Source organism: Coloeus monedula, assembly GCF_965178545.1.
Source record: "Coloeus monedula genome assembly, chromosome: 18".
Lineage (NCBI taxonomy): Eukaryota > Metazoa > Chordata > Aves > Passeriformes > Corvidae > Coloeus > Coloeus monedula.
In genome coordinates, this window is record NC_138798.1 from 15833046 (window position 1) to 15903200 (window position 70155).

General features: G+C 52.4%; 1 protein-coding gene across 1 annotated transcript; it reads left to right on the forward strand.

Annotated features, from left to right (window-relative positions):
- Positions 1-11717: 11717 nt before the first annotated feature.
- TBX5 (T-box transcription factor 5) lies at positions 11718-49505 on the forward strand (the record flags this gene model as incomplete). The annotated part of the gene is made up of 9 exons (XM_082293307.1): positions 11718-11757; positions 14146-14321; positions 15811-15905; positions 18490-18609; positions 19276-19423; positions 21447-21599; positions 29760-29851; positions 40293-40519; positions 48928-49505. 9 exons carry the CDS (start codon positions 11718-11720, stop codon positions 49503-49505), a joined length of 1629 nt encoding a protein of 542 aa, XP_082149433.1.
- Positions 49506-70155: the final 20650 nt, after the last annotated feature.

Genomic DNA, 70155 nt, shown 5'->3' on the forward strand with positions numbered 1-70155 from the left:
AAAAAAGGAAAATGAGAAATAAGTGTAGTGGGCGACTTCCCGGCTCGCTCCAAGGCTTGTGGTGCCAGCTGGCTGCAAGCTCTGGGTGCTCAGAAATGCATTTCCTCCTCCTCATTTTGGTTTTTTGGGAAGTTTTTGTCGGGGTTTTTTGGGTTTTTTTTTTTAGTAGTCCGGTGACTAAAATGCATTGGAAGGAAAAAAATCTCCCAGCTGATGTATGGAGCAGAGTCTGGTGGTGAGGTGGTTGTAGCCTGTTCCAGGGGGAGCTGGGCTGCCGGGGAAGCTGTGGCAGAAGGGAGCTCTCTCTGCTTTGCCGTTTGCATTTAATCCCAGGAATTACGTTTCCATCTAATCTCGGCAGCTGGAGGTTGGAGGAGGAAGGTTTGGTGCATAATTGAGCATCACCACCCGTTTTGTGTCCATACAGAGCTTTGCTCTGCTTGCATGTGCCTCTGGATGTGATCGGGTTTGTTTTTTTCCCGGCTGATAAAGTGTATTTGGTGTGGCTAAAAGACTGAATGATCAGTGTGGGTGTCTGAGCCGAGACGCGCGGGGTGGCCAGCGGGACGAGCCACCCCCGGCGGGCAGGCCCTAGGGAAGGACGGGCCCTGCTCTTCCTTGGGATGCAGCGCTTGCCCGGCTTGCCCAGCGCGTGCGGGTGAGTGGGAGCGAGGACAAATCGTCGCCGTGGATTTGGGAAGGGGAGAGGCCGGGAAGCAGCAGCCGAGGGGGTCCCGGGGGCGCGACACCCCCGTTGGAGGCTGAAAATAGCGTCAGCCGGGCCCTGGGCTGGGGAAGGCTGCTGTGGGCAAATGACCAATTAGGGAATCTTTGTCAGATTCGGGAAAGCCGAGATAAGTCCCTTTTATCAGCCTATAAAAATACCACTTTCACTTATCTGGAGCTACCTACGCCGCCCAGCTGCGGGAGCCGGGAGGGGGGAGCGGAGCCGCTCCGCAGACAGAGGAGGAGTTTCGGATGGGCTTGACAGCCGGGGGGGGCGGGGGAGGGTTGGAAAACCTTTTTCTGCTGGAAAACGAGCCCTCTCCGCCCACCTCTCTTCCCTCCGGAGCCCACCAGCTCTCCTGACCGCAGTCCGCCCGGGTGGGGAATCCAAATTTTCCCTTTTCCTCTTATTTTCCACCCTTTTCCCCCCGGCGTGATGCCGCGGGGGGGCTCGGCCAGGTGGCAGAGAAGCCGAAGAGTTATTGGGGCAACGCCGAGTGGGGAAGGGGCACCACGGGCACGGAGGAACCCCCAGGCTGCTGGGCGGGCTGGAGCTGGCTCCACTCCCACTTGTACACGGATATTCCCGTATTTACACGGAAATCCTCAGATCCACGGGGATCCATCCCGGCCCCGAGGCAGTGGGCGGACACGTGCGTGGGGCTGGGTGTTTTCCGGACACCCCAAAATCTCCTTCTGCATCCGTGCGTGTGCCTCTGAAGGCATCTCAGCCCGGATACCCACACGCAAACAGAGGATCAAGACGTGGAGAGAGTGCTAACATGAATTCCTACTGTGGGAAAACATGCTGCACTTTGATTATTTTTTCTGTGGTTTCCAGGCTGTTTGGGCTGTAGGAAAACGAGCAGATAGAGCGTGGAGGGGGGAAAAGAAACCCATCAGGCAACCCAGCTCACAGCGCTGCTTTCTAGGGTTTTTTTGAGAGGGTGCTGGGGAAGACAAAAATGCGGGGAAAATATGGTTTTCGTTAAAAAACACGCCAAGCAGCTTCTCTGGGCTGGAAAGAGGGCAGAGAGGCAGCTGCTCCCCCCTCGCCCTTCATCCCCCCCCAGGTCCAGGCCCACAGGACTCTCTCCTGCTATTATTTTTTTAGGGCAGAACAAACAAATCCGGCTGGCACAAAGTGCGAGCCTTGGCTGGCGCGGGGCGCAGTCGCCTCTCTTGGGGCTCGGGCAGGCAAAACTTCGCGCTGGAGTTTTTCTGGAGCCGTTTCTCTTTCGAGGAATAAACACGCGGATGGAGAGGAGCGGGACGCTGCCAGCAGCGCTGCCACGGGGAGTGGGGCGACCCTCGGAGCGGGTCGGGGAAGGGGCCTGGTACCTCTCGCACAGATTTGCTGGAAGGGCTTCCAAATTCTTTTCCAAATATAGCCCCGGGGCGGCCGCCCGGCTCGCAGCTCCTCCGTGTGCCCTTCACGCAGCCCAGGGGGACAAGCGCAGCCGGGAGGAAACAGGGACGGGGTGATTCCCATGGGAAACACGCGTGGAAGCTGCGGAGCCGATCCCCATCGCTCCCCGTTTCCCCCGGACTCCAAGCAGGGTTATTTTGGGGGGAGCGAAGGGGTTTTTTTGGACCCTTCTGCCCTGCTGTCACCTGCGGTCTCTTCCCCGAGGATGGCACCGTCCCCCCTGCAGCAATGAGGGACGAGGATTTCTTTTCCTGCCCTCGCCCAAACCTGGGGATTCCCACCCCAGACGCCCTGGCAGGAAGGTGTCTGTGGGAAGAACGCCGGCGCTCAGCTGCCGAGGGGGGACACGCAGCTTTTGGGAGAGACACCTTCCCTCAGAATTCCCGTGCTGGAGCAAAACCTGGGCTGGGGGAAGGAGGCAGAGGCTGGGGGGCATCTGGGGTGAGGGGACCCCTCCCCGCCAGGCCTGGGAGCCTTCAAAGATCATTTTCCCAGCGATAAATGGGATTTCCACCCGCACCCCCCCGTCCCACACCCCCTGTTTCCACTATAAAAGGCTCCGCTCGGGATATTTCTCCCCCATCACGTTTTTATAGCGAGATCAAGGACAGACTTGGTGCGGGGCTTTGGGGCTTTTTTCTGTAGTTTTTTTAAATTTTTAATTTTTTTTTCCAAATGCTGTTCGGGCTAAAGCTCGGAGAAATTTGCGGTTCTCCCGCCGCAATTAAGAGGGAGAGGGAGCGCAGTCTTGATTGCTTCTGCTCGTTCTGTTCGCTTCGGAGGTGGGGAAGGGGAGGGGGAGACGGGACGACGGGCGGGAATTGATTTTAGATTTCTCTTTTATGTCGGGTCTGGTTTCTGGTGATTAAATTTCTCTCTTCTGCGGACTGAACCTCGGGATAACTGATTAATAACATGCCACTTGGCGCCAACACGGGGTCTCGAGGCCTTTAATCGGCAAGATGCACAAGAGAACAGAGAGAAACACAGAGCAGGACAAAACTCCACCGACTATTCCAGCCTGCTGCTCTCTACCTCGGCGGAGTTTTTTTCTCCTCCCCCCCTCATCTTTTCAGTATTTCCTGCTAAACTCGTAAACTTTATTTGATTTACAGCTATTTCATGAACCTGCTTAAACTAACATGTGTTCCGTCTTGTCCGACTGAATCATAAAAACAATCTTGGATCCAAACGAGATTTTTTTTTTTTTTTTTTTAAGGAAGAAACGAGTTATTAATGACAGAAAATAGACATTGTCTCGAACGGCGGCTCCCCGGGCCCCCGGAGTGGGGAGGTTGGTGGCTCCCGTGCCCGCAGCCTGGGCGGGGGGACGCGGGCTCGGCTCCGCAGGTCCCACCCGGGCTCCGAGGGAGCTTTTTTGCGCAGAGATTCGAGCGTTCTTTACCCCTCAAAAGAGTTTTTCGTTGGAAATGAACCATTTTCAACCCAAAATGAGCTGGCAAAAGCATTCACCTGCGGGGGCAGCCTGGCAGACACACATGGGGCAGGCAACCACCCCTGGCTGCGCCCCAGAAATCCCGGGCAGGAACGAAACGAGCTCCTAAAATTTCTCCAAGGGGTGAAAGCAGGAATTTTTGTGCCCGCAACCACAGGACAGAGAAGCACGTATCCAATGTGAAACGTTGATACCCGTGGAACAGGTACAAATCCATAGGACTGTGTGGGTGGAGGCACACGTGGGCTCATAAAAAAATCAGGGTTAGCACCCCGAGTACCGACACCACCCAGATATTCAGCCCCGACCCCCACCTCTGTTGGTGTGGAAAAACTCTCCAGGGAAGATACCTGCTACCCTCAGAATTAAATCCCTGACACTTCAGGAAGCCGGATACGGCATCCCACTGCTCCCAAATACCGCCGGTGCTTCCCCCACACACCCGCGGGGCTCTGCCCCTTCAAAACCGATTTCTCGTCAGCACTCGGGTAGCTCAGGGCCCTGAAATTACAGTTTGGGACCTCATCCAGCCCTGGAACAGGAGAAAAAAAGCTCTTTTTTTTCCTTTCCTATTCGTCCTGTGAATATTTTTTGGTATTTAACGTTTTCTGAAGACGTGCACACACACAAAAATCTCAAGAAGTGTTTGGGTTATTGGTGTAATCTGTATTTTTGCCTCGTGGATAAAAGTGGGTTTTAGGACGCCCGTGACACCCGTCCAAAGCCGGGTTAAGGCAGTTCCCGTGCCGGGGGCCCACAGCTCCCGTCCCCTGCTCCCGAAATTTGCGGATGGCCGGGAATACAAAGGATAATATGGTTGTAACAGAGCGGCCGGGCTGCGCTGTCGCTCGGCCGGGGCGAGAAAAGGGGGGAGAAACGGAAAAAGGGGAAGAAATGAGGCGAGACGGCTTGGGAAGGAGGAAAGAGGGGAAAAAATGAGTGAGAGAAAGGGAGGAAGAAATGAGGGAACTGTGGGGATGGCCGGGGTGTCCCCGCGCCCGGGGCTCCAGCGGGAGGGCGAGGGAAGGGAAGGGAAGGGAAGGGAAGGGAAGGGAAGGGAAGGGAAGGGAAGGGAAGGGAAGGGAAGGGAAGGGAAGGGAAGGGAAGGGAAGGGAAGGGAAGGGAAGGGAAGGGAAGGGAAGGGAAGGGAAGGGAAGGGAAGGGAAGGGAAGGGAAGGACATTTACAGGTGTTCCTTTTGAGGCCTTTTATCAGTGCCTGAGTCCAAACCTTCGGGATCGGGCTCCTTCTGCCCCCCCCCCGCCTCCCCTTCAAGGTCATGGCAAGATCGCTCTCGGGGAGAGGCGCTGGGCGCTGAGGACTTTTCCCCTCTCTTGCCCCCATTAGTTTCTTCCCAGGCAGAGAGCGAAGGTCTTATCTGCTTTTCTTTTCTCCTTGGGGCCGAGATAAGGCCCTGATGGACGCCCTGTTTGGGAAGAGCAGTTTAGCCCGGCATTGATAACGCGCTGGGAGCATCGGGCACCGATCGGGAATGGAAGGGGGATCCCATGGGCACCAAAACATCAGCCGCTGATAATGGGGGGAAAGAGGAATGAGCCGAATTCCCTCTTTTCCTGGGCAGCATTTTTCCTTGGGGAAAAATTGGGGAGGGGGTCGCGCCCTGTCTCCCTGGAGTCCCCTCCCCGAGAGATGCCTTTTTGGAGGGAGACAGGGAAAAGAGAATGGATCCCTTTTGCTCCAGGGGTGTTTCTAGATTAATTTTGGGAACCTCTCGCTCTGCTTGGCATCCAGGAGGAAAAGGGATCTTCACCCCACGCGTGGGAGGTGCGGAAGGGCAGCGCCGTGCCCGCGCCACGCCAAGCCCTGCCTTTGCCCGGCTCCTTATTTTTCATTTTCGTCACTATTTTAAAGCCCGCAGTTCGCCTGGGAAATTAATGGGCTGCAGGGAGGGGAAAGGGTTTTAATTGCAAACTTTTTTTTTTTCCTTAAAGTAGCCAGAAGGGCGGGAAAAAAAAAAAGAATCCAAACTACTTGAAACCACAATCTTTAAAAGAAAAACCTTATTCACCTGTAATTAAAAAAAGCCCTCGACCCAGGTATCTACCCCCGAAGGCTCGTCTAAAGCAACTCTGCAGCACTGAATGCAGGATTTTGTAATGGAAATAATGACATGAGAGAACTGTATTGGCGGGACTTCCATACAAATATTTTGTTGATATCAGCTCTCCGGTCAATGCAGTCTGTCCCTGCCCCCAGGATTGCGAGAAAATTTTAAAAGAAGGAAATAATTGGGGGGAAAAACCCAACACACAGAAAAAAACCCCAACGAGTGAATGGACAAAAAATGCTTCCAGAGAGGAGGATTGTTTTAAACACTTGTTTGCTCCCAGGTGCGTTTTTCGCCAGAGCGAAAAGCGGCCAACAAAATGGAAATAAAAGCAAAGAGAGAACTGGTCGGAGAGGGGAAGTAAATTATCTAAAAATGGAAAGGAAAAATAATAATCCCTGCTAGGAGGGAGCTGATTTTCTGAAAATATGGGAAGGAGGAAAAAAAAAGCGTTGGGAGGCCAAAAGCGCCGAGGCATCGGCGCTGCCCCGTCCCTGGGCAGGGTGGCTGCCGAGGAGCGGCGAGAGGAGTGAATGCAAAAGCCTCTTCGATTTGGTGAAGCCGACCCAAAAAGTGATTTTAAAGGGGTGTGGAGGGCGGGCGGGGGGAGTGAGTTCATGCTCGGCACTATTTCTTACTGCTGACACCTCGACCCCACTGCGAGCCAGCACCCCGGCCGTCCCCTCCCTCCACCTCTCCCGGGGAAATCCCGCAAGGAGAAACCTCCAGGGCGAGGGACACCCTGCAAAGGAGGGCAGAGGGGCCGTGCGGGGCTCCGGGATGCGGGGCCCTAAAGCCGGGGCTCCCCGCGGCCCGAGGCGCCGGGGCCGGGCGGTGGGGCCGGGGCTGCTCGGGCCGGATCCTGCGCTCCCGGAGCCGGCGGGGAGGAGCTGAAAAACCGGGATCGAGCCTGGCAGGGCTGCACAGAGCTCGGGGGGGCCCAGCCACGCACCCGCCACCCCACGGAGGTAAGTGCTCCACGGTGCTAGGGGCCGTGGCTGCTGGAGAATGCGTGTGGGGGGATTTCTATTTCTATAGAATATATAAATATATAAATATATATACACAGGGAGAGAGTGTGGTGCATAGGCGGTGCATCCACGCTGATCCACTCGCCCGCCTTCTGCGGGTGCGCAGATTTGCGCCCACTCCCACTGAGATGTACGGAGGGTGGGGGCTGATTAAGGCTGGTGTGCACCCAAAAATCCGCCTTTAAACCCTGGGTAAGAGGTAAATATCCATAGAAACCCTATGGCGGGTGGGGCAGGGGTGGCCTAAGCTGGCAGAAACGCTGCTGTGCAAGTGTTTGTGAAGATCTCATCACCTGCGCATCCACGCACACGCGGTTTTTGTGGTGTGCCTGCGGATATTTACGTGTACGAACAGCCACGTTTATTCACGTGTATCTCTCGGATCTCGGCACCCGTGCGGTTCCACCGCACGTTTAGTCTAAAGATATAAAATAAATGATATTTAGGACACACGGGATATGAAATTTGGTTAACGGCTTGAGCGCAGAGGCACCGTGCGTGGGGCGTGTGTGCAAGCGGGGTGTCCGCACTCACAGATGCACAACCGTGCTTAAATATCCTTATTTACGGACATACCCATCTGCCTTCTTGCGTGTGCTGCCTCTCTCACCCCTCAAGTCTCCCCGCTCCCGGGTGGGTCCCGCATTCCCCGGCAGCAGCGGGATCCAGGCTGTTGCAGGAGGCCGAGAGCGAGCGGTCCCCGGGCGGGCAGTGCGAAGCGATTCCCGTCCCTCGGCTGTAGAGGCCTCAAGGGCCCCGCGGGGACCTCAGGGGACACCAGGAGATGATGCCGGCTGCGGGGGAGAGGATTTTATTTCCCGTTTTGGGTGAGGCCCTATCCTGCTCTGGCAGCAGCAGCACCTTTGGGCGGTCGGTGCCAGCTGTAGAATCCTCCTCGGGGATTTTTTCCCTCCTCTCGGTGAGTTTTTTCCCTCCATCCCGGACATTTGGGAGGACTCTGAGCTGAGGAGCGCGGCCAGATCCGGCAAATGGGGCGCATCAGGGCAAGGGGGGGCTTTTCCTCCCTGACCCCCTTCCTTTCATTTTTTTCCGCCATCCTTGCCGGTGCTTTTCCTACGGGCCCGGCTTTCCCGGGCGCCTGCAGAGCTCAGCCCGGGGAAGTGCGGGCAGGGCTTGCCGGGGTGCGGGGGATGCTGCCCGAGCCGGGCTGAGGTGCCCGCTGGGAACACTCACCTTGGCAGCCTCCAGCTCCCGCACCATCTTCTCGCTCTTCCTCAGGTGTTGCTCTTTATTTCCTCGCTCCCCGTTTCTCCTCCTCTCTTTTTCTGTTGGACGAAAAAACGCTTTAGTATCATTTTCTCTCCCTCTCTCTGTGTATATTTTTCTTACTTTACTTTTTTCTTTTATCAACTTTTTTTTTTGGGGGGGGGGGGGAGGGTAAGGGGGTGTGAAATCTTCCTGCTGCGACCGCGAGTGCATCCCAAAATCCCTCCAGATTGAGGGAGAGCTGGGACACGGGGCAGCGCCAGCGGCATCTCTGCAGTCACTGGCTGCCCTTGGAGTGATCTGGAGGGTTTTGATTTTTTTTTCCCTCGTCAATCTCATTTGGCAAATAATCGCCTGGATTTACTACTTTTTTTTCTTTCTCTTTCTTTTCCCTATGTTTTTTTAAATTTAATCAGAGCAAATAATTGGCTCCTGAAGCACGCTTGAATCCGTGCAAATAACCAGGTTATCATTTGCTATATATAGCCCAGCGTGCTTGCTTCCAGAGGCGCCTGAGCAGTCACTGGACAAGTTTCCTGCTCACCCTGACAGCATTATTTGTTTAGAAAGAGAAATTAGGCTGAATAATGCCAATCCCGTTGGATTAAATTAACCCTCTGGTGAAGCGGGAGCTCTGCTCCTGCTTTTCCCCGTTTCTGCTCCAAGGGTCAGTGGGTTTTCCTGAAGTTTCCAGCCCGCTTGGGTGATACACGCTCGTCTATGATATAAACCCCTCACAGCCGCATATGTGAGTCTGCCTTGTGAATATATGTATTTATATATACATCCATCATACACAAGCGGCACACACCCAGCCACGGTGTTATTTTGCACTTCACTGAGTGGATTTCTTTTGGGGGAAAAAAAAAAAAAATAAAGGCAGGAATCTCCCTGATAGAGCTTTAAAAAGAGGAGAATAATACAAATTAACCTTCCATTACTGCTGCAGTCAACCATGACAGAACAGGCCAGTTGCGTGGCTGGTGACGTCTCCGTGTCCTATAGGAGCAAAGCTCGTGAGATAGCAGCTATCGCCTTGAACTCTCTTTATTTTATCGGAGTATGGCTGGTAATAAACAGTAATATTTAATTTGTCGGAGACCACAAACCGGCTTCGAGCTGGAAGGCTCCTCGCCCTGCCATTCCAGTCCTGGGGGAGCCTGGATTTGCCGTCCTTTTTTCCCCAGCTGCTTTTTTTTTTTCTCTTTCCCTCCTTGTCCACTCCTCCCCCCCCAACCTGCAGACGGAAATAAATTCGATTTATTTGCATCGTTTTCAACTTGTCTTCAAGGTGTTTGAGAGCTAGTTTGGCACTGGAGAGGTGAGTGCTTTTCTAGGCAGCGGCCGTGCTCGGGTTCGCTCTTCCGAACTTCAGGGATTTTCACTTTTCCCTTTCTTTCCGCCGAGGGGAGGGAAGCTTGTGCTCTCTCTCGCTTGCAGCTGCGAGAAACCTTTCTCCTCGTTGCTTTTGCTTCTTTTTTAAGGAAAAACCCTCTCTCCTTTGGGGGATGAGCATTTGGGGGATGCTCGCAGCACACGTGCGGCGCGGGGCCGGCCGCACTCACCGCGTGCTTCCGCGGCTTCCCCGCACCGCCGCGCCCTCCTGCTTAGTTCCCTTTTTCCCACTTTTCCCCCAAATTTGCACCGTTCGGAGCACAGCCCAGGCCAGGGGAAGGGCTCTGCGGAGCCGCCGCTGCCCGCTCGCCCCAGGCCGGGGCTGGGGCCGCTCCTGCGGCCGCCGCCTTCCCCGCGGGGGAACGAGCGCCCGCTTCGCTGCGTGGTTTATTTGTGTTTGGAAGGGCTCCACCGCTCCTTTCCCCTCGAAAAATAATGAAATATGGGACAAGCTTCGCTCTGTTTGTTTAAGTAGCATTCTCTGGCTTATTCTCTGCGGCTACAAGTGCAGTTATTTTATTATTCTTATTTGCAACCGTTTACTGTTGGCTGTTTCTCCTCAAGTAGCTGTTGGGACTGGCGCGCACATGGAGAGGGTTTGGGAGATGCCAAACTACACCCACAGACGCACCCCCCTCCCCAAGAGCCGCTCGCCCCCAGACTTTCCCCTTCCTCACCTCAAACTTTCAGAGGGCTCCGGTGTTATCGCGCCCTGCGAGAGCTGGGAGCGAGGGTGGATTTGCTGAAAACTTCCTCGAAACGCAAAAAAAAAAAAAAAAAAAAAATTGATGGAGAGGCAGCAAAGAGTGAAGGATTCTTTTTTTTTTTTTTTTTTTTTTTTTTTGGATGGGTGGGGGGACGGGACAGAGCGGCGAGCAGAGGGTGGGGGCAGCAGCAGCAGGAGGAGGAGGAGGAGGGTGGGCAGAGCAGATCTGAACCATGCCATTTATTCCGAGTCTTATCAAAAATCCGCCTCGCCAATCTGGTTCTCTTCAGGCTGCAGAATGCGACAGGGAGGCTGTTTACCCTGCGCTGACCTATTCAACTTTACCCTCCCAATAATACATTAAAAAAAAAAAAAAGAGGGAGCGAAGGAAGATGCAGATAAACCCCCAGCGCCGCTCCTCGCTGACGGGTTGATTATTTGAGCTCCGGGGGGCTGCGGCCCTCGGCCGTGGCAGCGCGGCGAGGGGTGAGGAAGAGGATGGGAAAGGGCAGGGGAAGGAGCCCGGACGCGGCCACAAGCGGGGACAGGGGCCACAGCCCCGCGCACACCCCGGGGCCACCTTCGCTGGGTCTCGGTCCCACTCCGCCGCGTTTTTTGGGGGGGGGATTGTACCCGTTAGGGAAAGCTATTTTGGGGGAACACCCCCCAATAAAAGGCCTCTGTGAGCACCAGCAAATTTAGAGCTGGGTTTAAATCCACACCTCTGGGCTGCCTTTGAGGGCGGGAGGGGGGAACTGGGGGTGGTACGAGGTTAGCGGAGCCAGCGATTTATTTTGGGGGGGGGGGGAGGGCAGGATATTCCCAGACGCTGAATTTTCTCTTTGGTTGGGAGAGATGGATGGAGGAGGGAGGGAGGGAAGGAGGGAGGGAGCGGGGAAGGAGGTAAAGGAGAGGGGGAGGGTTGCTGGGGAGTTTGATGATTGTCTTTGTGCCTTGTTCTTGTTTGCCGGCCAGAAAAATAGGCTGGAAAAGGAGGTTTGGGGGGGAGGGGGCGGGAGGGAGGGCTGTGGGAGAGGGAGTCTCTCCGGAGCAGGATCCCAGCTGGTTGGGCAGCGGGTCCCGGCACTTGGCGAACGGAGCTGGACGAGCCCACGTCACCTCCGCGCTCCGCTCGGCTCCTCCGCGCTCCGCGCCCGGCTCCGCGCAGCCACAGCGGCAGCGCCGCGACCCTGCCCGGAGGAGCGGGGGTTACCAGCCGGCCGAAACTTTTTTTCCTTCTTCTTTTTTTCCCAAGAGGGTGCTGTTTTCTTTTTTCCGCTCTCTCGCTCTCTTTTTGCTATTATTTTTTTAATTACTATTTTAAATTTTTGAATTATTTTTAGGTGGGCAGCAGCAAGAGCGGGCTGGGGAGAACTGCATCAGATCAGGCTGAGAAAAGGGTGGGGGTGGGGGCTTTATCTTGGTCTCAGGATCCTTTCTAGTGCGTCTGACAACCTGGAAGTGTTTGGAGAGAGCAGGGGAGAGAGAGAGAGAGAGAGAGAGAGAGAGAGAGAGAGAGAGAGAGAGAAGCAGGCTTGCGTTGGATAGAATTTTTTCTTCCAGGCTGGGTTTTCACATGCTGATCCGCAAATAAATAAATAAAAGGAAATATGCACACGAGAAGCCTGATCCCATTGTAATTTCCATTGCAAACGGGGGAAATAGACCCACACATTATTTATGTGGAGATGCATTGAGTGCATGGAATTCAACAAGCAAGGTAACGGCTCTTCCATTGCCATGTCTGTCCGTCGGGGTCTGTCCTCTGTGTGTGCGGGTGCGTGAGCGAGGCAGAGCGAGAGCGGCTGCCCGGGGGCATCGGGAGCCACAAATCGCCGCTGCCGAGGAGCTGCGAGGCCTCGGGAGCCGCGGGGAGCAGGGGAAGGAGAGGGGGCTGCTCTCTCCGTGGGGCTGGGGGGGGCCGGGGCGAGGCCGGAACAAAAGCAGAGGGTGCTGATTTTATTTATTTTTTTTTTCATTTCCCCCCTTGTGTTTTTTCCTCCCGCAAACCCACTTGGCGCTACTTTAGCAAAGCGAGATGCATTTTTCATCCAGCCACCGCGGCCTGGTTCTGTCAAGCTCCATTTCTTCTCAGAAGCTCTTTTAAGGGGAAAAAAAAAAAATTAGAAGCCACGGATCGCCAAATGCTCTCAGCTGTGGGGTTCTTTTTTTGTCGTCACACCCTCTGTTTTTAAAATTATGATTATTTTTATATCTGCTTAATTATGTCTGGGCGCGGAGAGCATCGGGGAGGCTTCGCTGGGCTGGGCTGCGCTGCCATGGCTGGGTCCCTCTTTGTTTTAATAAACACGCTTTAGGGGTTGTTATTACTATTTTCCCTCGCTCTACCCCCTAACCTTGCCAGCTCTGGGGGAGTCACAGCTCCAAGCTGGAGGGAAATCGATTAAAAAATGCATAAGCGGCGCTTCCCGAGGAAAAAAAACCCAAACAAACAAGACACCAAACAGCCCGGGGAAAAAAAAAAAAAAAAAAAGGAGGAGGAGGAGGAGGGGAAGAGAAAAGCCTTAAAAGGTCCCTGGAGCTGCGGCTCTGCCCCCGCGGGCTGGGCCCGGGCCCGGGGCAGCGGCTCCCGCAGCGCCCCGCGCACTTTCCGCGCTCGCAGCGCTTTCGCTTCGCCCGTGGGTCTCTGGCTGGTGCGCGCTGGGAAAAGAGACTTTGGGAAGGGAGGGAAGGAGGCAGGGATTGGGCACGGGCCGTGCCCGGGCACGAGCTGCAGCTCCAGAGGTGCGGACCTGGAGTCCCTTGGCTTTTTGTCCTTTTAAATCACAGATCCGTGCGTGTGCGGGTTACCCACCACTAGCGGGGAAGAGCATTTTCTCCCCCCTCCTTCCCACTCCCAAATTTCCTTCGCTTTTAAAGGAGAATTGCCTTTTTTTCGCGCTCTCTGCTTGATTTTTAACAGCTTTCAAATATCGTTGCAGGGCGAAGAACTCATTTAAAAAACATTCTCATGTATTTAAACCCAATATTGCCTCCATATGGTTGGCCTTTCAAAACTGAATCCCCTTCTTCGAAACACGCAAGAAATATATTTTTTTAAGCTCTTAAAACTCTGAACTCCTTAAGAACAATAAAAACCTAGCAGATAATTCAATTGCTTTTATCTTTTTTGGGTTTTTTTTGTTTTGTTTTGCTATGAAACTTTTACCATTCCTGATAGAGCCTTTAAAGCTAATTCAAAATACAGCTTTTAAAACTCACTGCGGTTACTCGCATCAAACCATGTATTTTTTAAAGCTCGCTTTCTCTGCTGGTGCAGTTTTATCCCAAATGTTGTGGCTTAGTTCACTCCAGCCCCAATTCCACTCCCCGTTCACCAGCCCGAGTCCTCGTTACCTTGCACAGTGTTTGTCCGATTGATTTATTTGCACTTTTATATTTTCATTTCCTCGTCCACCCTTTGCTTTTCTTGTAACTGCCCGGGGTAAGGGAAGAACAGGCTTTTAAAATGTTTCATTTTTTATAAGACGTGCAAGAAGTTGAGTTTTCCTTGGGAATTGGGTGCTAGAAGTGGCCTCGTGTGTCAGTGGTGTTTTCCTGTGGGGCGAAAGCTTCCACTTCGCTGGGAGCAAAGTGGGGACTTTAAACCCTCCTGGGCCGCAGCGAGCCCGGAGGAATTGGAGGTGGCCAAGCCTCGGGGAGGCTCTGGAGCCCCCACCTTGAAGCCCCCGACCTCCAGAGCCATTTGTGCGATGAGCTGCTTGTCCCACAGCCCCTCGGGTGCCTCGCTCCCCGCGTGCTGCCAGGCAGCCCTAAAACGCGCTGTTTACCTTCTCCAAAAGATGCATTCAATAATACCGCCTCCCCCTTCCCCTCCCTCCCCACCCCCCCGAGCCCCCCCCCAAATCCTATCATCCCTTGCGGGCTGCGATAATAAATAAAAGTCTTTATTTCTCCCTCTCCCGAAGTTAAAGGGCCTCGCTCCCTGCCTGTGCAGCCGAAGTGAGTGGCGGCATGGTCGGGGCAGCCCCGGCCGGCGCTGCGCTCGCTCGGAGCCAGCCCGCTGTAGAAATATCTATATTTTATTAAACGTCAGCATTGACTTGTGCGTCTCTTATCTCTGCTCTCTCCCGATGTGTGCCTGCAGTGGGGGATTCGGCGAAGGAAGCTCGTAACATGGCGGATAGCGAGGAAGGCTTCGGGCTCCCCAGCACGCCCGCGGATTCGGAGGCCAAGGAGCTCCAGGCTGAAGCCAAGCAGGACACGCAGCTCGGGGCCACCAGCAAGTCGCCCACCTCACCCCAAGCAGCCTTCACCCAGCAGGTAAGCACCCATGCTCCTCTCCTTCAACCCCGTCACTGTTTAATTTTGTTGGTGTTTTCCCCTTTTCTCCGCGTTTTTCCCCGCCCCAGCTGGGTGGCTGGGTTACTTTAGGCCCCACGCGAGGGCGAAGCCTCACCTGGCCGTGGGCCTCATCCTGCTTTAGTGTTATTTAAGGTCGTGCTCAGGCGCTGAACCTGCGGGGATGTGCCCATGTGAGTTCTGGGGGGTGCGGAGGGGCAGGCAGGGAATAGGACCCGAAATAAGAGCGAGGGGAAGCCGCCCCGCAGCAGCACCCACACACCCACACACCCACGGGTGTCCTCGCCTGAGCGTGCAAAGGCACGGGAGAACACACAAGGAGGGGAGATTCCTGCTGGGCGTATCTAAGATAGAAATGTATATATTTTATATTTATGTATATACACAAACCCATCTGCGCCCCTCGCACACCCAGGCGGGCACAGCTACGCCCCACACCCGCAGCGGGCACTCAGGGCAGGCAGTGGCTGTCCCGCGTGGGCACCCCCATAGTGCCACGGGGATCTTGGGATCCCCTCCCTCAGTCCTCGTGTGCCGGGACACGCGTGGGCTCCCGTGCGGGACCTCTGCGCTCCGAGCCATCCCTCGGCCTCTGCTTCCCGTGCCGGGAGCTCCCGGGCTGGGAGCCGGCCTCGGCCCCCGCCGGCTCCGGCAGCGCTGGGAGTGGAGCCGGGGGAATGCGGGGAGAGGGGATTTTCCACCGTGATCCCCACTGTGGGGTCCCGGGTAGAGCCCCCCTGTCCCCGGCAGGTACCCCCCGATGAACCCCCTGCTCTGGCAGGGCCGGGGTGGGCACTGGGACCGGCACCGCGGGCTCGGGGCCACCGGGGGCGTTTGGAAAGCGACCCCGAAGTTTGACGGGGCGCTTCGGCCGCGTTTTTAGTGACGGGAAGAAGTGCTTGGTTTGGCTGGGGGTGTCCCCTGTGCCTCCCAGCCCGGGGCAGGGAGGTGTTGTCCCCACGGTGGCATCTGCCCCAACCGTGGGGATCGCAGCTCTTGGGTGGGAAGGAGAAAGGAAGGGGGCGAGGGGAGCAGGGTGACACCCCACTCCGCTCCAGCCTGCAGAGCGCAGCCGGGAGTGTAATCACTCGTGAGAGGGTGTAAATCTCCTCCGGCTGCCTCTGGGAGCAGCTGGGCCGGAGCGCCGGGAGATTTCTCTGGGAGGATGCAGTTGGAGCCGGCTCCGGGGGCTCCCTCCCATCGCCTCCCCGCCCCACGAGCCCCGCGGCCCGCAGGACCCCGCTCCAGGCCCGCCCTGAGCGGCATCCCCGCACTCCGGCCTGGAATCCTCCGCCGGCCGCCTTTGCGGCAGGGTTTTCCCGGGAATGCCCCGAGCCCCGGCCCGCAGAGCCCGGCCTTTTCCCGGCGGGGCGGTGCGGGGCCCGGCCGCTCCGGCGGGGCTGCCCCCTCGCCTCCCGGGGCTGACGCTCTGTGCCTCCCCGCTCCGCAGGGCATGGAGGGCATCAAGGTGTTTTTGCACGAACGCGAGCTGTGGCTGAAGTTCCACGAAGTGGGCACGGAGATGATCATAACGAAGGCCGGGAGGTAAGAGCGGGGGGCTCCGCGGTGCCCTTCGTGTTTGCGGCGACGGGGGGGACACACCCGCCTGGATGGGGGCACTGGGCACCTCCCTGGCACGGGCACGGTCACATCTCGCGTGTCCGAGCCCCTCCGTGTGTGTGCCACTGCCCGGCCGTGGAGAGCCCGGAGAGACGCGGCAGAAACTCTTTCTTCTGGCTTCTTTCTTAACCAGAGCAGTTGGATCATTAATTCCGACTTCAGGCCTTTGGAAAGTTTCCAGGCAAACGCGAGTTGCAACCACTTGGCCAAAAAGCCAACTTTGTTTAGAGCAACTCACTGGGCCATTATTATTATTATTGTTATTATTATTGTTATTATTATTATTTAAAGAGCCCCTTGGCCCTTCTGCTTTTTTTTTTTTTTTTTTTTCCCCCGAAGTTTTATGCCATTTTACAGAGTTTTAAAATTATTTTCTCTCCCTCTGGGGCGAATATTCCCAGCACAGCCACTTCACCCCTTTTAAAAGTCTATGCGGTCTTAAGCCACTGTTTATAGAGAGATAACAAAGCTGTTTAGATGCGGAGATAGATGCGTCCGCAAATAAATATCATGTGGGGGCATTTCTATGCGGGTGTTTATCTGCGTGGGTGTGCGGAAAAATACACAGCCTCGCAAATCCAACTTTATTGGGGTTCTAATCGATTCCATGACCGGCTCAGTAAACCTGATCCGCAGATATTTATATGTGGACGTGGGTATTTTCGAGGGGATTTAACAGTATCCTTGATATTAATGTGGTGGAGGGTTGTTAAATTGAAGAGCGGCCAGAGAAACGCAGTAAAAAAGTCTCTCCAGTCCTATCGACAAATCGGGGGCAGCCCGAGGGAGGATTTTTCGTTGGGATTTTCAATTAGAATCCTTGGAGGAAAGGGGGGAAACCCTCCACGTGTAGGAATAGTTTTAGGTTGTAGGGACACGATCAACAACGCAGCGTCAAACTTTCATTTTGCTCTGTCATCTGGTATTTGTTGTGGTCTTCCAAAATTTGCCTGAGGAGGGAGGGGAAAAAAAAATATCGAGCTGGTTGGATAAAGTTTTAGCGAATAGATCTCGCCTTCCCCTTGAACCTCGCTGCTGCAAAAATGGGTTTGAAAGGTGTTTGTGGCCAAGGGGACGTGGGATGGTGTGGGGGGGATGAAGTTGGGATCTCCCGAAAAAAAACCCGGTCCACAGGGCCAAAAAAAAATTCCAACTCTCGAAGGGAGACAGAAACCACCTTGCAGGAATTTCAAACAAACATTGCCGCGGACAGAGATCTCATCTGGAGAGCAATAAAGCAGACATTTACAGGGCAGGGGCTCGAGGGGAGATGCGGGATAGGTTTCCTTATTTATCTCATTCCCCGTGTTTATTGCTGGAGAAGTCCCTGCTCCTGCCGCTCAGGTGTTCTCGGTGGAGTTCCAAGTGAATCTCCAGGTGGGATTTGGTGTCCTCTCCCTTAAAGCCTAAAGTCCAGCGCCCGCTTCCTTCGCTGGGCGCTTTTCGCCTCCCTTCAGCTTTTTACAGCCGAGCTAAAGCCCGGCCCAGGTGCCCCACGGCAGCGATAAGACCCCGAGCCTCGGAGAAGAGCGCGGTATTTTTAGAGGTGTGGGGCCCTTTTTTTTCTCGGATTTTTTTTTGTTGTTTATGCGTGTTTTAAGTCCAGGGCTACATTTTCATCTGCTTTATTTTTAAATATTTGGAAAGCTCGAACTAAAATAACAGCGGCGGTTTAAGTGCCTGCCTTGCAGTAATGGAAAATATTTCGAAAAGCCCCTGCCCTGTGTGTATCCGAGGGTTTCCAAGGATTGGTCAGGTGTCTTTGCTGCGTCTCGGGGTGGTCACACGGCTGCTCACGGATTTTCTCTTACACCTGAGTGCGTGGAGGGTTTTTTCCTCTGTATCTGTCCCTAGAACATCAAGGTGTTCATATAAACGCATTTTGAAGTGTTTATATTTCTGTATATGCGATATATGAGAACGTATTTTTATAAATACACACAGTTGTAGGAAGATATATAAATACAATTTTTTATAGAAGTATCTATATTATAGCTTTTATTTTAAAACTTTTTTTGGCAAATTTCCTCTCCTGTTCCAGTGGTTTATGGACGGAGGGAAGTAACTGGCTTCCAAAAGTTCTCACGCTTGGATTTGTTCAAAGAACGGACATGCAAAACTTTGGTGAAACAGATGATTAGTAAAAATGCGAATAGGCGAGGAGGTGAATAAACAAACCCGCCAGCCTCCAAATTCGCATTTTGCTTTGAGAAATCACCCGGTTCGCCTCGGCTGGGACCCGGAGCGGGACCCAGCAGCGGGACCCAGCAGCGGGACCCAGCAGCACCCAACCATGTCCCGCATCCCGAGGGGAGGGTGCACCCGAGCTTTTCGGGAAGATCCATCTGGGAATGCGGCGTCGCCCTTTTGTTAAATGACCCCCCCCCCCCCCCCCCCCCCGGCGTCTCCTCCTCCCAAACGCACACGGAACCACCTCGGCAAACTCGATGTTCTCTGCTACTCCGCTTTTATTGATTTATTTATCCATTTATTTATTTATTTTTAACAGGCGAATGTTCCCCAGTTACAAAGTGAAGGTCACTGGACTCAATCCAAAAACCAAGTACATCCTGTTGATGGATATCGTACCAGCGGATGACCACAGATACAAATTCGCAGATAATAAATGGTAGGCACGCGTGGGGAGAGACAGAGAGAGAGGGGAGGGACGAGACCTCTGGGCTGCCCGGGTGGGAGGTTTCCCTCAATCAGCGGCTCGTCCTTCTTTTTCCATGCAAAATTCTGGGCTGCAGGAGCCTCACCTGAGCGCAGCACAGTCCCTGGGAGAGAAATGCATCCAAAAAAAAAAAAAAAGAAAAACCGGAGAAATTGTGTCGCAATTAGTGAAGGATAACGAATCCTGTTTGACGATGAGATTATTTGCTATTGTGGAGCTGATGGCTTCATGGTATTAAGGAAGGGAATATCTCCGGGCAGGAAGAATCTTTAAGGATTTGTTCTTTGCCCCTGGCTCGAGTGCCGTGACTTAGGGAAAGGAGGAAGGATGGGGTTAAACGGGCAAGCAGCGAGAGCCATCTCCGACGGGAAAGGTGCCAAAGAGCTCAGGAATTCCCCGAGCCAGCGGGGCTGGAAATGCCTGTTCTCCCCAGGCACGGGGCACCTGAGTGGGAGGCATCCCGCGGGAGGGGACGGATGAGGAGCTGGAGCCCAGGGAGGGGATGGGATGGACGGGGAGCAGGAGCCCACGGGAGGGGATGGGATGGGATGGACGGGGAGCAGGAGCCCATGGGACCGTCCCCCCGTGGCCGGAGCTCAGCCCCGTGTCCCCACGCAGGTCGGTGACGGGCAAGGCAGAGCCGGCCATGCCCGGCAGGCTGTACGTGCACCCCGATTCCCCGGCCACCGGTGCCCACTGGATGAGGCAGCTGGTTTCCTTCCAGAAGCTCAAACTCACCAACAACCACCTCGATCCCTTCGGACATGTGAGTACCAGGGCTGGGGCGGGGGCATCGGGCGTGCCCAGCACCCACGTGGGGTGTCCCCCACCCCCAGATCCAGGGTTGCTGGGGTGGTATTTCCTCCCCTGAGAGAGCGGGATGGACCCCAGTGAGGACCCCCCCAAAACCAGAAGCATAAACCTTAAACCCGGGTTTATTTCCTGGGAATTGGTTACAGACCCCCGGGGCCTGGATTTCGCGAGCGGGTGAAACTCTCCTGGCCTGAGTGTTTGGTACCCGATTTTAATCGCGTGGCGAGTCCCGGATTGTTAAAATCCGCCCCTGCCTCCGGGAATTTGCCTAACAGGTAAAATCAATCAGGCATGATTAGCGGAGGCAATAGCAGCTAAAACCACGCGGATCCCTCGATCAGGAAAAAGAGGGGGAAAAAAAAAAAAAAGGAAAACTAACAATAATTAAAGACAATTAGAAAAATTGAAATCCCGCTAGAACTTCTTGGGCATAAAAAGGTCTTTGCGAGACTCGCGGGGCCGTGAAAATTTGTGTGAATTCTGCAGCCAGGAACAGCCCTCCTTCGAAGGTCTCCAAAGATGCGAGTTCCTCTGAGTATATACGTGCATGTATGAATAATGTACGTATATATATAATCTATAAAAATGTATATATACATATAATTGAACGAATATGTGGATCCAGATCCCGCCAGCCCTTTGCAAGGGCGGCTTTTTCTCCAGTCTCGTTTCAACACTTCAGTTTCATTTTTTTCCCAAGCTGGTTTTTTTTTTCCCCCTTTCGCTTTTTAATGATAAATTTTGTGCTATTAAATCCTCGCCCACGTGGTCGCCAAGAAGTGAGAGGGGTTTAGGGGAGAGGAGCCAGCAGAGTCCCCAGCCCACCCCAATGCCGAGCATCCTTTCCCAAGCGCTCCTTTGCACCTCCAGTTGAGGGGGTTGATTTCCTTTTTCTTTTTATAATTCTAATTTTATTTGAATTCTACCCTGACCTGCTGGCAAAGGGGTTTGCGAGGGGCGCTTCCCAGGGATCAGGACTTTTCCTGCGGGAAGAGGGAGGGCAGCAGTGCAGCCAGGGGAACCCGTCCCACCCCCGGGGTGCTTTTGGGGAGAAGGGGGGGATCCGGCCCGGGGGGACGGGGCCAGGCACCCCCGCTGGGAACAGGCGGCTCTGGGGAAAAAGTCCCTCTAAACAAACCGAAGACGCTGAGGGGACAATAAGGGACTTCAGAGGAGGAGCTGCGCCAGGAGCCTCTCAATTAGAGTCGCTGTAATGAAATTAAAAACCATTAGATCGTTCACCGTTGATGTCTACGACTTTCCTGGATGTCAAAGCAATTTGCTTAAACCCCCGGGACGGGGGAGGCGGCGGCGGGACGCGCTGCGTCTCGCTGTCGCCAGGGTCCGGCAGTCATTATCGGGCCCGAGGGCCCCCCGCCGCCGCCCCCCATCCTCCCCCGAGATTAACCCGGTACCGAGCAGGGCCCGCTTTTTATCTGGAGCACAGCGCGTCCTCCCCTCCCGGCCCCGCCACCCTCCTCTGCTTCCCATCCTCTGCGGGTGGCTGGCGGGGAGAAATGTCCCTGAATCCATAAATCCCCAAATCCCTCCAGCTCTCTTCCCTCGCTCTTTCTTCCCTCTACTCCCATGGGATGGGATGGGATGGGATGGGATGGGATGGGATGGGATGGGGGGGTTGAGATGCCCTGCCCCCCCAGTACGTGTGGGGGGAGCAGCTGCGGCCCCGGGGGTTTGTGAGGGAAGAGCAGGGCTGGGCTGGGGGCAGCAGGTGAGGAACCACCTTTGACAGCATCTCCGGGCCCTGCTGGGCTCCTGGGTGGGGGGTTTCTGGAGACACACGTTCCCCTGCCCCAGCACCTCAGTGTGTGCCCCTCGTCTGAAGAGGGAGAAGATTTTGGGGAAAGGGTTGAGGGTTCCTGCTGGTCCCTGTCCTTCTCCCCGGGGAAGGGAGGGGCCGCGCCGTGCTGTGCCCCCTCCATTCCCACGGGATGTCCTCTCCTTCTCCCCGTGCCCAGATCATCCTGAACTCCATGCACAAATACCAGCCCCGGCTTCACATCGTGAAAGCGGACGAGAACAACGGCTTCGGCTCCAAGAACACCGCCTTCTGCACCCACGTCTTCCCGGAGACCGCCTTCATCGCCGTCACCTCCTACCAAAACCACAAGGTGAGGGGCTGGGCCGGCCCCCGCCCCGGCAAACCGCATCCCTCTCCTTCCCTTTTCCCGCTGCTCTTCCTGAGGGCCTCAGCTCCCCTTCCCGCCCTACTTCTTCTTTCAGCCCTTCTTTCTCTTCCCCCTTTTTCTTTCCACTCCTTCCTTCTTTTTCTTTCCTTCCTTCTCCTCTCCTTTCCCCCTTCTTTTTCTTCTCCTTTCCCCTTCTCCTCTTCCTTTCTCCCTTCTTTCTCTTCTTCTTGTCACCTTCCTTTTCTTCTCCTTTTCCCCTTGTCCTTCTTCTTCTCCTTTCCCCTCCCTTGTCCTTTTCCTTCCTCCCTTCTCCCTCTTCTCCCTTCCCCTTTCCTCTCCTCCCATCCCCATCCCATCCCCTCTGTTATTCCTGGCCACACAAAGCATCCAAAGCCAGGGCTCGGGGCGAGCCGGGGAGGGGGAATGAGCTCACCAGGACGCTTTGCTCGCACGGAGACGACCAACCGAGGAAGCTGGCTTTATCTTCCCCCTCCCCGTGGGTCAAAGGCTCCTAATCTGGAGGAGGGAGCCGGGCGCTCCCCTCCGCGGCCGGGCGCTGATAACCCGGCTGCCCACGGGGGGCTGCGGGCTCGGCAGCCGAGAGGCCCGGGCAGGAAAGGGAGGCTCAGCTCCCGAGATCAGGCAAACAAAGCACGAAAACCACGGGATAGGTTTGTCTTCTGCTGGAACAGAAAAGGGTCGGGTGGAATGAGGGTTTTCTCGGCGTGCTGTTGCTGCCCCTCTGTGAGGAGCCCGCTGCTCCCTCTCCTTCCCTGCTTGGTTTTGGGCTTCCTCACCCAGCAGGGAAGGAGGAGGAGGAGGAAGGCAGAGGGCTGAGGGCAGGGTGGTTCTCCACAGATGAATTAGGGATGTCTTTCGCCAACTGTCCCTCGCCACTGCCCACTGGCCCTCTCTAGGCCACAGCACCATGAAAACTCAATTTTTGTCAGCAAATAAGCAAATTCCTCTCTTAATCACATGTAAACTTGTACTCACAGGCAGGTAGGATGGCTCTTTTGTAGCCGATATAATAATTGCTTTTCAAACAGAGAAAAGTCATTTAGCACCCCAAAGAAATCCTGGATGCTTTCCTGGAAATGCAGGTTCCTAAACCTGTGTGAAAAAATTGCATCTCCTCCCTCCATCAGCTGACCAGCAAGATGCAGAGAGCAGAGCTGGGCTGGGGAAGAAAGAGTGTTCCACCATAACTAGGGAGAAAGGAAAATACTTCCCTGCCCTTTAAAATAGGAGCTGCTGGCACGGCCGGGACAAGCAAGCCGAATCCAAATTGAGTCCTTGCCAAATTATGCCTTAAATTATAACTCCGCTGTGGATGCTATAAAATCAAGTTTAACTTCTGCTTGATGGATTTGGAGAAAGAATATAATATTAATAGAAGTGGGAGTTAATAAAACAGGACACACTGCCTGCTTTAAAGGCATTTCCCGAGGAGAGAACAGATGAGAACGGAACTGCTCCCCTTTGAAGGAAAATGGGGCTGGTTTATAGGAGAAGAAATGATCGTGCAAAGAAAACAAAAGTGAAGCAGGAACATGTGAGTACAGTAGTTTGGGAAAAGTGCCACGTTAGGAGGAGCAGGAATATTTGATTGTAAATCAGCAACATCTGTGTGATAAGAAATGACATCTCTGTGAGAGCAGAGGCGCTGGCAGAGGCGGGGATCCCCACAGACACACACGCTCCCGGCCCAGCAGACACTCGCACCCACCACGACACATTTTACACACCCCACACACGTTTTACAGGCTCTGGCAGCCCTCTCCCCCCCGACACACACGTTCCTCCCTGGGCTGGTGGAATCGGGGGGGCACTGAGGAAGAGTAGCTGTAGCCCCGAGATAAAATCCCAACTGGGAAAGGCAGAGACAAAAATACAAACCAGGGGGTGATCGTCCCTAAACGGCATCTCCCTGCAGGGAAGGGAAGAAAGCCTGCAGGCTGGCCCAGTGCAGATGGGGAGCGATATTGGGGTTGATGGAGATGCTGAGGAGGAACAGCCTCCAGCTGAGCTGGGTGACAAGTGGGGTCTTTTCCACCAGCAGAAGCCTGAGCTCAGCTTTCACAGCTGAGAGGTTGCTTGGAAAATGAGATTTTCCTCTTGCAACACAGGCTGCATTCCCCCTGCCACAAAGGATGCCAGCCCCTGATCCGTGGGGCATCCCCAGCTCTTGCTGTCAGGGCACTGCTTATTTTTTCCCCCTTTTTCTCTCTCACCTCCACCCCTCACCTAAAGCCAACTTGTCCCATCCAGCCTCCGACATGTTTTACATGTAGTTTTATACACCCCTGTATTTTACACACACAAATTCATCCCTCCACGTGGTTTCCTTGTTTCAAGAGCTCTGTTATAGCTGAATTCTATTACAGAATTAATTGTGTGACTCGCCCCAAAATGCATTTGAGTCCATGCTTACCCAGCTTACAGAAATACCTGCCTGCTTCCAGATAGCTCAATTTATTCCAAGAGCACAGCTGCAATCCCAATGTAGGGCTTGTGCTTATTTCCCCTGGTATTTTAGACAGCCTGAAAAGATATTTAAGCACCCTGGGATCTCCCTCTCCTCAGCCCGACTCCCCAAAGAGAGGCTTAAGCTATGAAGAGAGTTTTGGTGAAGTTTTCAGGGCGGTTGTCAGCAGCTCCATTGAGCACCTCCCCCCTCCCCTTAGAAATACCCCAGAAATATCGAGGTGTTAAAAAAGGTCACATGCACATTTCATTTCCTCGCCATTTACACAATGGGTGCTTGCAATCGGGCTGATTCCCAAATATTAACTTCCCCTGCAGTCAGGCACCGTTTTGCTGTAGCTTAAATCATTGTGTTCCTGGCCCGTATTTATTAGGTACGAGCTCTCTGCTTAGGACCAGGAAATGAACCCTAATAGACAGAAATAATTAAGGTTCTGCCCTCACGAGGGTTCTTTCAAAAGCAAGAATTCACAACAATTATTCTCATTAATTTTTACAACCTACTTTCCCCCTTAGCTGGACTCTGGCTTTATATTGGTTCCCCCCTCAGGATATCCGGTTTTATGCTGATTTTTTTCCCCCCACCCTAAGTTATTTAACATTCTTGGTAGCCAAAGTTCTTGTAGGGAAACGTTAGTCCCAGGTGGGATGCTACAGGCAGCCCAAAATGCTGTGTGGAGCAGAGGGGCAGGGCATGGTCTGCCATGATGTCAGGTGGGATTTCTGAGTGGAGAGGTTCATCCTTCCTTCCCCTGCGAAGACCCAGCGCTAAAATCATGCTGGTGCGTTGGCCAGGCCAGCTGCTGCTCCGTCCTGGGGGTGCTGGGGAGCTGCCTGTGCAGGTCCCCTCCGAGCATGGGGCTTCTTGTCACCGTGTTTGAGGGCTGCACGTGGGCAGTCCTTGGGCTCGGGGTGTTTTCTCCTGAGAGCTCCGTTTTCCTCGTCTTTGCTGGCAGGTGCCACCACTGTGGTGGCCTGGCTGGCATCTCGTGGGGCTCCTCTGTCCAGCCCCCAAGCTCTCCCTGCCCAGCCTGGGGTCACTGCCCCCGTGTCCCTCCATCTCTTTGGCAAGAGGGGACAGCCCCTCTCCTTACCCAGGGCAGACTCTGATCCCCCACGTGCTGAGAGAGACAGGGCGCCCTGGGGTTAAGGGAGGCCAGGTAGCTCCTCTTCCTCACCAGGCCTGGTGGCTTCTGTGCAGCCCTCGGGCACCTGAGGAGGGCAGGGAGCCGCTCCTCTCTCTCTGACCCCCTCTGGGGCTCCTCACATCTCTGCTCTCAAATCTTGGTGCTGCTCCAGGCCTCGGGGGGACAGAGCTTCCTTCCAGAGGCCTCGTGTCCCTCACAGCCTGTGGCCGAACCAGCCCTGTCTCCCTGGGTCCCCAGCCTTGTCCCTGCTCCCTGCCAGCCCTGCGATGGGGTGCTCGGCCAGCCCCGAGCCCCTGGACCCTTTTGGGCCTAAAGCAGCCCCTCTCCTCAAGCCTGGCAAAGACACCCTCTGCGTCCAGCGCCATCCCCGCCTGCAGCCTCACCTCCTTCCCCCAAAACACCAGGCCAGGTCTGTCTCTTCCCATCCTTCATCCTCGTGTCCCAGGCCAGCCAGCAGCCTCCTCAATGAGCCCCTCTGTCTCACCCCAGTACCTCCAAGCAGCCTCCAGTCCCTCCCATTTCCTTCACTGGCTTTAGGTTCAGCATCTTCTCCCCTCTGCCAGCAGCTCCCCCCTCTCCTCCCTTCTCCTGGCCTTTGCCTCGGGCTCCGAGTCCCAGCTCCCCATCCAGCTGCTCTGCTTGGCCCAGATGTCCGTGGGCTCAGCAGGCACCTTGTCTTCATCTCATTCTCTCCTTCCCACTCCTCTGGTTTGGCTTCTCCTCCATCCTGACTTGGTTTCCATCTGGGCTACGTGAGAGGGTGAAAGAAAAGGTCTCTGTGCTCTCCAGCCTCCCGTGGCTCCCAGCACTGCCAGCTCCAGGGTGGCACGGGTGCTCCTGGTCCCCCTCTGCCACCCTGAGCAGGACCACGGCCACCTGCAGGGCGGGGAGAACACGGATCCCCATGGAGTGCTGTGCTCGAGGGTGATCACCTGCACCTCTTCATCACCGAACGCTGATGTTTTTTCCCTCCCAATCAGTTTTAAGTTCTCAAAGTGGTACAGACCCGAGAGGACTCACAAATTAAGGATCCCTGTCCCTTGCAGTCCTTTTCCAGAATGCCCAGCCTTTCTCAGTTTCAGAAGAGCCCAAAGACAGCAGGGTGAAGTGTTTTCCCTCAGCTTCAGTGCTTAAAAAACAAAGAAGTAGTTAGCAAAGTAAGTAAATAAAGCAGAGCCCAGTGCACCTGGTGTGGAGCACATCATCCCCAACAAAGTTTTAACTTTGTTCCAACTTCTAAAGTGAGAACTGAGAGCAATCTTATCATGGCAAGTTCTTGACAAAAAAGAATACAAAAGGGTAGTTTTGATTTTGGCCATAACGATACACATGAGCCCTCAGGCACAAATCCCACATAAATACATGTCTGTGGAAAAGGGAAGAAAATTAAAGCATCTTTCCTCGGCCTAACTCGATGCAAAGCTAAATTTTCTCATGCTGGAGCTAAAGACTGCTGGAAAGGTCTCAGCAGAAGAGCTTTGTGGCCAATTAGCCCAGAGAAAGGGGAGCAGCCCAGGGATTGCACCGGGAGCTGTCGCTTCCTGTTAAAGTCCAGCTGAACCCACAGGTCAGACAAGCCCTGCAAAGTGGAGACCTGGGAGGCTTCCCCCTGCAAAGCTCTCATCCCCAAGGGAGTCAGTGGTCAGGAGGGGGCTTTGCCACCGGTTTCCCTCGGTAGCAAACACGCAAACAAAGCCCTTCAGTTTTATTGAACCCGTGCTGTACAACTCAGCCCTGGGCACTCCGTCTCAATGACCTCGCAGGACGTTGTGTTTTGGTTTATTTTTCATGAGGTAATTGTCATTTGACTTTCTGACAGCTTTTCTTCCCCCTGCCCCCCCATGAGTTATAGTCAATTAAACTCAGTTTCGCTGTGGCAAAGCTGATCCAGAAGAAGGTATTTTCCACCCCTGCGTTTGCTTTTCCACCTCTGAAATAGTTTGGAAGTCGAGCAGAAAGTGGCCAAACAAAATATCTTCCTCAGGTTGTTTGCTAAAGCAGGGATTCACCAACTTTTTCTCTGTTTTCTAGTTTGTTGTGTGCAGTTCTGTTAAATCTGGCTCGGGCTCTCCTGGCTTTGTGGTGCCTGATGGCATGAATCGTCACCCAGGGAAACTTTGCTCTGGAAGCTCCAATCCATCTGAAGTACACCAGAGGTCTGAGAGCGAATTCTAAACCTGCAGTCCCTGGTTTTCAGATGCCTTCAATCTAGCAGGTCCCTGATTTTAAGGAGGCTGAAGTTGGCTGTGATTCTCTTGGGGCTTTTGGCCACCAGCATCAACACCTTTGCTTGTTCCTCACGTGGCTTAGGGGACTTCTCTGTTCCTAAATCAACAGATCTGCAATATTGAGGTCCCATTTTGATATTCTGGCTGATGTTTTGTGGGTGATTAAAAGGCTGAAGAGTCAAACAGGGCATTCATCTGCGGCGCTTACACGAGGGGCTGGAGCATTGCTGGCTCTTCCTGCAGTGACCAGAGAGCACTGGGGAGCTGTGGGGGCACTGCCAGCCAGCCCAGAGCCCCAGTGCCCTCTGGCAGTCCCCATCTCCCTCCTGGATTCCAGCAGCGAGCTGAGGCTCCCAGGGCAGGCGCCTTGGTTAAAATGCCTTCGGTCGGGTTGGGATGAATCCGGCCCTTTGTGCCTTTGTGCGCCGGTGCCAATCCTGTAAATCCTCGCTCACTGAAGGACTTCACTTATGTGAGCAAATATTGCCATTGGGGTCGGCGAGGGAGGACAACTCCTACATTTACAGGGCTTCAGGAGCATTCAAAATGTTGAATAATGCCTATTATTCATTCTAGAAGAGTCACCACCTCCAAACCGATAGGCTTTGCAAAATACACAGCTGGTTGTGTCAGAGTTCGGGGCTTTTAATTACAGAATGCGCCTCTGTTTTATTGCTGGAGAATGGCTCAGCTGGCAGATTGACCCCAAAAGATTGTTTGTTTACCTTTCTCTTTGAAATCTGAAATGAGGGACAAAAAAAACCATGCAAAGGGCTTGTTTATGTGCTGAGTATGGTCCTGATTTAATGGGAATGCCCCTGGGATAAGTATAAGGGTGGTGGGGGGCTCTCGGAGAGATTTGGGGCTGAATGAGGCAAAAATGGCAAATAAACAAATGGCCCTTGGAAAAAAATATGCAAAAAGACAAGAAAAGAGCAGAAGAATCTGGTTGTGCATACACCTGGCGAGGTTTGCTATTGACTCTGGGCGAGCCAGATTTTGCTCTCTGGATTTTGGCAGGGAGGTGGGCCCGGTTGTTTGTGCTTGACTCGGTGAACATGAACCTCTCTCTGTTCTCCCTCCATGAATCCCGAGCTCCTTCCTTCCCCCTGGCCAACTTTCAATAGGAAGGAAGGACGGGGTTTCCACAAAACGTGGTGAGAGCGTCAAGTTCCTCCAGTGGCAAACACGGGCCTGTCTCTCCTCCTGGGCAAGTGTCTCTCCTGATTCCTTGCTGAGGGCTCAGACTGCCAGGCAGTGATGGAGAAAAGAGAAAAAAAGGGAACTTTTCTCTCTTCTGCCCAACTTCTAGGGCTTTGCAGCAATATCACACCCGATCCAGGCTCTGTCCTGTTCTGCCAAGGCACCAAAGCATTTGCATCAGATTTGGCACGGCAGAGTGAGTTTTCACAAGACCCACAGGGCAGCTGAGGGTGTTGCTGGTCCCCAGTTAATACCGGCTTAAATGACAACCCCTGCTCACCAAAGCCCTCAGGAGAAGTAGAGCAGGAGGGGATGGGAGCTCTTGGAGCAGCAGAGTCCCTGTTCTGTCCAGCAGCTGCTTTAAGTGTTCAATGCTGATGTTTTAAGAGGAGTTGAGTCTCAGCGGATTCATCCCACTAAGCTTTAGATTCTCAAGGTAGCTCACTTAGTGAGCAAACTGGAATTAATGGGGAGACAAAAATTTCTCCTGGGATTGAAGGTTACAGGTGAAGTCAGTCACCCTCCAGGTAACTCAGGTAATTATTCCCTGCAGTGCTGGCAGGTGTGGCGAAGGGTGGCAGATGCAGAGCACCTGGAGCACATTTAGCTGGTCTGAAACACCCAAAGGGTGAAGTTCTCTGTTCTGGGAGAGAGGGTGCAGGCTCTGAGAGGTGAGGTTTTGGTTTTGTTTGTGCATTGATGAGAAAATATTTGTTGGGATTTGTTCAGACTTCCATCCCTGGTCCTCTGAGAAGTGGAGCCCTCTCTGTTGCAACAGCAAAATGAAAGTAGGAACTCTCAGAAAGCAGATTTTCTCCAGAGAAAAATGTGTGTGTGCAGTCCCACGTGTTGGTTCTGGGAGAAGCGAGAGGCTGTTGACAGGAGATGTTTTTCTCGTGGAGCGTTCTAGGGAAAGGCCCATCTGGAGTGGTCAGTGAACTGAGGGACGACTGGAGTTCCTGCAAGCTGGATTTTCCCCCCCATCCCGCCTGCCTTGGGTTTAATAACCACTATCCCCTCTCTCCCAGGCCGTGCCTTGGACTCGTGGTGACCCCGTTGTGTTTCCTCCCTTTCAGATCACGCAGCTGAAGATCGAGAACAACCCCTTTGCCAAAGGCTTCCGCGGCAGCGACGACATGGAGCTGCACAGGATGTCCAGGATGCAGAGGTAACGCCTGTCACCCTCGTGGGGACCCTCCCAGGGCCCCCAGAGCCACCTGGCCTTTGCTTGGCGTGTCCCTCGTGGCTTGGCCTGAGCCAGGACACGGTGCCACTCCCTGCCTTGGTGTCTGCGTGGGGGTTTTACATCAGCTTGGTGTTCACATCCCAGCACAGGGGGCCAAAAATCTGCACCTTCTGCCCCCAGGGGAATTCCTTAATTGCTGGGTGGCAGAGGCAGGACCTCACCTGTGGGATGCTGTCCTGGCCACAGGGACTTTGCATTTCTTTTAGACACGTCCCCATCCAGAACAACCTTTAGCGTTGTGCTAAACTCTCGTCTCTGAGGCTGCACATGGACTTAGACCCATTAAAAACTTGGATTAGCTGGGAGAAGCTTTGGCCATGTTAAAAACTTGGATTAGCTGGGAGCAGCTCTGGCCACCGGGCTACTGTGGAAGAATCCCTGAGTGTTCCTTTCTCCCAGGTGCTTTAATGACAAAGCTCCCAGCCTTGTTTTGGGAGTAGGTTTTCTAAGGATGCTCCAGCTGCCTCTGGAGATGGTGGTGGAGCCTCCTGTGATGTGTTGTTGCTGGCTCTGGAGGGGCTTTGGCAGGAGGGGATTGTTTGCCTGCTCGGTTCTGGATGTGCAGAGCAGGAGCAGAGGTGTGGTGGTTTCAGGTTGAAGAAGGAAATGTTAGAAACTGTTGGGATCTCCAGGGCCGGGTGGCTGAGGAGACCTTTTCGAATCTCGGGTTTGGCTGCAAGTACTTAAGCTGAAAACCAAGCCTAAATCTTGTTTGGAGATCCTGTTTAACGTCCTCTTCTAAATGTCAGGTCCTGCTGGAATTAACTTCATGCTTTTCCCTTCCCTTGGAACTTTGTCCGTGTGTCAAGAGGCTTCCTGGTGCAAATGTTTTGCAGGAATGGTGCCATACCCACGATTCTCACTAGGACAGATGGAAATTCTCAACACAGCATTTTCCAGGAGGGGAGGAGCCACTGGGATCCTTTTTTCTCTGGCTCCTGCTGGAGGGACCTGCTTTGGGACCTTCTGATGGGAGGGTTTTTCCCACTGCCCACCCAGGAGCCAGATGTAGGTGGTCACTTCTGGTGGCTGTAGCTGCAGACCTGAGCGTGGCTCTCCATAGCCAGGAAAATGGTGCTGTCAGGCACCAAATAACTCCTGCAACCCTGCAAACAAGCCCAGAACCCTCCTCAAGCTGGGCAGATGTCCTCCTGTGTACAAACATGTTGAGGCTCAGCCCCAGGAAAGCCAAGAGATACATGTAAAAAAGGTACATGTGACACTTCATCTGCTCTGCCTAAATCATCTCCGTGGGCTCCTGAATGTGCCCTGTGTTCCCCGGCTGCCCTTTCCAACAGACCCTGGCACGATCTGCCAATATTTATTTATTTATGGCAGCGCTACCACTTGAAATAGCTCCCCCCACCCCGTGCCAGTCTCCCGACTTCTGCTGGAACTTGAGTGATGATGTCCGTCCTCTCCTCCCCCCCCCCCCCCATTCTTTTGCTGCCAAACCACTCTTTCATTCCAGTCCCTGGAAAGATTTGACGGTTTGGATTGATTTTTTGGAGCAGGAGGGAGGAGGTGGAACAGGGAGGACCCCTAGGAAGGGCTCGGTGCCATGCGAAGAGCACGGCATCGAGCCACGCTGGGCCCGCGCTAAAAACCGCTTGGCATTTTTATGCAGAGGCTGCGGTCGATGATCCGGGGAGCAGAAACACTTGGAATATATAAATGCACCCACTCAGGCCTGGCAGGGCTGGAAGGGTTAAAAATCGTTGCCTTTACAGGATAATTTGTGATGTTCATGTTAATAACCCAGCAGAGGAATGGCTGTGTGCCTTTACAAAGATGGCATTTTTTAAGGGAGGGCAGGATAAGATGATTATAGTAAAATAAAGACCCATTCAAGGTTGCAAATATGGACCCACCTTTGTGGGTTTTTTATGTAGATGTATGAATATATCCAAAATTATATATGAAAATATATAAACCCGTGTATAAAATCAGTTATATGTATAAATAAATTGCAGCTATAAAAAATAGGTTGTGTCTATGAGATAAAGAACCATTCAGGATTGAGAATGTTGCAGAACTATGCCCTGCCTTTTGTGGGTTTCTATAGATTTAACATATAAATACATATTAAAACGTCACTAAATTGACATATTATATATTTTAATATATAAATGTACGTTTATGACGTTGTTTTCCAGGGATGGACCAGTCAGTCCCTCCCAGTTTTAGGGGAATGATGTGCATTTATGCCCTTGGAGAACATGGTGGGATGGATTTTTAGTGCTGTTGGCTCACGATGGAAAAGTAGCTGGAAAAAGCCCCCATTTTCATAACCGTGCAGAGCCTTTTGTACCCGAAACTGCTGACCTGACACTCACCACGGCTTCAAGTCCCTCCCTCTCCACGGCTTTCTCCTTTCCCAGGCCTCCCATATTGGTTTTTTCCCTCTTATTTCCCAGAAAAAAAACATAATAAGGTTGTCCAGGTAGAAATTCACTCAGGAGTGGTGTTCAGCCTTTCAGCAGCAGATGATTCCACTGGAAAAGAGAAGCCACGAGCTCCAGAGAGATCCAGGTTCCAGTGAATGTTCATTTTCACCTTTCCTCCCGCTGCCTTTCTCTCCTGAAGCACAAAGTGCCTTCAGCAGCTTCTTTGGTAGGATGGGCCCTCTGGCAAGAAGAGCTTTGTCAAAGTTTTCAAGTTCCTGAGCATGAGATTGAGTTTGGGATTTTCTTGATTAGGGGAAAAAACCCCAAAAACATGGAAAAGAAAGGAAGAGGCATAGAGGGATACGAGCTTTACTGCATGGCCCTGTGGTCACGCTGCAGTGGAAAAGGAGAAATCAGGTAAATCTGAGGTGTTTGTAGTGCTGGGAATTTTGGGTGAGGTGTTCCTTTTGGATCTCTTGCCCTTCTGTGCTGTAAAAATCTTTTGTCTTCACTTGGGGCTTCTGCCTGTGCTGAGGGGAATTTGGTGTGGAGTGCAGGAGCAAAACACGTGGTGCGAACCCACAGAGGGTGACGCTCATGCAGAGACAAGATCTGCAGTGTAGGGCTCTGCCCTCCAAATTCTCCACCCGTGAGAGTCCAAATAGAGCTGTGCTGATAAATCATGGGGTGATTGGGGCTTGCATGCAACTCACAGCTTCCATTACATCAATTTCTGTCATCTGCGACTGCCAGAGAACAGCGGGGGAGAAGAGTTTGTGGGTCTGGAGCACGGAGGGAGCAGTTCTGGTCAACCCTGAAACCAATTCTTGCTGCCCATCTGCAGCTCCCATTGTCTGTGGTGGTTCTTATGGGGACTGAGGTGCTTCTGGAGTGTCAGGCCCTGGTTATTTTGTGCTCAAATTAATGCAGTTTAGCCCTTGAAGCTTCTTATTGGGAAGGCTTTTGAGGGGGATGCTGATGCCATGGAATGATGCTCTTGGCTCCCTCGATGGGCTCTCTGAGCCACTTGAAAAGTGATAAAAAAGTCCAGAACGATCCACGTGACAGGGAGGAGTGACAGCAGAGTCTGACGCTGGGGCTGCGTTTTCTCTGTCAAAGATCACGAGCCACAGTTTTCTGCCTTTGGCACTAATCCACAGCAATCTTCTTGGCTCCAAAGGAATTATTCCAAAGATTCCCATGTGTCATTGGGAACAGAAACAGGGCCAGCACAGAGGACACAAAATCAGTGCCATGAGTCAGAGCTGGCGTGACAGAGGTGACAGCGCGTTTTGGGGTGCCAAATGAGAAATGGGTGAGCCTCTGGGCTCCGAAGGGATTGTGTTCCCCAGCATTCCAGCCTGGGAATGCCAGGGAATTCAGTTCAAACGCTGCACTCAGGCACCAGGCTGACCTGTGCGCGTCGGTCTCGGTCTGCTGCAAACGGCCTCGTCCTTCTCGTGTCTTCTCATTGCATCTTTAATCCACTTCCATTTCCCAGGTTCTGTCACTGAGACCTCCCAAGAGTCTCCCTCTGTCTGAAGCATTTTCAGTGTGAGGCTTGGAGCTGTTACATCCGCTGGGGAGCGGATGCTGTCCTGCAGCACACACCCCCAGGAAATCTTCCTGCTCAAAGCCCCAGTGGAACCTGCAGGTTTGAGAGGTGTTCAGTAGAACTTGATGGAATTCAGATGAAATCCAAAAGGAAGCTGTGGAGACCTCACTTGTTCACACCTATTTTGAAGTGAGAAAGCCACTCAGGAAACACAGGGTAGCTGCAGTTTCTGTCACTGCCCCTCCTTTGGGGGATCTGCCCAGCAGGATTTGATCAGCAGAAGCTCAGCCCAGCACGAAGGGATGCAGGTGCTGCCTCCAGCCCACATCCATCCTCCAGCTCCTCTTGCGTTCCTCTTACTCCAGCGTATTTTTCTGGAGAACTTTACCTTTTTATTTGCCTGCTGATGAGAGCTCTTGATCTCTGCCTGGCTCTTTTCCTTGCTGGTTCTTGGGTTTGTTGCAGTGATTTTGGGCTGCGCTGCTCAGAGGAGTTGATAACAGACCACAGGATCATCGTGGAATGGGTTGTGCTGAAGGCACCTTAAAGCTCATCCCATCCCACCCCAGCCATGGGCAGGGACACCTCCCACTGTCCCAGGCTGCTCCCAGCCCCATCCAACCTGGCCTTGGGCACTGCCAGGGATCCAGGGGCAGCCACAGCTTCTCTGGGCACCCTGTGCCAGGGCCTGCCCACCCTCCCAGGGATGGATTTTTTTCTAATATCCAATCTAAACCTATTCTCTGTCTGTGTGAAGCCACTTCCCCTTCACCCGTCACTCCAGGCCCTTGTAAACATTCTTCCTCCAACTTTCTTGTGAGTCACCCTGAAACCTCCTCTTTTCCAGAGAGAAATTCCAATCCCAGCTCTCGCAGCCTTTCCTCCCAGCAGAGCTGCTCCATCCCTCTGACCATCCTGGTGCCTCCTCTGGCCTCACCCCAGCAGCTCCAGGTCCTTCCTGTGCTGGGCTCAGGGCTGGGGCAGCTCTGCAGGTGGGCTCTCAGCTGAGGGGCACAGGGGCAGAATCCCCCCCTTCCTGCAGCCCACGGTGCTGGGGATGCAGCCCAGGACGTGGGCGGTTTTTTGGGTGCTGGGGCATGTCCAGCTCTCCCCCACAGCAGCCCCAAGCCCTTCTCCCCAGGGCTGCTCCATCTGTTCACCCCCAGCCTGGGTTGATCCCAAGATTGCCCCAACCCCGGTGCAGCACCAGCACCTGGCCTTGTTAAACTGCCCGAGATTCCCGTGCGGGGCTGTGGGACCCCTCGGGCCCTGGCAGGAAGCTCAGGGCATTTGCTGCGTTGGAGGAGGGTGGGGCAGAGAGCAGAGCCCCGCATTCCTCGGTGGCCACTTGGACTTGTGTTACTGGGGTATCCTTCTCTGCGGGGCTGCTCCGCGCTCCCCACGCAGACAGGGGCCACGTTTCATCAGAGGCTGAGACTGCAGGAAGCACTCAGCAATTCCTCTCCTACCACGTCCTTTCCTGCTGTAGTTTATCCACTTCCAGACAGCCTCTGGAGAGTGGCTCGATTTTATTTCGGTGTGCTGGAAATCAGCTGAAATGAATGCACGCTGACAATTGGTTTTGGTTTGGTTTTTTTTTTTTTCCTGGGAGATGGGCTGTTTATTCCAGGCACTTTTTTCCCCCCCCTTCTTCCTTTTGCTGTGCCTGTTATGGCTGACTTCCACTTCTTCCCTCCTCCTGAGCCTCAGCAGGAAGGACAACAATTGGTGGTGTGGGAAATATAAACCCCAAAGCCATTGAGTTGTGTTTGCACATCTGGACTTGGGGGTTGATTCTGTGCTGGATAGAGGGGACAGCACGGACAGGGTGACAAACATTTGTGCTTTTGTTGTGACTGCCCGAGGAAGAGGAGTTAAAACTTCCTGGAAATTTGGAAAGAGTGGAGGGGAAATCCCTGTGTTCAACCTTGGGTCAGGTTTTAGACTAAGATTTGATATTGTGAACAGGATTTAGGCAGCTCAGGGGTTTCCAAGGGTGCCCACGGGAAGGAAATCCTTTTCCATCCCATGCTTCACCTTGACCTCCAACAGATCCTTGGAATCTGATATTTAATAAGCCTTTTGAAGCCTTGTTATGGTGAGCTAGAGCAGCCCTGGAAAGCCTTGAGGTATGCAGGGTTTTGTTGCAGAAATATCAAGAACATCTTCTAAAATAACTTGTTTAGGGCCGGTAGGGGTTGGATGCTCTGTAGATTTTTGCAGAGGTTTTTAATCAGGCTTTTGTCTGGCAGCTGCATTTGCTCTGCCTTGGCTGGTACATCAGGAAACTTCAGGTCTGCACATGAAAATACACGGAAAATGATCAGAGTGTAGTAATAAGCAAGAAAGTGAACTGGGTGTTGCTCTGGGAAGGTCTGTATTCATCATTTTTTCAGCTATTATTAGTCCGCAGTGGGCAACAAGGTTTCCGGTTCTGAGATTGCAAAATCATCTTGAATTTGCTCCTTTGGGCTCTTTGCTGGCCACGAGTTTGTGGCAAAAGTGACCTCACAAAACTCTGGAGTCTGTCGTGGTGAGAGCGTCGCTTGGCCAGGGAAAGGGGAAGTTGTCAGGAGAGAAAATGAGACTGAGCTCCTAATTCCACCTGGCAGAGGTGGGATTTGGGATTTGGAACTGCAGGAGGGATTCACTTGTCAGGGCCCATCTGTAGGACTGGGGTTTTATGATGAATTTTAAGTGGAATGGGGGTGCTATTGGGAAGGTTCTGCAGAGCTGGTGTCTGACCCTGTGGGTTTGGGAAACCCCCTGGCCAGGTGGGAGATAAGAACAGAGTCCCGACTTCAGCACCCATGGTCTTGGGCCTCATCCCTGATTTCTCTCCCAAAGTTTCAACAAAACTTTAAACCAAATCTTTTTGTTTAACAAAACAAAAAAAAAATCAAAATATTGCAGAGCCCCATGTGTGACTCCTCCCTGTCCCCTTCTGCTATTTTAATACAGCAACTAAATATTCATTATTAGCCTCCAACAGATTTTAAATAGACCAGTGACAGGTTTCTCCTTGTAAACTCTTTTCCCAATCAACTTTTTTTTAAAAACTTCTTCTAATTTTGCAAATTTCAATGCAAAAAAAGAAAGCCTATTAACACCCCCATGTAAAACTAACTCATGTTGTGGCCCAGGAGCAATGACCTCCTCCTTGCTGTGTGGACAATTTCCTACATTGCTTAAGTCAAGCTTTAATGCTTTTTTCCCCCCCTTTTTACTTTGCTACAGGTTTTTTTTTTGGACAGCAAAATTTCTGGACATGACAGAAACCTTTCATTCTATTAAACTGTAGCTCAGGATTACAACCACTCTCTTGGGAATAGTGATTTTAAGGAGAAAAAAAAAGAATTTGACCCCTTTTAGTTTGTCCTTCAGGCTTTAAAAATGATAGTTGTGCGCTCTACATATTGAGTGGGCTGAGGAAAAAATATAAATAATTTGAGGTGATTGTTGCTTTAGAAGATACCCAAAGATTGATTTCAGCTCAGCTCCTCTAAGGAGGAATATGTCGAATTATGGAGGTAACGGCCTTTGTGAGTTGAAAAACGTCAAAGTGAAAGAAAGGGAATATTTGAGATATTTAGTGAGAAAATACTTTCCTTTGTCTCCCTCCTCCAATAGCTGATTTTTTGGAAAAAACAGCACCCAACGTGTTTTGACTGAAATGGAAACACTTCAGTCTGGAGAGCTGTGACTGCGATAGCTCCTGGGAACTGCTGTTTGCAAACCTGGTGACTCCAACGTGTTCCCTCTCCTGCAGAACCCCCAGCTCCTGCTGTGTCCCACAGAGCACCACAGCCCTCTCTTACCTCCAGGGAGATTGTCCTATTCCCTGGGAAATGCAGCCTGGAAGGAACTGGGCATCCGACACCCCCCGTGCTCCGGCACTTGGGGTAAAATACAGACAAAGAGCTCCTTCATGGTGAGAAAGGAGCTGAGCTTCACCTCGGACATCAGCAGGAGCTCCTTCACTGAAAGGGTGGCCAGCCATTGGAAGGGGCTGCCCATGGAGGTGGTGGAATCCCCACCCTGGAGCTGTCCAAGGAATGACTGGACATGGCACTCAGTGCTCTGGTTCACTTGACAATGTGTTAGTCAAAAACCTTGGAGGTCTCTTTTGACCTTCACCATTGACAATATTCTTTAATCAAGGAAAAAAATCCCTAATTGGGTTGTTAATTTTTTCCTGCTCTCAGCTCTCCACTGAAAGAGAGAAAATGCTGGTTTGGGTGAGAAGTACCTGGGGTGGGGATGGCTCCTCAGCGTTTGTGTGGGGCTTGGCACAGCGAGGGTCTGACCTTTATGGGGTCCCTCTGAGAATTTATGGTCAGAAACCCCCACAGAGATCTCATCCCATGCTCCAGAGACATCCCCTGAAAATGGTCATAGAATCGCAAGGTTTCTCCACCATGGCCAAATCTACCAGTAACAACTGTCCTGAAGTGTCACACGGCCTGGCACCATGCCATGGCACGTCCCCCCTTCTCCTCCACCCCAGCTCTGGGTACCCACTGGAAACAAACTGAGGCTCTGTGGTTTTTTGGGAATTGGATGTTGGTTGTGTGGGGCTGAGAGAGATGAACCCAGCCCATGCAGGCAGCCTCTCCCCAGGAAGGAGAGCTGAGGGCACATCCAGGCGTGGCCTCCTTGCGGATGTCTCCCTGGAAGGGAAGCAAGGTGGGGGTGCAGCTTAGGGCTGTGGTGTTGGTACCATTTCCTCGAGGACCAGGGGGGGAAGGTGGAGCAGGCAGCTCAAAACCATGGCCTGGGAGGGCTGGGTTCCCTTAGAACCCAGGAAATCTGAGGGTCATCCCTGAGGTTTGATGGCCCCAGCTCCTGACCTTCCCCAGAAGGCACCCAAGCTGCCCTCCAGCAAGAGACCCCGATGGGATGAAGCGCTGGATGTCAGGCAGGTGCTCTGAATCCCACCACGCGTCCTGACAGCCGCTGCTGCCTTCAACATGCAGGGGATAAACCTCTGCTTCCTCTGGTCCATCTCTCTCTTGTTCCTCGTGCACAGCCTGGATTTTAGTTCTGAGAAAATGCTGCTTCAGGGGCTGAAACCCCACCTTTGGAACAGGCTCTCCTTGGCAAGCCCCCAGTGCCCGGGGTTTGGAAAACTTTCAGGGCCCAGCCAGAGCCACATTTCTTTGGGTTTGAGCTCCTGGGTGAATTTCCCATCCATTCCAGCTCGGTTGCTGGTGTTTCTGGCAGCCACCACTGCAGTGGTTTGGATGAAAGCTCCCTGCTGGGGCAGGTTTATGTAATTGTTATTGTTAAATTTCGTAAATAAGTTCTGAGTTCTACGGCAATGGGTCCTGTCTGAGGGGTGTAACTGGCGCTTCAGGCTCCTCCTCTGCATGGAAGTGGCCAGGTGAGCCTGTGGATGGGATTTAAGGGGCTGTCCTTGCTCCAGCACGATGATTTTGGACACTTGAGGGGGGCACCTCAAAGCCAGCTTGGTCCAATGGTTGCAGCCTCAGAGGAGAAAACCTGTGCTGGAATCAGCACTTTGTGGCTGCTCTGAGCCGGGTGACACTTTGGGGTGCTGTACTACCTGATCTTTGTGCATTTTAGCAAGTCTTTGGGCTCAGGAGGAGACTTGTGCCTCACCTGAAGTGTCTGAGCTCCCCTATTCAGCTTCAGTTCTCCCTGCAGAGCAGGAATCATCTTCAGGGTTGCCACATTGCCGATGTGTTTGGAGAAACACCTCCAAAAAACATTGTAGGGTCTTTGAGGAGAGAGGATTTCCAGCCTGTGTTGGGAAAGCATCCCAACTTCCAACCAGATCTGGGAGCAAGGGAACAGTCCAGGCCTTGCCTCCCATCCTGGCTCTGCTGAGGCTCTGGTGTGTATCAAATCTCGGTGATTTATTTGTTTCTCTTTTCTGGGCTTGCTCTGTAGTGCAGGGATCCCCCATCCAGGACAACCAGGCTGACAGACTCCAGGGAAAAGGAATGGGAACAACCACCATAAGGGAAAAAAAGTAGACCTAAATATTTAATTCACTTCCAAGTGAGCTTGGCAGAAATGAGGTTTTTATTTACATGTGTGTGCATATTGCAGATCCATTATAAATAGTATATAGCTTATAACTGCTACAATGTGGAAATATAAATCTTCTTTATTTTGCTAAAACTGCATTTATCTATTTCATGTGTGGGTATAAAACAGCAGTGGTGGAAAAGGCATGACTTTAAGGGGACTAAAGGAAAGGGAGTAACGAGTGCATGGATGAAGTGTGACGGGGCTGCAGCCTCCTGGGAGGGATGTCTGCATTTCCCTGCAAGCCTAAACAAACTCCGTGACACTAATGTGCTGCCCTCACTTGTGAATCCTCTGATCTATTTATTAATTGATTGCTTTGCTGACTTGTTTTTCATTTTGTTTTTTGTTGTTTCTTTGCTTGTAGTAAAGAGTACCCGGTTGTTCCCAGGAGCACAGTGAGACAAAAAGTGTCCTCGAATCACAGCCCCTTCAGCGGCGAGACCAGGGTCCTTTCTGCCTCCTCCAACCTGGGCTCCCAGTACCAGTGTGAGAACGGGGTGTCCAGCACCTCCCAGGACCTGCTGCCGCCTGCCAACCCCTACCCCATCTCCCAGGAGCACGGCCAGATCTACCACTGCACCAAGAGAAAAGGTCAGAGCTTGGCTGCTCCCTGTTTGCCCCCTCCTAACGTGACTGTCAGCCTTGTTTCCCGATGTTTCCCCTCGGACAGCCCCAGGGATAACTGTCTTTGTGGATGGAAAAACATCAACATGAAAGAAAGGGAATATTTTAGGTATTTAGTGAGAAAATACTTTCCTTCATCTCCCGCCTCCAATAGTTGATTTTTTTGGCAAAAACAGCACTCAAAAAGTGCTGCTGGAGGACGAGAGAGGGATGAGGCTTGTGGGCAGCTCCCCCAGGCTGAGCAAGACTCCTCTCACCTACAATCCCATTTCTGGCAGGCTGGGAATGAGCTGCTTGGGAGCGGGCAGTGCCTTTCACCCAGGGTGAATCCACATTTGGAAAGATAGCTGGTGCTGGAGATAAAGATGACTTATCTGCACCTTCAGACAGGGTTAATCTCCAGCTGGAGATACCCTGACAGTTTGCATTTTGCCCAGTTTTTGGCTCAGGGCTGTCTCACAGCTGGGAGGCAGTTTTCTGTCTGCAGAAATGCTCGGGCTGATGAAGGGGGCCTGGGATTGGAAACCAGGATATCCACTTTCCTTCCCTTCTGCTGCGACTGACCTGCTCTGACAGAGCTGCAGGGATCAAACTGGGAGGGCTTTCCACTGACTGCTCAGCTCGTCCTGGCGTGAAGAGCCCCTGATAGTGATGGGATAATTGTTCTGGGCAGGAGCAAGTGGTTCCTGCTCTCTGCCTTCCTCTCCCAAAGCAGTGGGAACGCTTAGATGCAGCACCACTTGTAGGACTGAGATAGCAAAAGCTTTAGGTCAGTTCTACTTGGAAAAAAATAGGGGATTTCCAGGGCTGGATGCAACAAGGGATGGGCAGGAGCTGGTTTGTGCCGACCCCGTTCCCTTTGTCAGGATTTACTCCGTGGAAAAGCTACCAGAAGGCAGCAAATACGGTGGCGTTGAGTGCACCAGGAATTTGTCCCCACAGCAGATCCCTTCCCGCTTCCCTGCACGGCCCTGTCAGTCAGACACGTCATTATTTTTAGCAACATAACCCCTGGAGCACTGGGATGTGCAGACAGTCGAAGGTGGGGAACACTGGGAAGTGCTGGCAGAGGAGGTGGGAGGGCACTGGAATTCTCTCCCACTCCTTGGCGAATCCCTGAACGTTGTAGGAGCACGTGCATCGTGTACAGGTATGCAAAGTGAAAAAAGCTGAGGAATCCCAATATTTTCCTGAGACTGAGGTGATCAGTGGAAAACAGGTGGCATCTTCTGTCCCCTGCAGCTGACCAGGTGACTGTGCTCACATAGAATGTGCCAGAGCTGGGACTGGAAATGGGGATGCTGGCCTCGAGCTGGCTGTATGGCAGGGAATAAGGAGATTGTGGCATCCCAAAGTGTCCCCCAGGTCAGGGGTGGGGCGTGTGGCCTCTTTTACCCCTGGGCTGCTGTGGGGCTGTGGGTGTGAGGTGCTGGCGTGCCGCAAAGTCCCATTACTGGTGACGGAAGGTCCCGGCCTGTGATCCCTGCTCGGTGCTGGGAGCTGCAGCTCCTGGGAGTCCTTCCTCAGCTCCTCTGTCCTGGCAGCTGAGCTTTCCCCTCTCCTCTTCCCCCTTTTGCCGAAACTAACCGAACCAAGCTGGTCCAAATGGCAGCCAGCCCTTGGGACGATCCCTGACTGCTGCGTGTCCCTGCCCCGCGGGGCAATTCATCATTCGCCTCCGCATTGTACCGCGATAAGGAATCAGCAGAGCTTTCCTTCCAGTTTTGGGATTCCCGCTAAGTGGTGTCTCCATGGGTGGTTTCCCTCAATCCCCCAATTATCTCACTTCCTCTTATTGTCACAAAAGGCACGACTATCTGCCCTGGACTAAAGCTCCCCGGCCCCTTTGGCCTGCGCGGCCCTCGCGACAGCGCAGGGACGGCCGAGGGAGCCTTGTCTGCAGGGCCGATGGCCCCTCGTTATCTCAGCCATGGCTGCAGTGGCACAAGCAGTTAAGGGCCTTTTATCAAAGCCGCCAAATGCTTTAATCAAAGAGGAGCAGTGTCCTGCCCGATAGCACCGGCTTCTTCCGCGGGTTGGGTGTCCCCGAGCCTCTGCTTCCCTCCCTGCGCCTTTTGCTCTCCCCTCCCCGTGCCTTGGGTAAATCGAAAACAGCCAGCAGGGCTTACAGGAAAGAAGCACAAAGTTAATGGGATCCAGAGAGCCAGCCCGAGCTGCCGAGCAGCCCTTTGCAAAGTGAAATTAATTAAAAGGAAAAAAAATCAATTCGCTAGAGACGAGCAATTTGGTTGGGATAAATCAGAGCGTGATCCAAGGTTTCATGTCACTGAGCACGGAACCTCCTTCCAGCACCAGCAAGGATCTTTGTTGGACACAGGAAAAGAATCCTCTGTATAGTATTCCTCTTTTTTTGCTGTTCCAGGCTCTCATTTCTGCATTTTCCCTCACAGTTCTCCTGCTTTCCTACATTTCTGCTGAACAGTTACCAAGCCTCACCACCTCAGAAAACCCTAAAGCAGGAGTGTGTTTGCTCCTATTGCCCCTGTCCATTTTCTGCACTGGAAATCTCCTTGATTGTGTTGGATTATCCACTCCCCAAGCATTGACTCCTCCTCAGGCAGTTCACGATTTATCTCAAGCAGATTATTTCCTTTCCCAGGGCTGTGGTTATGGATAAGTGCCCTCGGGGGCAGAGGGCACTTCAGCTGGGTTTCAGACCAGCTGCTGTCTGCATCTTCTGGGATGAATTCCACCACTGTTTTCCAAGCCAGTCTCCTTCAGGAGCTTTGACATCTCCTGACGTTTCTCTGCATCCTTTTCAATCAGGGCCAAGCCTTGGGTTAGGCTCAGCTAGGAGCAGCTCTGTGTTCACCCAACTCAAAGGAACCTTGTTCAACTTCTGCTTCCCTGGTGACCTAAGACAAGGATTATTCTCTGTGGTTGGCAGTGTTGTTCTTAGCTGTCAAGGCAAGATGGATTCAGTGTGGAGATCTGATATGGAATCACATTAGGGGAGAGCAGCAGGGCTGCCAGGGGTTGTTATCTCTGAAGGCTTCAGGGAGGTGATGCTCTCCTGGCTGAGGAGGGAAGGAAGGACACATCCCAGAGCTCCCAATCTGGTAGTTCCCAGTGTGCAGGTGGGAGGACAGGGTCACAGCATTGGGAATGACCCCAGTGTGCTGCTCCAGGCATGGGGAATGGCAGGGATTGTCCTGCCTTGTATCCCAGCCCCACACTGGGATTGCTGATGGCATGTGGCAGTCACTGGTCCTGAGAGGACCCTCCCACCCTGTATCTCACCGAGGAGTGGCTGCAGTTCTTGATGTGGACTTTTAGGCTGACACAAAGAGCAGCTGGAGCTTTGTCTTTTTTCTGGTTGTCCTCCACCTCTCCCTGTCCCATTGTTGTGCTTGGAGAAGCCCAGAAGGCCTCAGCAGCAGGCAGCTTGCCTTGTGTCTTTCATTTAGCCCCACATCCCAGTTAGGATACTGGGGCTTGTTTTCCCTTGTATTATCCTGTCTCTCAGACATCCTGTGGACTACACAGCCATCCCTCTAAACCTCTGCTCCCTCCCAGCCTTACACAATCCCAACCACTTGGCAGATTTCTGGGATGCTTGTGATGCTGAACAGGAGGCAACTGGAACAGCCTCTCCCTGGGGAGGTCATAAAAGTTGTCAAGTTGGCACTCTGAGGGAGAAGAGGGACGTGGCAGAATCCACTGGCTCCAACCAGCGAGGACCGTGTCCTTCAGGCCCCTAACTTGGACATAACCCTGGGGAAGGATTTATCTTCCATCTCCTTCCTGCTCTGATGAGCTCAGTGCAGCTACAGGGATGCCTTTCCACCTCCTCCTCAAGAGCAGGCACCTCTTTGTTGAACTGACTTCTCCCACATCCCACCCAGCTTTGTTTTTCACTCAAAGAGTCTGCAGGACAAAATTCAGGCGTGGGGTGTCTCCTTGGAGGACACGCTGCTCATCCTGCTGACGGTTGGTGATGCCATGAGTTGGCCAAGGCTCGAGCTGCTCTGCAGCTGGAGAGATGCAGTGGAGCCCAGAGCAGGGTGGCTGTGGGACACCGAGGGTGAGGAAGGGACTCCCTGTGCGGGGAGGAGATGTTCAGGGGGCTGGGATGCACCCAGGATTTGCTGGGCAGCCACACTCCTGTGGCACTCTGGTTTCAGCTGCTTCATATCCCTGAGGAGGAAAGGCTGAGGGAGCTGGGCCAGCCGTGACAGAGAGGGGACCCCATCAGTGTGTGTCAGTGCCTGCAGGGAGGTGCAGCGGATGGAGCAGGCTCTGTGGTGTCCAGCCACAGGACAACGGGCAGGAACTGCTGCCTGGGAGCTTCCACCTGACCATGAGGAAGAACCTTCCTGTCACCAAGCACCAGTCAGGCTGCCCAGGAGGGTGTGGAGTCTCCTCACTGGAGATATTCCAGAATTTTCTGGACACAGTCCTGTGCCCGGTGCTCTGGGATGGCCCTGCTGGAGCAGGGAGCTTGGGCCAGATAACCCACTGTGCTCCCTTCAGCCTGCCCCATCCTGTGATCCCGCTCTGCTGCCAGAGGTGCCTCTGCAGGCAGTGCTGGCACCGTGCTGCCTGTGGAAAAGATTCCAGCTTTTGGGGGTTGGATGGTCCCTGCCCCACAGCCCTGTCGTGTTCCAGTACAACACGGCCGCATCACAAACAGCGCAACAGCTGGAATGACTGGCGGGCCTTAGGTTCCGTGCCCTAGGATTTAGGACTTGTTTGCCCTTTAGAGATGTTCATTTTGACTGAATTTTCCTTGTTCTTTCCTTCTTGGACAACCTTTGTCGCTCTTGCACCCTGGTATTGGCTCTTCAGGCTCGTGCCAGATCCATGCTGGAATCCAGACTGGATAAAACAACAGAGTTAGTGACAATCACCCATCGTGTCTCCCTCACTAAGCTGGGATGAGCCTCCCTCCCGTAATGCCCTGGAAGTGTGGGGGAGCTCTGAAAGCCAAAGCAGTCGTGTCCCGTTCTTCATTGTTTTCCATCCTGGGGAGCTGAGTGCCGTGGGTGAAAAGGAGCTCTCCTGATTTACACCAGGGGGACAGGAGGGCCCAGTGCACCCTGAAGTCCACAGACTTTCCATGTTTGCATTTCATTCTACACGGCCCCAATCTCGGAATTGGGAAAATTCCATTTAAAAAGCCATTTGTGTGGTATTTACAGCCCAGCTGGAAGCAGTAAATACCGGAAATCTTGGAAGCGCTCTCGCTCAGGCTCCTTCATTCGATAGATCATCAAATTCCTTGTGAGGGAGCCAGTTTCCACCCCATTCTTCAGGCTCCGTTTTCCTTGGATTCGCTTCGGAGCAGCTTCTCCCCGGCACTGGCAGCTTCCCCTGCTTGGCAGCACCTCCCGCTTCCTGAGGCTTGTGCAGGATCGAGGGGCTGCTCCCCGAGCTGATCACCACCCTTGGCTTCCAAGAATAGCCACAACAGTGGGGGATGGTCAGGACAGCTCCCAGGATGGCCAAAACTCCCCTGAGGGCTCAGTAGCACCTGGAAAAGGACAAGGAGCATCAGGGAATCAAACCCTGAGCAGGCAGTTCAGTGTCTCCTGTGTCCTGCTTGTGTTGATAGGAGGAGGCAAGAGGACCTTGAGGGACAGGATTATGGCCTTGAGCTGCGCTGTCCAGGCTCCAGAGCCCGTGGGATGAGTTGAAACTGCAACATTTGGCATTGCATGAGAGATTGGTTTGTCTTGTGCTCCTTTTGTTGCTGACGATGTCCCTTTTCCACCCCTTGACCTGCTCCACACCCCCTGGGGAAGCTCTTCAGCTGCTCTGTGCTGGCTCTGGGCTCCTCCGTGAGGAGCGGTGGGACAGGACCAGAGGGCCTGGCCCGGTGTAAATCCCTCAGCCAGCACCAGCTGAGGCTCTCTGGTCTGCACCATCCCACCTCAGGATGCACGTGGACCATTCTCTCCCCTCTCCAGCACTTTGAGGCTCCATATACGGGAAAATCACCGGGAAGGGGGGCAGGAGGACAGGCCGAAGCTGTTAGGGCAGGCTGTGACCCTTTGTTAGTGCCTAGGTCCTGTTTGGAGATGGGAACAAGGTCCTTACACACCTTAAAATCCCTTTCCACGCAAAACATCGGTGAGCTTGGTTCTAGAGGGGCCAGCAGAGTGGTCCTGAGAGCTTACAGAAGGACAGAGGGCACCCATGGGGTTTGCACTGAAATCCTGGCAGGCTTTGTTTTTCCCTCTTCACCTGTGCTGGATTCTGGAAGTGGTTCCGTGACGCTGCGGCTCTGCCCGGCTGGGCTGCGGCAGGCAGAGAAATGTCTGGGCTAAATGGAAAAATCAGCAAGCTCAGGTTGTAAGTCAGGCAGTTTTACACAACGGAAAAACAGAGTTTGACTGGTTTGTGTTGTATATTTAAAAAAATCAAAATAAAATAAACAGTCAAACCCCAAGCCAATGATTTCTGGTGCCAGCAGAGTGATGCGGTTTAATGCTGAAAACTTTATTAGCAGAACAATGCTGCATTTTACAAGACATTGTTTTTCCACCCCAGTGCTCTTATTACTCAGCGGTGGGTTAGGAATCCAAACTTTTTACACTGTCCATAAAAGCTCCGGCTCAGGCTGTTCTTCCAGATGTCCCTCCTGTCATGGAGCTGAGATCAGGGGAAGGTTGGACCTGTGTCTCCAGCTTTTGGCTTTCGGGGGGCTCCATCCTCTCCCCTGCTCCTGCACACCATGGACCTGAGCAGGGCTAAGGAGGGTGACACGTTCCTGCACCTCCCTGCTTACTGTCCCAGCTGGTTTTAAAAACGGGATGGAATTGCTCATTTATCCCATCCTGCTTTTACAGGGAAGGCAGAGGAGGAACTCGATTATCAGGGTCTGCGTTGCTGAGGTGAAGGAGCCAGGCTTTGACGTTGTCAGGAGGAAAGGAATGGGACTGTGCCTTTGCAGCTGAGTTTATGGTATTACCAAGCCAAAGGCCACTGGGGGGAATGTCCCCACGCTGTCCCTCAGTCCCTGCTCTCTGGGGGACTGTCGGACCAAGATGAACAGCAGCAGCTGGTCCAGCTGGACTTGGAAGAGCCCTGGGTGGGAATAATGGGTTATTTTGCATGCAGAGAGGGTGCAGCTTCCAGGAGCGCCCTCGGGGCTGGTCAGAGCAATAAGAGTTATGTGCAGGCGTGTGTTCAGAAGAAACAAAAGGTGCCCGCGCTGCCCACCTGCCCCTCCTGAAGGTGTGACATGAGCATTCCCCTCCGAGCAGCCTGGCAGCAACATCTTGTGGGGCAGCTGCTCTCAATCCTCCTCTCTGTGAAACTGGGGTTTTTTATCTCCTTTGTATTTCGGGGGTGAAAAAAATTACAGCTCAAAAAATTGTAAAGGGTAATTTGTTCCAAATTTCTTTCAAATCTGACCCTGCTAAAAGGGTGCAGCCAGGAGGGCTCTAACCAAGTGGGATGTTTTCCTGCCTGCACCAGAAATCTTGCTTTTGAAGCAGCAGCAAAGTTAATCCGTGTCAGAACAAGCTCCCCTTCCCTTGCCACGCTGTCCTTAAAATCTCTTAGCAAAGTGCTCGTCCCTGGGAATGTTGCCATCCATTCCAGTGGAGCTGGATTTCATTTGATGACCCTGTGAATGAATAAATAAGTGCACATTCATTTAGTCATTTGGCTTCACCCTGGAGATTTCACCTAAATTGTTTATCTTCTTCCCTCTGCTGGCCTGGGATGCTGCAGGAAACAAAGGGCTCTGCAAGATGGGCCTTGTTGTTTCTAGCTGTGAAATTTACTTTTCTCCTTTGTTCCCCTTGGCTCCAGCACACGGCCCTGTGTGGATTTATGTGCCCACAGCCCCGTGTGGATTTGTGTGCCCAGCTGCCTTGGCACAGCTGAAGGCTGGGACTGTCAAACTCCAAATCTGATTGTCCCAACCGTGCCATCGCTGGTGCTCTCCTGGGAGGATTTTTATTGTGATCTCCTTTTTTGTCTCTTTTTCTCGTGGAAGTGTTTTGTTGTAAAGGATTTGAGTTGCCAGCACCAGCTCTGAGCCTCCTGGCTGGGAGTGGGGACCCTGGAAGGTGCCGAGGTCACAGGCAGATGTTATTCCTGGGGTCAAAGTGGCAGCGGGAAGGAGATGGGGAGTGTGTGAGGGGATCACCAGGCAAGATAAACCTCAGGATCCCTCCAGCATCTCAATTTTCCTCCCAGAGCTCCTGGCTAATCCCTTCCCCACTCCAGCAGAGAGGGCCAAGTGCAAGGCTTGTTTTCCACAGGATAGGTTGAGATCTGTTCCGAGGAATTGGTGGGGATTTACACTGAGGGCTGTGTCGGGCTGTCCTCGGTAAAACCAGGACAGCTCAGCTGCGGGCACGTTATCCTTGGTGGCTACCAGGACTTTTCTCTCCCAACAGATGAGGAATGTTCCACCACCGAGCATCCCTACAAGAAGCCCTACATGGAAACCTCTCCAGCAGACGAGGACCCTTTCTACAGGTCCAGCTACCCGCAGCAGCAGGGACTGAACACGTCGTACAGGACTGAGTCGGCGCAGCGCCAGGCCTGCATGTACGCCAGCTCGGCGCCGCCCACGGAGCCCGTGCCCAGCCTGGAGGACATCAGTTGTAACACATGGCCCAGCGTGCCCTCGTACAGCAGTTGCACAGTGTCTGCCATGCAGCCCATGGACAGGTTACCCTACCAGCATTTCTCTGCCCACTTCACCTCGGGGCCGCTCATGCCCCGCCTGGGCAGCGTGGCCAACCACACGTCGCCCCAAATCGCTGACACCCACAGCATGTTCCAGCACCAAAGCTCTCACCAGCCCATCGTGAGGCAGTGTGGACCTCAAACGGGCATCCAGTCCCCTCCCAGCAGCCTCCAGCCGGCGGAATTCCTGTATTCCCACGGCGTGCCTCGAACCCTGTCGCCCCACCAGTACCACTCGGTGCACGGCGTGGGGATGGTGCCAGAGTGGAGCGAGAACAGCTAACCAGGGGGGCAGGGAAGCGCCGGAGCCACGGGAGAATCCGAGAAAACGGGAGAGGGAAGAGGAAAAGGATCCCCCTGTTGATAACAAAGCATTCTGCAAGACTCCTTGAGGGGAATGTTCACCGCTAGCACTCGAGGGGGACGGACACTGACTGAAACCGCGGCTGGAAGCCATCGGCCTCCGTGTGACTTGCCCCCACCCCCCTTTTGTTTTCTTTTGTTTCAAAAGAAAAGCCAACAGCCCAGCACACTTCTTCCCCTCCTCGGTCCCACCCAGTTTGTGTTGCTGCCACCACCCTCGTCCCCCCCTGCCCTTCTGCTCTTTTTGTTCTCCAAGGGACACCAAAGTCCTGCTGCCTTCCTCACCACGGTCAGAATGCTTGAACGAGAACAATTAGGATGTTACTTTTTTTTTTTTTTTTGTGGTGTTGATGTTGACAATGTTATATAATAAATAATAATATATATATTTTTTCTTTCCATTTTCTCAGAAAAAAAAAAAAAGAAAAAGACACCAGCCCTTTTTACCAAGGGTGGATTTTAGAGTGGTGTTTCTCTTTTTTTTTTATTAGTGTTATCTTTGTTCCTTTTCAACAGAAAGAGGTACTGAGAACCCCCAAATAAAGAAACCCAGTACCTGCCTCGCCCAGGCATTGTGCCAAGAGTGAAATTGCTCCCACAGGGAGCTGTGTCCTTACAAATTCCTGCAAAATTCTCTCCAGGATCCATCCCATAAACCATCCCCCCATTTCCTTTCCCACTTGTAATTCTCTCACTCCTCTTCCTTTCCCCTCTCCTGGTCTTTCCCGGTCCCTCAGCTGTCTCTGACGGAAGCGTGGGGTTATTTCCAAGCTTGCAAACATCCACAGCTCGACTCCTGCTGGATTTTTAGTGTCGTGTGGACAGCCAGGCTCCGAGCCAGCTGCCATGGGGAGAGAGGGGGAGAGGGTGCAGACACTGAGAGGAAAAGTTTGCTCACAAAAATGACGATGATGACGCTTGTTTGTGATCCAGGGCTTTCATTTTCTCCCGTGTTCCTTTGCTTCCTCTCCAAAAGGAAAGGAAACAAAGAGGGATATCAGTGTGGGTATGTGAAGCGAGATATTAAATAAATGTGCTTAAAAGGGGCAGAAAATGATCCTGAGAGGCTGGGAGTGGTGGAGGCAAAAAGAGAAGGAAAAGCAAATATGTGCAAGGAAAAATGTCTACTGCAGAGTGTTTCAGGTGTAAAATTTCCTGGTCCTATTTATTTATACGTGGGAGTTCCAATAACTCCGAGGATGTCACAAAAGCAGCTGATTCCAAGAAGTTCAAATTTTTATTGAAATGGAAGTTTGCTTTCTTTTCTTCTTTTTTTTTTTTTTCTCTCCAAGCTGTGCACACTCTATATAATTTACATATATTTTTAATTAAAAGTAATTCTAATTAACTAAAGAGATATACCTGCGTGTCAGCCACTGGGAATGGAGGTGGGAATGTGTGGGAATGCTGATGTGGGAGGGAATCGAGACGGGCATCCAAAGCCATGGAGCTGAGGAGACAAAACAATCCCTACCTAGCTACACCCTCCCGTTTTCGTGTGCCAATTTATGGCTGACAAACACCACACACTCCCAAGGGCAAGGGAGCACCCACCTATTTTTTAATGCATTTTTGGGTTTGGGGTGGTTTTACTTGATTTTTTTCCTACTTGATGCCTTTAATTTAATTTTCACTCTTTTCTGCCATAGCAGAGGAGGTGCAACATCCCAGGGGGGAAGGAAGGGATGGGCTGAGCTTGGGCTGAGCTTGGGGCTGTGGCCTTGGCTGCTCCAGACCTGCCTGCGTCTCCCAGGGCCGTGCTCTCCTGGGGTCACCTTCCCATCAAGGAAGATTTAGAAGTGACCTTGGTGGGTGCTGGGGTGGCACTGGGAAGCCCCAGTGAGGTGGAATTCCCCCCTGTTCCCATGGAAGTGGGGTTGGTGGGAAGGGTTTGGCCCAGGGGAGGTGTGGGGTTGTGTCCCAGCCTTGGCAAAGGATGGGAGATGCTTTGGGAAGCGGCAGCCAGGTGGGAAAATGGGCTCCAGGGGAATGAGGAGATGGCAGCTGGGAAGGGTGCCCGGCAGGAAGGGTGGCTCTGTGGGGCTGCTGAGCCAGGACCACCTCAGGAAGAGCAGGGAAGGAGCTGAGGAGGTGTCCCCAGCCTGTCCCACATGGCAGGGACACCGAGGGCCGCCCTGCAAAGGCACAGAAAGGCAGCAGGAGCAGCAGGGTCACTCCACGGTGATATTCCCACCCTGCTGTCCCAAGGACCTGTGGGACGGGGTCTTCTGGCTCCAATAAAACTTCCTTCTTTCGGATGTCTCTGCTTTTACTGCCTCGAGCTTGCAGAACATTTCACAGTTGTTGGGTGTGACACAGCCAAAATGTGCTGCTGGAGCTCGCTCTGGGTATCCACAAGGTTTGTGGGTAGAAGGAGACGCAGGCACCGCATGTGGGGCACGGCTGGGACCTCGGTTCTTGCAAAGCTTTTTGTCTGCATGGAGCCACCGGCAGGGAATCACCCAAACATTGCGTTCAATCACACAGGGCGCCTCCAGAACACGCACAGCTCCGAGGTTGGTGAGGAAACTGCACGTGGAGTTGAGGGATGCAGCAATGACGCTGCATTCAGCCGTCATCCCCACGGTGCTTTCCCGGCTTCCTTATCCCACCGCTGATCGTGTAATCACCTAATCCCTAGCTGGCGATTCCCGTGTAATTACACGGGCAGTGGCTACCCCGTAAGTAAAGAGGTCTCCCCAGAAATGCCTGCCAGCCTTCTCAGAGAGGATTAGGGAGAACTAAACTCCCATGGAAAATTACTTCTTAAGCTTCGGGAGAAAAGGCTCACGCTTCCAACTCCACTCATTTCCTCTGAGCTCCTCAGGTTTGGTTTTCGGCTCTTTGGGGTTTTGCTGAGATTCTGTGATGGGTTTTGGTGCTGGAAAACCAGGAAGATCCCTGAGGATACAGCCTGGTGGAGCCATACTGGCATGGGAGCAGGGAGGCCATCAGTGGCAGAATCACCTCTTGTCGCAGAAGCAAAATCTGAGATGAAGGCGAAGGAAAGGTGGTGGGGAGGATCCCACACAGCCTTTTCCTCCTCTTTTGAAGGAGTTTGTCAATCTGGCTTTTCCATATGGCGATTCCATTGCAGTGGGCAGGACTGGGAGGCGTCAGGTAGGATGTGAAAGGAAAAGGCGGCCCCCAGCCTGGATGTGGATGTGCCTATTCTACCTTGAGCTTCTACTTTTTCCCAGGTGGTCCAAAACAACACCAGCAGCTGTCAAGAAGACGGTTCTCCTCTGATTGTGATTTTATGTTCCAGGGAGCCTGATGTGATTTGTTTGATTTCTTTGCTTATGGATTTATTTCTTAGCCAAGAATAATAATGCTGACGATAACAATAAACAGCAAAAGTAGGAGGGAAATTACATTTGTCAGTGGAAGAGGAATTGGACAAAAGAAGTTGCAAAATTCAGCCTATTCAGAGCTGAACTGGCAATTCTTCCCTGGGAGGGTGGGCAGGCCCTGGCACAGGGTGCCCAGAGCAGCTGGGGCTGCCCCTGGATCCCTGGCAGTGCCCAAGGCCAGGCTGGACATTGGGGCTTGGAGCAGCCTGGGACAGTGGGAGGTGTCCCTGCCATGGCAGGGGTGGCACTGGGTGGGTTTTAAGGTCCTTCCCAACCCAACCCATTCCATGATTCTATAATGAGAAGCATTGAAACTCGAGGACGACCATCCCAAACATCCTCTGGTGGTTTCCATAAACCCTGCTGAGGGTGTTGGGGGTGGGCTGGGCCTGGGCTGCTCCTGGGATGATGGAAGGAGAGCCCAGCAGAGCCGTACCCCGGGGCGAGGAGGGAGCTGGGCTCCAAAGGGAGCTCCGGAGGAGGAGGAGCAGGGCTGGTGAGCCGGGTGGAGAAGGCACTGGAGGCCCTTCCTCCCCACGGGCAGGGAATTTGGTGAGGCAAGGAGCCGTGGAACGTCACCAGGCAGAAGGCACACAGGCCTTTAGGGACGAAGCAGAGTAAATAGGAGCAGGCTGAGCAATTCCTCGGAGGAGGAAACCCAAGCTCTGCTGAGAACACCTTTAAAGAGCGAGCAGCAAGCTCCGGGCTGTGGTCACAATGCTGTTTTTCCAGCTGCCTCCCTGGGCTGGAACACTCCCTGCTGGTACCTAGGGAGGATTTTGATGCCCTGAGAGGCACAGAGAGCTCTTTGTCTGCCCCTATCAGCCACTCCACATTTCAGGTTTCACCAGCCACAACGCTGGGTGGGTTTGGGAGATTTTTCCCCACCAGCAGCCCCCAAACCTGCACTGGTGGAGTTTTTCCTTCAGGCAGGGATGCTTGGAAGGGGTACAGTCACCCCTGTGCTGCCCAGGCTGCTCCCAGGGCAGAGCCAACCTCCCCAAAATTGCTGTTGTGCTTCGAGGGCTGAGGGAGAAAAACATCCCAAAGCCTCAGGATTCTTGTCCATAAATCCAGCCTACGATATCATAGATTTTACAGCGCTGCCAGCTCTGACAATTTTATGATGGGTCTCATGTGATTTGCAAAAGTGTGGTTTAGTTTTTTCTCTTAAAATTTCCAGTTTCTGGAGACCAGTGAATATATGAGGCTCTCAAAGGATTCAGAGTCTTTTCCCCACTGCCCTGTTTTTGATTTTTTGTTTGATTTTAGAACATACTGTAAAGTTGGAAGTTTTACTGGAGAGGAAAGTGAGGCAGAGAAAACACGACTGGGGAAGGTGGGACCAGAACTCATCATGGGACAAAATTTTGGGCATTTTTAAAATTTGTTTGCTTGGTTTTTTTATTTTTCTCTGTTAAAGTCAAAGCCTTTGCTGCACTATTTTTGAGTAATGAAAATGACAAAGTTTGAAGTGGATGGCAAATGTTCAGAGAGTGGCTTGAATTAATTCGCACCCCCAAAAGGGAGCGATACTTTGTTCACATTTTGATTTTCCTCCTTCAAAATTTCAATGGAACTTTTTCAACCTGAAGTCCTTTCAGAGGGGGGTGTTTCATTTGGGACCCACCACACCCAGGGGCTCCAGTATCTCCTCCTTCCTTTTTTCGGCTGAAACAAATCCCTCAGACTCAGTGCCTGGTTCTGCCTGTGGGGTTTGGAGGTTCTGCCCTGCACCTGTGAGGACTCAGCTACAGAAAAGTGGATTTAAAAGTGTTCATGACACAAATAAAGGCGACAAATGAAGGTTCAACAGCTTCCACAGCCCATCAGAAGGGCTGCTTTGAACATCCTGGCTCCAGCTTCTCCTGGGAACACCTGGGAAAAGCCCATCACTGCCTTGGAGCAATCCCAATGCTTCCCCCAGCACCATTTGCACCTGGACGAGCCCTCCCACCACAGGGATTAGAGGCAGAGGAAAGGGGAGGGCTGGGCTTTGAGGAGGTTTTGCTTCAACCCCTTGCAGTGACTCTGCTGGGAGCACAAGTGAGTAAAACAAAAGCAGGGGATGTGGTGGAATACGGGAAGTGGTCACTGCAGCTGGAACCTGTGCCCTGCTCTCACTCAGGGCTGCTTGGCTCTGCCAGAGACTGAAGAACTGAGCTGAAATCTGCCTCAGGACAAGAAATGTTGCCTGAATTGTGAACAGAAAGTACAGCCCTAAACTGGGAGGGGGGAAGCAGCAAACACCTGCAGCAGTGCGCAGCGAGCCCTTTAACAGCGAGGGGCCGAGGGCCCTGGGGGTGCCTATATCCATAAACGTGCTTTTGTTGTGTAAGGTCAAACCAGAGTTTCAGTATTATTATTATTATTATTATTATTACTGCCGTATTGTGATCATCTGCTGCTGCTCCTCTGTTTTGTGGGAGCTGGCACGTGCAGAATGCCTTTACCACTGTGTGGCTGTGTCCCCCGGCGCTCTGTGCTGCGGTGACACCCCTGTCACCAACTCCAGGGACCCTAAATCCATCGATACTTCACTTCAGCTTTTACTCAGACCTGCTCTGCTATGAAAGAGGAATTTGTTTGCTGCTCCTGGGTCTTCCCATGCTGCTGAAAAAGCAATGAGGCACTCGTGATGGAATGCTGGTTCCTCTTTTCCTGCTCTTGGGGTGTGGAATTCTAAGGCCTCCTTTATGACCCCATTCCTGCCTGGGTTTGTGCTCCTCCAGCTCAGGGTGCAGCTGATCTTTGCTCCACGGTTGGCTCCTGCTCCGCTCGTTCACCAGGCCCCAGGTCCTGTTCTGCAGAGCTCCTTTCCAGCCCCACCATGAGCTGTTCCATGGGATTGGCTGTGCCAGAGGGAGGGCTTTGCCTTTGAATTTTGGGGAGTTCTCCAGTTTTTTGGGATCCATCTGAGCAGCATCTCTGCCTCCCAGTGTGCTGCTCCTTGAGCTGGGGGTCCTGTCCCATCATCCCAGTCTTTAATATATGAAGTTTCTCCAGACCATTGGTGCCAGCACCGATCCTTGAGGGATGCTGCTTGTTGCCAAACATCCCCTGGGATTGCGGCTGCTAAAGATCCCCCTTGGCATCTGGTGGCCCAGCCAACTTTCCACCCACTCTGTTGTCTGTTTACCCAGTCCCTGACTCATCAATCTGGACTTGGAGATCACTGCTAGAGGCAGTTTCGGGTCCTGATGTTCCTCAGAAACTCAGGGTGGGCAGTGCCCCAGCATTTCCCATCTCCGGATCACTGCAAACCTGAGATGTCAGGGTGCAAGTTCTTCATCAGAGATTTTAATGAGAGAAAAAGTGCCCCACAAATGCCCAGGATGGCTTCTGTGGGGCACAACCTGGAGAAAGCAAGGCCAGCTGAAGCCTGGTTGGAAAGCTGAGTAGAATGATGAATTTGGGGCTGTTCCAGCAGTGTTGGCTCCCCTGCCTGAGCTTGCTGCTGCCTGGGCAGGGAAGGTGAGGGAATTCCAGACTTGGAGAGCTTTTAACTGAAAGCAGGGGGTCCTGTGGATGGTCTGTGCTGCTGGGACAGTCTGGAGCTGCTCAGGGAGTCAGGACAGAGGGTGCTTCTGCACAGACACTCTGAGAGCCAGAGCGAGTGACAGCACCAATATTGATGCTGGGGTGGTGCCGGTCGAGGTGATGGTGACAAAGCCAGGCTGGCAGTGACTGCAGCCCCTGCCTGTGCGGGCAGCAAGTCACAAAACTCTGGTCCGGGACATTTCCAAGGGTCCTGCGCAAAGCAGGGAGGCAGCAGCACCTCGCAGCTCCAGGTTGAGGCAACCTTGCACTGCTGGGTGACCTTCAAAGCCTCAAAAACACTTGCAAAGGAGAGTAAATCCCAGTGTTGGACCCGTGGGGGTGTCTGTGCTTTTTGGGTGTGTTTAACCAGCACCAAACACTGCTTTTGGCTTGGATGACATCATTTGCTCACCTTACAGAGGAGCAGTTGTACTTTCCCCGCCCTCTTTAACCCAATCACCTGAAACCATGAACTGTTCTTTATGTAAAGCCTCTCCTAGAAGAGGAAGCATCAGAGCTGCTTAATTTTGGGCATAAAATATTGCTGCTGGCCACCCCAGCATCCCAACTTGGTGCTCAGCTGTCAACAGTATTCAAAGAAGAAATGAAACACGGGAAAGTCAGGAAGCAAAAGGCTCAGCCCATTCCTAGCTCTGTTATAGCCTTAAATAATAATAAAAAAGAAATCGCAAGTACTTCCCCACTGCCTTCCAGACACTGTGGTTCAGTCTATGCCAGTCCTTGAAGGTCCTTACCCATCAGGAAGGGAGCTCTGGGTCTGAGCAGGATTAGCACCACCCCAGGGTATTGCTGAGCCTGATCTGGGATTGTTTTTAAGGTTGGTTTACTTGGATTTTAATTCTGCTGACACAGCTGGTAATAAAGCTCAGGAAAGCTGTGTGGCAGATGTCCTTTCTCACCTGGTCATGCCAGTTTGGGGGTTTTTTTAACAACTTGATCAGATGTTGATGGACAGGGGAAGAACCCCTTGGATCTGCAGGTGAATCCTGCTCTTTCCAGGAGGACAGAATTCCAGGAGAATTTCAGGACAGGTAACCCTCTGCCTGAGAGGCGCAGGCTGGGATGGGACAGTCGCTAAACATAACCTGAATCAGGGCTTCATCTGGAGCCAAAGCCGGAGGGTTTGGGAGCCAGGAAAAGTTGAACAGGCACTATTTAAAGAGCGAATTGGCTGGAGAAACTCTCCAAGCTCAATGTCACTTAACTGAGGACCTGCAACACTCAGCCTGAAATTCTTCTGGGTTTTTTGTTGAAGGTGGTTGAATTTTGCTCATGAAGGTCCCAAAAGGCAACGGCAGTGGCCCATTTCTTTAGGAAATTAAGCTACTCCTAACCCTCTGGACCAACCATCCCTTAACCCGCAGGCTTTATCCATCACTCTTGTCCATAGCGGGGCTGCGACTGGGAATTCCTACAGGAATATTCCTTTAGACAGGTTATTGATGGGCCCATGCAGGCTTAGGTTGGAGAAAAAGGTCTTGTGGGGGTTTTCTATTTTTTTTTTTGCTTAATCCATCCTGATGGAGTTCAGTGTAGCAGAAATGTGTTACTGGAATCCTGTGCTGGTGGGATCCGTTCTCCTTCAGGACAGAGGAGTGGGATAAAAGGAATAAGTTATCTGTACATTAGGGATCATAGAAAGCACAGCCATTGCCCAGAGCTGGCTCGTGCACCTCGCCTGGGAGTCCATCCAGGACATGATCCCTGCCTGGAGGAGAGGGATCCAATGGTAGGATAAAAGGAACAAACTGGCAAAAGCCGCCAGACTCCAGTAAAAGACAAGCAAATGCTGCTCTCTCCTCACACCTCGGAGTGACCCCGGCAGGAGATGCTCCCTTGAATCCCAACCTTTCCAAAGCCCTCGTGGCAAGGAGCAGCTCCTTGGTGCCATGACCCTGAGCTGCCCCTGCTCCCCTGGCTCGTGCTGGTGCTGAAGGGGCTCTTTCTCAGTGTCACTGATGGCCCTGACCTTTATGTTCCGTCTGTGCCGGAGTTCACCGAGCTCCCCCTCACGGGGAGGAATGGGGCTGGGAGACGTGGCACTGCCTCCTCCCCATCTGCCTCCCGGCTTCCCAAGGGATGCAACAACCCTCAGGCTACCTGCCTCCCGTCCTCGAAGCCGAGGGCATGAGGGGAAATGGCAGAAAATCCCTTCCATCGCTGGGATTTTTGGAGACATAAAAGCTCCTCTTTGAGAGCAAATACTTTTTTTTTTTATTTTCCACCCCCCCTTCTCCTTCTTGTGGCATTAAGGCTCAAGAAATTCCTTGGAAAATAATTTGTCAAGGCCCTGCCTGATCAAAGACATATATAAAAGGACCCTTTTTTTTCAAGGGGAAAAACTCCCCCTCCGAGCTCAGAATGAATTGGCAATTCATTTACCAACTGTCAGATAAAGTAGCTCAATCCCTATCACGTCTTTAGCTGGAGCTGTGGCCAGAAGGAAGCAATTCCCGGCCCACTGTGCGTCCATGTTTGGGGTATGTTAGTGATTAGAGTATTCCTGCCTGGGGGATGCAGAAAGATATGACTCAGATTCACAAAAGAGCCATAAATCTCCCTGCTTTTATTCAAAATGTGTGCTTTATAGCCATTTCCTGGCCAATTTCTGCCTCGGATAAATATGTAACATATCTCTGTGTGTTTAGTTTTGTAGGGCTGAGTGTTGGGCTTCCTCTCAAGAGCCAACCGGCTGCTCAGAGCAGCAGAGAGCCACACTCAAACTTTTCCTTTCATTCCCAGAAAAATCCCTTGTTGAGCCTCAATTGCCTGTCCTGGTGGCACCTGCTCCTTCTCCTTGAGCCGTGTGCCCTGGAAAAGGACTGGGTGGGAGATAGGATCTGGAGGACCCCAAAAAGGTCATCCAGGGCCCAAGACAGGATCAAGCAGATTGGAAGGACAATGTGGAGCTGAAGGGAAAGGTGGGAGGAGAGGGACAGCACTGCAGGAACAGGCAGGGCAGGGATATTCCCCTGGTTTTGGCCCCCCCATCCCAGGCTGCACACGCCAAAGTGCCCGAATCTTTAACTGTGGCATCTTTTGGCACCCATGGGCTGCAACCCTTCACTGGAATCAGCTGAAGCAGCTGAGAAACACTCCCCAAGAACCATTTGCTCTTCATGTTTAGCCAGAGGATGAGTTCCAGGAAGAAGGAAGAGCAGCAGGAACAACTGTGCTCCTGGAGAGTAACAGCGCTCCGCTTTCCGTCGGTGTCCTGCCCTTCCAAGGCACGCACAAAGCGATTCCCCTCGCTCCAACAACAGGAAAACCCGTCCTCTTCGCAGGGAAGCAGTAAATTTGGGGGTCTGGCATTGCTGGTACTTTATTTTTAGCTCTTCCTTCTAATCCCTTAAGCCTGTAGTTCCTTTCTGTTTCCTTTTCCCCTAAACCAGGAGCTGCAATCGCTTGGCCCTGGCTCAAAGTCTCAAAGCCAAGGGCAAAGCTCCCAGATCCCAGAGCAGCCTGCGAGGGGCCTAAGGTTTATCTCCTGGAGGGTTTGATCAGAAAGCTGCTGGAGTTGGTGGGAATCTCACCCCTAACCCTCAGGAGCTTTTTTTACCGTGCCCTCAAACATCCCCAGCCTATCTGGCAGTTCCCTGGCTGCACGCGGTATTCAAAAGTAACACGTGCGGTTCCAAGAAAGTGTTCCACTTCAAAGTGTTCCCTAAACTTCTGCCCAAGGCTAGAATTGATCTCAGACACCCAGTGTGACACCTTGAATGAAAGAGAAAGCAAGAAAGACACAGATGAATGACTGGGATGATGGGAATTTCTCCCAAAGGTGGGTGGCAGAGGAAAACATCATTCGCTGGAGTGAAATTTGTGTCGCAGCTGTGCTTTGGATGCTCTTCAGGGGAGAGGCACACCAGGCTGCTCTTTTTGTGCTCTTTGCTGCTTTTGAGTGATTTCTGGGGGCTTCACACTGCAGGTTGAGCCCCTTCCAGGAGCCATTCCCAACAGGTGAATAATCCCGTGGCTCCCAGCGCCAGGGGATGTTGATTCTTTTGAACTATTTCCCTCTGCATCAGGCACTGCTGATCCTGGGGTCATTTATCAGCAGGGGAAAGAACTTCTGGAGACACCCCAAATGCCGGGTTTAGTAATTCTCCACCCGAGGTGGCACTTTGACTTCAAACAAGGAACCAGCAGATCCGAAACCTTCCACACACGAGTGTCTCTCAAGCTCTGACCGCAGCTTTCAGCTGAATTTATTTTTTTTCCCCTCACGGTATCTCCGTTTCAGGCCCCCTCATGTAAACACGGAGAAGCACAGGCTGGTCTGAACAATGATTCATCCCATTAAAGTCCAAGTGGCTCCTCACAGGATGCTTTCCAGAACCAGGCAATAGATATAAAAAGGGCAGGGACCACGACTTCCCTGGGCTATCTCAAGTGCCTGATACTTCAGACACAACAGGCTCAACTGCAGAGGAGCTGGGCTCTCAATCAAAGCTGCTTAGAAACAGGATTTATAGGGTTTTTTTCCTCTGGGAAATCCACTTTGTTCAAACATCCCAAATGGGCTCAGGTCGTTGGGGTTTCAGGCAGCTCCAGCGATGGCTCAGAGCAGGGGTCTCACGTGAGAGAAGGGGAGTGGGATGTGACTCTGTGCACAGCAGGGTTTTATTATCAGCCAGAAAACAGAATAATCAAGTTGAGAAATGCCAATTTTCTGGCTTTTGACCCAAACATTTGGCCTTCAATAGGCACAACATGGAAAAGGTTTTTTTTGCCCCCCTGATTTGTGACGCTCACCGGGTTCTACGCGGCTGGGGAGGGACGTGGCTGCTCCCAGCTGGGCACAGGAATTTGGGAAGCTCCTGGCTCTGCCTGGGGACCACGTGCAGCCCTGGAGAAGGTCCCTGGCTGTGTTCAAGCACCTCAAATGCCACTGGCAAATGGCCTCTGTGCCCACAGGGCTCTGTGACCCTGGCTGGGACAGCTCAGGTGCTGCCACAGGGATGTCCCAGCACATCCCAGTGCTGCGAGCGTCCTCCAGGAGCCTGTGGAGACAGGGAAAAGCCAGGGAAGATGGACAAGGAGCATCCTCGGATTAGATCTCAGCTTGTTTTTGTGAGACCATCAAAGCTCTCTCAGGGATGGGGTCTTTTTGGTACCACCTTGTGCATTTGGGCAGAGAAGCCCAGGGAATTTTGGGGGATGTCTCTGGGAAGTTTTCCAAGCACCCATGACCTTCACTGCCGTCCCCTCAGCTGGCTGGAGCTCAGCCAGCCCTGCATGGCTTTGTCAGGCTGCTGCTGAGCCTGAGCTCTTCCCAAAAATAGAAATTAAAAATACATTCATTGATTTTTTTAAATTATTTTTTTACAAGCCGAAATGGAGCAGGGGTTTTACAAACACCGCGTTTTTCATGAGAGACTTAAAAGCCAAAAAAGCCCCAAACTGTCCAAAACTGAAGCTATGACAAAATGAATCTTTTTCATTACAAGATGATTCAATGCGGAGAAGTGTTTTACTTCTTTAGTGATTTATCAACTGTCTTCAAATAGACCAGGTAATTGAAGTTAAAAAATTATCATTCTGTTGAAAAATCACTTTTTTTCCCTGGGGAAAAAAAATGTTTCAAGAAGAAAAGCTTTCTCTGGGTACCAGGGAAGTGCTCCTGGAGATGTTGTGGAGACAGGGAGAAGAAGTGAAGGGAGCTGATTTTATGCATTTATGTAAAATATTTTAAGGCGTCTATAAAATATTTTTAATCTGCTTGATTGGTGGGCAACCAAACACAGAGGTAGAGACGCCAACATGATATTTTTGGAGGGAGTTTCTGCCTCATCAGACATTTGTAGAAGGTATCTGTGGACCCCAGAGACTTCTGCAGAGAGAAAATTGATAGCAGGACATTACCAGGGAGAGAAGAGAAAATCCAAAAACCCTGAGTGTGGCCAGGCAGTTGCTTTAGGAAAAAAAAAAATAGAATTTCCAGGAAAAGCCTCAAGATGCTCGTGGTGAGGCTGAGCGAGGGAACACCTGGGGAAGATTGATTAAGAGACAGCCAATGTGTGCCTGTGATTTATGAGGAGTGGGCCTGGCTTTAGTAGGAGTTTTGGGGAGATATTGCTGCTATGGTGCAGGACAGAAAGCTCCTGGATGCAATAGAGCTCCCAGACTGTCAAACATCACTTGATAAGGTTCCACGAGTGAGATTATTCACTCAGAGAGGGGGAAACAGAGCAGCAGGTCAAAGCAGCTGTGGGGCAGAAACCTGCTTGGAGAATTCTCTCTGTGCATGCAACTCAATGGAAGTGTGTGTGTAAAAATATAAATATCTATCTATCTATCTATCTATCTATCTATCTATATATATATCCATCTGTCTGTCCATCTAATTATCTACCTAAAACAGTCACTCCTGCTCCTCCTTCCTGGCAGCTGGGGGCAATTCAGTGTGGCTGAATCCTGCCTGCTTCCGCTGCGAGATTTTTTTTTAGGGATCCACTCCCAGGATGCCCCTTTGAACCTGAGTTTTGGGAGGTTTTTTCGCTCCCCTGTGGGCTGGATGGTGGAGCTGGGATCAGGGGTGGTGTTTGGAGATGCAGAGATCCATCCCTGCTCCTTTCATTGCGGCCAAGGCACCGAATCCCCCTTTTTAAGATGTGATGAATAACCAGACCGTGCCTGAAGGATGGCTAAATGAGCACACAGTGTTTTCCAGCTGGATAAAGACAGGGAGCAGATAAGAGAAGATAACTTTGGCTTTTGGGAGTGATCAATGGCCTCAAGGTAGGCCTTATTAATGTTGGCAAAATGAAGGATTTGGAGCATCCCTGGAGCTTGCAGGGTCTGGAATGTGCAGCCCTGTATCCACTGCCTTTCATATGGATCAGTGGAGATTTCTGTAACCTCTGGCTTTATTTGTTTTCATGCCATTTGGAATTCTCTGGGAAATCTGAATGGCTGGGCTGAGTTCTCTGTCCTTTGATAAGGTTGTATCTTTTGGAATTTCACTTTTGGAGGTGGAGGTTTGAAAGATGTGTCCAGAAGGGAGTGAGGCAGAGACCGGCAGCTTTATGGACTCTGCTTGTGCTCCCACTCCACACCAGGTACCCAGCTGCTTCCTCCTGCTCTGCTCCCCAGGGCCCAAACAATGAGATCTCTTCCATTCCCAATCAATAATCCCTCTTTCTGGCATGAAAATGGGCTCTTCTGAAGCCATCCAGTGGGACATCAGAATGGTTTTTAGGTCATATTGAAAAGCCAGGCTGTAGGACAAAAGAGAAAGGAGGAAGGCCTAAAGCTGCCTCATAAATCCCAGAAATCTTTTGATGCCTTCAGCTCTAAAGCTACAATGGGATAAAAACCACAGCTAGCAGAAGAAAATGGGACATTGCTTCCCTGGAGCAAGGAATCAGCTGGGAACTTAGGCCAGATACAGTCATGGCATCACCTTGGGACGCCAAAAAAGCCTGCCTTGGCTTGTGGCTGTGAGGGAGGATTTTACTGCCCTATGAACTGGGGCAACTGGGGTAACACTTCCAAAGTGTTCTCTCTGATGGGGGTACCTGAACCCCTAAACTGAGGTTTTTCAACTTAGGAAGAGACTCCACATGGTCAGTGGCCCATACTCATATTGGAGAGGTCCAAAGCCAGTGGGACCATCAGAAAAAAAGGGAATTCCAGACAAAACTCTTCCCTGGCAGCACAGTCAGAGGATGGAGGCAGTTGCCAAGAGGGCCACAAAGGTCTCAAGTGCTTTTAAGACCCAGTTAGACCTTTTTATAGGAAAATAACTTTGTGTGGAAAACTTTGAGGGAAAGGCGTGGAAGTGAGTGGGGAGGGGAATGAGGTGCAGTGAGTGGGAACAGGGATGTGGTTTGGAGCTCACAGTTCTTTTTCAGAACTGTCTTTAGGGCTATTGTCTGTGATCTGTGTCCTGGCCTTCTTAATTCCAACCTGAAAGGGGCTTTTCCAGCAAATTCCCACCCTGGCTTGGTCCATATGAAGCTGCCTTGAATCAGTTCCTGGGAAGAGCAGGCCCAAATGGAGCAGAGGCCAAAAGCAGTTCTGGGGAATGTCCCTGGGAGCTGCATCCTGTGCTTGCATCCAGCTTCTGTATTTTCCTACAAGCCTCATAGTAATTAACCTGAAAAAAGAAGATTCTAAACCCGCAAAATACCCCTGGGAGCCTTTACCTGGCGTGTCCCAGGATGTGCAGTGCTCTCCCAGGACAGAACGGGATGGCTGCAGTGTGACCCCGTCCCCACAGATGCTTTTCTTGAAAATTAACTTTATCCAAGCCAAAAAGAGCCCAGGGGGAGAAGTCTGCCTCTGAGAGATCTGGTGTTCTTGCGCTCAGGGCTGTGGGAGTCCTTGGCATCTAATTTCAGCTACTTAAAATTTAGGCCTCAAATTTAAGCTCCTCATGCAGGTTTTTTTAACAAACACACGTCCTTCAGCTCCTGGAGGCTCCACAGGTCAGCAGAAAATACCGAGGGAGCATGTGGTGGCTGTAGGGATGCCCCAGCAGTGCAAAACAATGCTCTGGCTCTGGGTGAGGACAGGGAGCTGGCACAGACTCAGATTTCTGCTCAGAGCCTCTCGCAGGCCGAGACAGAAAGATAAACAGCAATGGGAAACAGTGGCTGGAGCGACACAAACGCAGCTTCTCCTCTGATATTTGCTCTTGGGGCTGGTTGCATTCCTTCAAAGCACAGAGCAAGTCAACAACAAGACAATAATAATCACAGCAACAATAAGAAGCGTGTCTGCTCGGCCTGTTCCCTAAAGCCTGCTCTGGCAGGGGCTGTGTGCTGCCGGCTCCCGGCGCTGCTGGGAAGCGATAAGGACACACGAGCTCCTGCACTTGAGAGTGCACTGGAAATAGAACCAGAGATAGAGCTGCACAGAAGGAACCCCAGCAGGCCTGGCTGGGGGGTTCAGCACCCGGGAGCCCCTGGAGCAAATTGAGAGCCAATTCTCTGTTCTCTTAGAGGGACAGGGATCAGTCTGCTCCTCCAAACCGGAGCGGCTCTGCTTTCACCCAGCTCGCTGGGAGTGAGGCCTCAGGGAGTGAACAGCTCAGGGACCCTTGGCACTGCCAGGCTTTGGAGCCCTTTGGGCCAGGCCTCCCTCTCACTTTAGGGGTAAGGAAGCGCTGGACTTAGCAGTGTTAGAAAAATGGTGGGTTATATACGGAATATACAGAAGGAATTGTTCCCTGGGAGGGTGGGCAGGCCCTGGCACAGGGTGCCCAGAGCAGCTGGGGCTGCCCCTGGATCCCTGGCAGTGCCCAAGGCCAGGCTGGACATTGGGGCTGGGAGCAGCCTGGGACAGTGGGAGGTGTCCCTGTCCATGGCAGGGGGTGGAATGGGATGAGATTTAAGGTCCTTCCCAACCCGAACCATTCCATGGATTATCCAGGTATGAGGATAAAGACAAACTCCTCTTTCTGTTTGTAAAGCAGGAGCTTTGGGTGGCTTTGGGGTCATCACATGTGACCCTTCTTGGGCTCTGTTGCTTTTTCTTACTGTTCATTTCAGATGATAAACCCCTTCCAAGCCAGCACCTAGAGAGACTGGCGGGCCAGCTGGATGTTGGAGCAGGGACCTTTTCCAGCAGAGGTGGCTTTCCAGACTCTTTGCTCTCCCTGCACTTGGTGAGGTACTCAGGAGAGGGAAAAAGCCTCTGGGAAGCCAAAACCTTTGCCCACAGACCAGCAAAACCCCGTAATACTGAACATCAAACATTTGCTTTGACCTCACGGGAACATCCAGACCCTGGCCATGAGACAGGATGAGAGCAGGGTGTTTGTCTGCAACAAATTTCAAACCATCTCTGCTGCTGGCCATGTGCTGAGCATCACATTTAGCTTGGTGTTCTGAGAGATGCCTTCCCCAGAGCTGCTCCCGTGCTGGCCGTAGCTCGTGCTCCCCGTGCTTTTCCATTTTTCAGCAGTGAATTTAGTTCTGCACCTGCTCAGATGTTTTCCAAAGGTGGATCCAGGAGCTCAGTAGCTGCATGAGGATATCTAATCCCCTTTTTCCACCCTGCTCCCACATGTGCTCCTGCCCTCCAAAGCAAACAGCAGCAGGCAACACGAGCACTGCTTTCCATGAATTGTTTTGCTCTGTTTTCAAAGAAGAGACCTGGGAAAATCTGTGGAAACTTTCTCGCTGGCCCAAGTGAGTTGAGAGAAAGAAAAACATTGCTCCAGAGTTAAAACTGAAATGGTTTTGGTTTTTCTTGTGTTCAAAGATGAACAGGAAAGGCAATTCATGAGGGAAAAGGGAATGGCTGCTGTAGAAACCACAAAAAAGCTTTCTAGGACCTGGCTCCAATCCTGCTGTGCTTGGATGAGCTGCTGGTTCACAACCTGGATGTCACCAAGAGTCAGGCACGATCAGCTCCTCTGCAAAACATAAAACTGTGGGACGTGGAAGGGATTCTGTAGGTAAAACTCCCTGTTGGATGGGGCAGCAGAGAGGCAGCTGCTGTTTGATCAGAATGACTTCAGCCTGGAGCTGAGCTTGCTGAATCTCTGCTAAAATCCAAGCCTTGTTCTTCCTCTTGTGCCCCTCCCAGGATCAAAGACAGGCGATTGAAATAAAAGGAAGTGGTTGAAATGGTCTTGAAAGAGGAAATTCTTGTCTAATTCCAGGTCGTGGCAGAGGCTGTGTGTTCTGCCTGGGGAGATGAGAGCATCTTCCAGGCCTGGAAAAGCCATTGGCAGTTTTGAATCTAGAACTAAAGACTTCCTCCCCTCTGGCCCCAGAGAGGGAGAAAAAGAGGAGTGTTTGTGTGCATGGAAAGGGTGGCTTGCTCCACGGGAGGAATCCTGTCCTGGCTCTTGGGGAGGCAGGATGTCAGCCTCGGAGGGCCAAGCGTTTATTTTGGAAAAGCGAGCTCCAGGTTCCTCATCTGCAGCACATGGACGTGCTTCACCTCCTTCTCCTCCTCCTTCGTGCCTTTCCTGCCTGGGTGCTGCCAGCCCTCCTGGTCGCCCTGTCCCCAACCCCAGGGCACGGTGTCACTCTGTCCCTGCCGGCAGCAAAGCTCCTGGCACAGGAGGGTGAAGCTGGAGGCTGCTTTCCTCTTCCCGACCTCATTGTGGAGCTTCCCTGCTGGAAAACCTTGGCTTCTTCAGTTTCCCACACTTCAGCTCATCCACTCCTTCCCTGGGTTTCCAAAGTGCTTTGTGGGAAGCCAGAACACCTGCTCTGTGAACTTGGATCCTGGAGGAAAGTTGGCAGAGATGTCCTTCCTGCACTGGAATGATGATTTTGTTTTTAAGTTGCAGGTAGATAGGATTCCTCCTGTCGCTCCCGCAGCACCTGGCACTCTGCTTCAGGAACCATCTCAGATGTGCCAGTTTGTGCCCTCTGTCCTGGCTCCCAGCCAGCATTCCCATCTTGCTTCTAGGACGTGCCAGTGTCACTCCCAGAGCTCTGCTCTTCCTGCTGGATGAAGAACGGCACCACTTGGCTCTGCCAGCTCCCATTCCTGCCTCATCCAACTGTGTGGAGTCAGGCCAGGAGTCTGATCTGGACTTAGGCAATGACAGAGAGGACTTAATCTGGTGTGCAATCAGTGGTCAAGGCTCAGCTCCTGAGATACAAGGGAAGAGAGGCAGCTCCTGCTGTTTTCCTTTTCAGCAACAGCCCAATAATTCCCTAAATCCAAGCTTTGGATCGCTCGGCTATTCTTCTGGAAAGAGGAACAAAAACAACATCACTAAGCCCGCCACAGCCCCTTGAAGTGGACTCAAATGGAAATAAAAGCCCTTTGTGGAGGGAGCTTTGGATGGATTTTTCACTGAGTGTCCAAAAAATTCCTTGGAAAGACCACGTCGGCCAAAGGCCAGGGTCTGGGCTGCGTACCTGTGCTCTGTCCAGATGGAGGAGAAATAGAACAGATGCACCAGGATGAAGAGAATCTTTCAGAGTGTTTGCAGAGCCTCCTGCTTGCTGAAAGGGCTGGAAAGTGATTTAGAAAACAATCCTTTGAACTTGAGGAAAAAATTGTCTTGGACAGTGCTCCCAGTGCCTTTCCAGGCTTCCAGAGGTGGAGAAATGGCATTTGCCTGCAAGGAACTCAACCCAAAATCTCCCTGGGGTCAGCTGCCTCTGTGTGAGAGGCTGTAGTGGGAGGAGACAGCATGTGGGAAGTTGAATGAGGCTTTAAAATATTCGGCCTTCCTCTACTGGAGCCTAAAGCTGCCCGTGCTTTGGTGGTTTTTTCCCTATGGCTTTGCCCAAGTGTCCGAGGAGATCTGGGATTGAGTGCTCTCCCAGGTTCAGGAGCTGGGGGCAAAAGCAAGGAAAATTCCTTGGCCGATATAGATGGATAAAGGAAAACTTTGCACTTGCTGTCCCATCTCACACAGGAGGTGCAGGATCACCTCAGCAGTGTGGCTTCAGCTGCTGTGGGCCCTGGATGTGGAAATCAGACTCCATCCCTCTTCTCAGTTTTACAGACATCGTTGTTTTTCCACTGCAAAGAGAGAAATTTAAAAAAACCCCAGGGATTCACGTCGGGTTTTTTCTACTCCATTAACTGTGGGCACAGAAAAAGGAAAACCAGACATCTAGACAAGAATCAGCAGGGATTTCCATGGAAACCTGGGGTTTTTAACAACTCTGGAGACTGATGGTGATGTATGTTCACTGAAGGTGATGTTCTGGCAGCTGAGCTGGTGCTGAAACCACTGGATTGAACACAGAAATCAACGTGGGACTAATGCTGAGCCTGCTGGAAAAACATGGGGCTCACAGTGAGATACTCAGGCCAGACAAGCAAATCAGGTAAAATAATAATAATAATAATAATAATAATGAAGAAACTTGGCCAAGAATAACCAGTCTCAGATCTATGGGCACCAGAGCCTGCTTGCCATTTAGAATATTGCTTTACAGCCTCCTGGCAGCATTCCTGAGCCTAAAAGCGCTGCTCAGTTCCCTTCCCGCTGAAGGCCTGTGTATTCCACCCCTGTGCGCTGTTCGGGGATAGCAGGGGACTGGGCTGGACGTGGCCAGAAGCCACATAGGATGGGAAAAGCAGAACTGAGAAGTGTAGAAATCGGGGTTTTCAGAGCCCAGTGATGTATTTGAGCTGCAGCAAGTTGTCAAATGCAACAAGGACTGAACTGATCCAGCTCCAGGCCTCTGTTGTGGAAGATGTGGAAGTTCCTCACCTCCGTGAAGGAAGAGACGCTGAGGTTTAAGATCTTGCGTCATATTTAGTCTTTCATTCTTGCTGTGATTCTTCTCTGTGGATTTAGGGAACTTATCCTTCATTTTCAGCTCACTTTAAATGTGTAAGTTGGTGTACAGCTGAACCTGTGAAGGGAAGTGCACACATCCATCACCACTGATATTATCCAAGGGTTTCTAGGTTTGCATGTCCAATGAGGAAAGATCTGTGCCTTGGATGTGGAGCTGGGAGCAACAGTTCAACAGAAAAAGGAGCTGCTGCAGAAAAAGGAGAGAGGGCACAGGCAAGAGCAGGAGAGCCCTTGCTCCTGTTCCCTGGGGCTCCTCAGCAGAGCTGTGGGTTTGTGAACCAGAACTCGGTGCAACCATTCCTGGTCTCTGCCCCAGGGCTGGGTTTGGCTGCAGCGCCTCCTGAAGTGTCTTGGAACACCATCCTGGCAGTGGAAGGAAGTTGCCTCTGATGTTGTTGCTGGTTTGTGGATGTGAGAGG